General features: G+C 40.9%; 1 protein-coding gene across 1 annotated transcript; it reads right to left on the reverse strand.

Moving 5' to 3' along the window:
• Positions 1-4,317: 4,317 nt before the first annotated feature.
• Positions 4,318-50,591, reverse strand: LOC102271620 (acyl-coenzyme A synthetase ACSM2B, mitochondrial). Its single transcript, XM_070362576.1, has 13 exons — positions 50,415-50,591; positions 46,742-46,952; positions 43,911-44,118; positions 42,305-42,448; positions 39,494-39,650; positions 34,068-34,147; positions 33,730-33,853; positions 31,798-31,878; positions 30,581-30,682; positions 28,972-29,099; positions 28,750-28,849; positions 27,633-27,752; positions 4,318-4,419 (listed from the first exon to the last, which is right to left on the reverse strand). Exons 1-13 carry the CDS (start codon positions 50,589-50,591, stop codon positions 4,318-4,320), a joined length of 1,734 nt encoding a protein of 577 aa, XP_070218677.1.
• Between the last annotated feature and the right edge of the window lie 21,498 nt (positions 50,592-72,089).

Below are 72,089 nucleotides of genomic sequence, written 5' to 3' on the forward strand. Positions count from 1 at the left end.
CTTCCCTTCTGAACGTCCCTCCCCCTTCTTCCCCCCACCTCATTCCTCTAGATTGTCACAGGGCACCGGTTTTGGGCACCCTGTGTCATATACCAAACTCCCACTGGCTATCTATTTTACATACGGAAGTGTATATGCTTCAGTGCTATTCTCTCAAATCATCCCACCCTCTCCTTGTCCCACTGAGTCCAAAAGTCTGTTTATTATGTCTCAGTGTTCCCATGTTACATGCATGAAGATTTATAAAGGTTACATCCTTTTGCTGGACTGACCTCTTTATCATCATTAATGTCCTTTCTTGTTCCTATTACAGTCTTGTTTTAAAGTCTATTTCATTTAACCTGAGTATTGTTATCCCAGTTTCCTTTTATTTTCCATATACATAGAATATCTTTTTCCATACCTTCACTTTCAGTCTATGTGTATCTTTATATGTGAGAGGTGAGGTTCTCATAGGCAGTATATACATGGCTCTTGTCTTTTGTTTTTGTTTTGTTTTTAATATCCTTCCAGCTACTCAATGTCTTTTGATTAGAGCATTTAGTCTATTTACATTTAAAGTAATTATTGATAGATATGTACTTATTGCAATTTTGCTAATTGTCTCTCAGTTTAGTAATTTCTGTTTCCTTCTCTTGGTCTCTTCCTTGTGGTTTGATGGATTCCTTTAGTCTTTTGTTTGGATTCCTTTCTCTTTATTTTTGTATATCAATTGTAGGTTTTTTTGTTTGTGGTTACCATGAGATTCATCTGGATCAACCTGCATATTTAACCTTCTGTTTTAAGCTGACAGTTGGTTAAACTCAAAAGCATTCTAAAAGCACTACATTTTTATCCCCCTCGCATACTTTATGTTTTTGATGTCATATTTTATATCTTTTTATTTTGTATATCCCTGAATTACTTACTGTAGTTATAGTTGATTGTACCACATTTTTGTCTTTTAAACTTCGTACTAGATTTTTAAGTGGCTGATACATTGCTTTTACTATATATTTGCCTTTACCAGCAATTTTTTCCTTTTATATATTTTCTTATTTCTAGTTGTGATCTTTCTTTTCTGTTTATAGAAAACCTTTTAACACTTTTATAAGGCCAGTTTAGTGGTAATAAACTCCTTTAGTTTTTGCTTCTCTGGAAAACTCTTTATCTCTCCTTTAATTTTTAGTGCCAACCTTGCCAGATAGAGTATGCTAGGTTGAGTTTTTCCCTTTCAGTACTTTAAATATATCTTGCCTATAAAGTTTCTTCTGAAGAATCCACTGATAGTCATGAGGTTTCCTTGTATGTGATTAGTTGTTTTTCTTTTACTGCCTTTTAGATTCTCTCTTTATGTTTGATTTTTGCCATTTTAATATGTCTTGCTATGGATCTCTTTGGATTCATTTTGTTTGGGACGCTCTGCTCTTCCTGTATCTGGATGTCTATTTCCTTCCCCAGGTTATGAAAACTTTCAGTCATTATCTCTTCACATAAGTTTTCTGTCCCTTTCTCTTTCTCTTCTTCTGGGACCCCTATAATACAAATGTTAGAATGCTTGAAGCTATCTCAGAGATCCCTTAAACTCTCATCATTTAAAAATTTTATTTCTCCTTTTTCATGTTCGAATTGAGGGATTTCTACTATTCCATCTTCCTGATTTTTCATTCATTCTTTTGTATTATCTACTTTGCTATAGATGATCTTTAGTATATTTTAAATTTCAGTTATTATATTCTTTGTTTCTGATTGGTTCTTTCTTATATTTTCTAAGTCTTTGTTGAAGTTCTCACTGAGGTTCTGCAATCTTTCCTAAGTTCAGTGAACATCTTCATGATGATTTCTTTGAACACTTTATCAGGTGAATAACTCATCTCTGTTTTATTTAAGTTTTTCTAGGGTTTTATTTTGTTCTTTCATCTGGGACATATTCCTGTCTCCTCATTTTGTTTGACTTTTGTTTCTGTGAATTAATCAAAAGACACACCTCTCTTTTTCTTTAAGGAGTGGCCTCATGTGGGAACATCTCTTGTGTGGACTACTTTCACCTGGCCCCTTTCACAGGTCAGCTGGAGCTATATTTGACCTAGGTCAGAAAAGTCACTGGGGAATGCTAAACCCAAGGGCACCTTGGTAAGGTGACTAGAGCTGCAGCAGAGCATGGTTAGGTGTAGTTCCTGGGTCAAGGCTGCCTTGGCAAGTGGCTGGAGCTGGAACAAGCATGGGTTACAGGGAGTCATAGGAGCAGTGGTGCTTATCAGCACCTCTGACCCTGGAGAGGGCTCCAGCTATTTCCTGTCATTTTGGCTGGTGGCTCAGATGGTAAAGAATCCACCTGCAATAAAGGAGACTCAGGTTCAATCCCTGGATCAGGAAGATCCCCTGGAGAAGGGAATGGCTACCCACTCCAGTATTCTTGCCTGGAGAATTCCATGAACAGAGGAGCCTGGTGGGCTACATTCCATGGGGTCACTAAGAGTCAGACATGATTGAGATATTAACACTTTCACTTTTCACTAGGGTTAGCAAATGGGTTTCCTTCTTGTATGGTCTAGGAGGCCTTTAAACTATTTTCACTATGTCCCAGGGAGGATAAGTTTGCACTCGGACCCTTCAGCAATATTGCTTCCTACTGAAGATTGCTGTGATAGGGGTGGGATTCTCATGTATGCCATGTCTCCATCTCTCTTATCTATATCTATGTGGTCTGCCTATGTGCAGTAGTTATTCAATCCGTCCTGAAGTATTCTTCAAGAGGAATTGTTATATATGTAGGTATATATTTGGTGTGTCCCTGGGAGGATGTGAGCTCAAGATCTTCCTACACTGCTACCCCCTCTCTCTAGGGAATATTTAAAACATTACTTTAAGAGTAGTAAGGGTTAGAGAAGAAGGCAAGCAAAGGGATGCATAGACATTGTAAGCAGACAGGTCTGTGTTTGAACCTGATGCTGTCATTTACCAGCTACGTGACTTTGCAGAATATCACTGAATCTCTCCAAATCTTAGGTTTTTTCCACATAAAATGGGAAAAAATAATAGAACTTGAATTGAAAAGTGAGATTAATATATGTGTATCTTGCCATAGGGCCTGACACTTAGCAAGTACTTTATAAATAATTGATATTCTTATTAAAGCTGTTGTTATTATTACTAAGCATTCTTAAGAAGAAGAGTCATAGACTCTCAGAGACCCTTTGCTTTTTTCTTCAACTCACTTTAAACTTTAATCTGCTAGGAAGATTCACCTTCCATCTCTTAGTTATAGGTAAAGCCCTCATAGTCCTTACCCCTCTCCTGGATCCCTGGCTCTGGGATCCAGAAGTCTTAGGAACTGACTCTGTGGTTTATTCTTCAACAAAACTTCTTTGTTTTCCCCAAAGATAACCCTTAGGGTCTTAACTTTAAAATTATTTTATTATTGATACTAGGAAGAGTAGATAACAAAAAAATAGAAACAAAAGCCATGGGAGAAGGGCCACCCTTTTGAGGTGCCTGCACTATTCTCATAGCCATGATCTGAAATCTGTAGATGCCACGTTGAGATAAGACATAATAGTATTTGTGAAATGGCTTGCATGGACAGTGCTTTGCATGTGGCAAATGCTCAATAAATGGTGTTTCCCCTCCTCTGGTCATGATTTCCCCCAAATCTGAAGTTACTTGAGGGTGATTCTAATTTTCCAACCACACTCACAAGCCTCTCTGTATGGAGATTTTGTTCTAGGGGTGTGATGGGGTGTTATAGCCTTTTGTTTCCTAGATAAGATTCAGTTTTCTTCATGATTCTTGTCACTATCTATTTGTGGGAGAAAACTAAAAATTTCCTTCTCTCCTCCCTTTTTCCCCTTCTTCCTGTCTCCCATCATTTTTCTTTATCATTTTCTCTTACTATTGATATTTTATTGAGTTCTGTCTTTTCTTTTTTCCCCTTTCTACCTTCCCACCTTCTTTCTTTCCTTCATTTCTTCCTTTCTCCTCTTTCTTTTTTTCTTCTTCCCTCTAATTATTTCCATCTTTCCTCCTGGCCTCCATCTTATGATCCCTCCCTCCTTTTCTTATTTCTCAATTTCTTTTTATTGCTATTTTAATTTCTCTTTCTTCTTTCCCCACCTTTTTTTCTGTTTCCTTTCCTTTCCTCTCTTTCTCATTCCTCCTTTCTTTTTCTTTTTTCAATATCTAACATGGTAAGATTTTGAAATAATAACCAAGGAAAGACAAAAATCAGATCATGTTTTGTCATAAAGAATCTCATATCCCCAGAGGAAGGCAGATGACTCAAATGGATTTAAAGGGGAAGAAGGGTAGGATCTAAGGTAAAGCACCTTGCAGGTATCACTAGACTCCGACCTGCTCAGACTTTTTCCACTCCTTGTCTCGAAGCTTTGACCGCTGAATTTTCCCTGTGTTGGTCTTGGGCAGATCTAAGACGAACTCTATCTGTTGAGAAAAGATCAGTCCAAAGTGGGTTATTTGTGACCCCAATGGGTTGGATTTTTCAGAGGAATTGCTATAGAGTGAGAGGAAACTCTTGAGGCCAAAAGCTCCAGGTGAGTGAGGACAGATCCTGGTAAGTCCCTTGGGAAACCCCTTGTGTGATACAAATCTTCAGAAAATGTTCTGGGATGAGGACAAGAGATTAAACATAAAGATTAGTTAGCTGGTCTCTGACATTCTCTAGAAGAGTGAAGATGCAGCATGATGAATGCAACATGACACAGTAAACAGCCATCTGAGTTTTTACCTCAGACTCTCTGGGCTCCAGCCTTTCCTTTACCATGTGCCTGGCTTTGGTCAGGTCACTTAGTTTTTCTGAGACTCAGTATTCCCACTGAGCAGACTGAAGGATAACAACTTTGTTGAGTTGTTGTGATAAAAAAGTGCAATTACATAGACTAAATTCTTGCATGAGGCTATAGGGGAAGAAAATTTGCCAGCTCAAAATGTGCCTCTTGGGCGTGAGGATTAATTTAGGCTTATTATTTTTAAGAAATAGAAGACTCAGGATGCTTTTCTTGTTCCTTACCCCATAACTGCTTAAAATGTTTAAATAGTTTGTTCCTGAGATATCTCTGCAAAGAATATGGTCTAGGGTGTGGGGAAGATTCAACAGGGCCTAGACATCAATGTCCATCTGTGACCCATTGTATCTATACAGCTCAGAAAACATTTATTTACCAAATATTTGATTTTCCATTTCCATTAGAATTGCCTAACACCCTTTTGAGGTTCCCTAAACCACTACTCCCAACATCATGTTTTGTCTTCAGCTGAATGTGGTATTTAAGGTGAGGGTTCTGACTCTTTTGGTGAGTTATTGAGTTTTCCTGAGTCTCTCCCAAGAATACATGACTAAATTTGTGTTTGATTTCTCCTATTAATCTGTCTCATACTGATTTAATACTTAGACCAGCAGGAAGAACCTAGAAAGGTAGAGGAAAATTTCTTCCTCTCCAACAGGGTAAACACTCAAAAATATTAAGTATGGCTATTAATGTAGAACAGATAGATAGATATCTAAGAGTTACAAGGTCTGGTTTTGAATTCCATCTCAATCATTTCCTATTTGTCTGTCCTTGAAAAAGCAAAATGGTTGTCTGAGGAGGGCTTACAAATAGCTGTGAATAGAAGAGAAGGCAAAGGAGAAAAGGAAAGACATAAGAGATAAGGCCATATGAGATAAGATGAAGATAAGAGATAGGAGATAAGAAAGCCTTCCTCAGTGATCAATGCAAAGAATAGAGGAAAACAATAGAATGGGAAAGTCGAGAGATCTCTTCAAGAAAATTAGAGATACCAAGGGAATATTTCATGCAAAGATGGGCACAAAAAAGGACAGAAATGATATGGAGCTAACAGAAGCAGAAGATATTAAGAAGAGGTGGCAAGACTACACAGGACTGTACAAAAAAGTTCTTCATAATCCAGATAATCACTATTGTATGAGCACTCACCTCCTGGAATGTGAAGTCAAGTGGGCCTTTGAAGCATCACTATTAATAAAGCTAGTGGAGGTGATAGAACACCAGTTGAGCTATTTCAAATCCTAAAAGATGATGCTGTGAAGGTGCTGCACTCAATATGCCAGCAAATTTGAAAAACTCAGCAGTGGCCACAGGACTGGAAAAGGTCAGTTTTCATCCCAATGGCAATGCCAAAGAATGCTCAAGCTACTGCACAATTGCACTCACCTTACAGGCTAGTAAAGTAATGCTCAAAATTCTCCAAGCCAGGCTTCAACAGTACATGAACCGTGAACTTCCAGATGTTCAAGCTGGATTTAGAAAAGGCAGAGGAGCCAGAGATCAAATTGCCAACATCTGTTGGATCATCAAAAAAGCAAGAGAGTTCCAGAAAAACATCTACTTCTGCTTTATTGATTATGCCAAAGCCATTGACTGTGTGGATTACAATAAACTGTGGAAAATTCTGAAAGAGATAGGAATACAAGACCATCTGACTTGCCTCCTGAGAAATCTGTATGCAGGTCAGGAGGCAACAGTAGACCCGGACATGGAACAACAGACTGGTTCCAAATAGGAAAAGGAGTACATCAAGGCTGTATATTGTCACCCTGCTTATTTAACTTATATGCAGAGCACATCATGAGAAATGCCAGGCTGGGTGAACAAAAAGCTGGAATCAGGATTGCCGGGAAAAATATCAATAACCTTAGATATGTAGGCGACATCACGATAATGGCAGAAAGAAAATAAGAACTAAAGAGCCTCTTGATGAAAGTGAAAGAGGCGAGTGAAAAAGTTGGCTTAAAACTCAACATTCAAAAAACAAAGATCATGGCATCCAATCCCATCACTTCATGGTAAATAGATGGGGAAACAATGGAAACTGTGAAAGACTTTATTTTCTTGGGCTCCAAAATCACTGGAGATGGTGACTGCAGCCATGAAATTAAAAGGTGCTTGCTCCTTAGAAGAAAAGTTATGACCAACCTATACAGCATATTCAAAAGCAGAGACATTACTTTGCCAACAAAGGTCCATCTAGTCAAAGCTATGGTTTTTCCAGTAGTCATGTATGGATGTGAGAGTTGGACTATAAAGAAAACTGAGCAATGAAGAATTGATGCTTTTGAACTGTGGTGTTGGAGAAGACTCTTGAGAGTCCCTTGGACTGCAAAAAGATCAAACATTCAACCCTAAAATAGATCATCCCTGAATATTCATTGGAAGGACTGATGCTGAAGCTGAAACTCCAACACTTTGGCCACCTGATGCGAAGAACTGACTCACTGGAAAAGACCCTGATTCTGGGAAAGATTGAAGGCTGGAGGAGAAGGGGATGACAGAGGATGAGATCATTGGATGGCATCACCAACTCTATGGACATGAGTTTGAGCAAGTTCCAGGAGCTGATGATGGACAGGAAGCCTGGCGTGCTGCAGTTCATGGGGTCTCAAAGGGTTGGACACGACTGAGAGACTGAACTGAACTGAACTGACCTCCCTCTATATGGATCAGCTTGCCAGGGCTTTGGTCTAGGAGTTGAATGGTCTTGGGTTTAATGCAAAGAATAACAAAAGGGATTGGTGTTTAGTCTCTAAGTTGTGTCTAACTGTTTTGCAACCCCATGGACTGTAGCCCACCAGGCTCCTCTGTCCATGGAATTTCCCAGGCAAGGATACTGGAGTCGCTTGCCGTTTTCTTCTCCACGTGCTCTTTCTGACCCAGGGATGAACCCATCTCTTGCATTGGCGGGTGGATTCTTTACCACTGAGCCACCAGAGAAGCCCCAACAGCAGGGATACAGATAAAGAAAAAGTATCATAGAAGCTGGTATGGGAATCTTCCATAAAGTAAGACTGACTTTGTTGAAGGAGTTTGTTAAAATCACAATGGAATAGAGCAGGAGCTGGCAAACAATAGTCTTTGGGCAAAATTCAACCTTCCTCTGTTTTTGTAAATGAAGTTTTGTTTAAACACATCCCCACCCATTCATTGACAATCGTCTCTGGCTGCTTTCATAGTATCAGGGCAGAGTTGCAATAAAGACAGTATGACCTAAAATATTTAATGTTTGGCCACTTGGATGTAGATGGGGTAGAACGAAGTCTCAGGGGAGATCAGGGTTTAACGGTAAGAGGAAAACCACTCTGCATATTACGAAGAAGGAAGCAGAAAGATATAGTTACTGGAAGGAGGGAAGAAGTGGAAAAAGTCTACTGCCCTGGGCATTCTAGATGTGAAACTCGAAAAAGGAGACATATCTATTGAATAATATAGTGTTATACTGTGGGATAGTACCACCCCACCTGATCCTCCAAGATACTGTTACAATTCAAAATTTATATTATGATTGGATTTCTAGTCTCCTTTTAAAAATACTTATGAAATGTTTACTAATGTGCTGGTCACTCTTCCAAATGCATTATGCCTTACAAATATTAATGTTAACTCATATTAACAACTGTGAAGGTGTAACGCCACTAGCCCACTTTACAGATAAGGAATTTGAGGCACAGAGTAATTGTTCAGAAATGTAATGGAGATGAATTTTGAATGGAACAGTCTGATTTCAGAGACTCGGCGTAATGCCTCACTATCAGTTTGAGGTTGAAATTCTGTGTGGTGGATTCTTTGATGTGCTACTCAGATCCCTTTGCCGGAATGAAAGACTTACTCCCCCACTGCCAAACCACCTTGGGGAGTGCAGCAGTAAAGGAGAGTTATCTCTTTCCAGGGCAGCCTGTATCCAAACCCAACCTACACGAGCATAGAGACCCTTCTCCCTGTCTTCCCCTGGGAAAAGTTGTCCTAGCTTCAGAACTCCTCATGGGGTTGGCTGAAGCCCTTATTAAGACTACATAACAGTGCATCTCACGGAGAAGGCGATGGCACCCCACTCTAGTACTCTTGCCTGAAAAATCCCATAGATGGAGGAGCCTGGTAGGCTGCAGTTCATGGGGTTGCTACGAGTCAGACACAACTGAGCGAATTCACTTTCATTTTTCACTTTCATGCATTGGAGAAGGAAATGGCAACCCACTCCAGTGTTCTTGCCTGGAGAATCCCAGGGATAGGGGAGCCTGGTGGGCTGCTGTCTATGGGGTCACACAGAGTCGGACAAGACTGAAGTGACTTAGCAGCTGCAGCAGCAACAGTGCATCTCCACATTCTGCCCTGGAGTTTGAGGATAAGTCTTTCTCTCAGGTTTGAGCTTCTACCCTCTTTGTGTTTTGAAGCTCCTCAGGTTTTATTCAGGTTCTACTTAAAGGTTTCATCCTTGCTAGTTAAGGCCTTGTTCTGTGTGTGGGTGCTCCATTGAAACTTTAGCCTGATACTAAAATCAGGCTGTCCCAGTTGGAACGTGCTAACCTTTGACATGATTCTCTTTGAAACCAGGACTGTTTCTCCTAGAACTGACTGGACTTGAGCCTAGTTCTTTGGGAACAGGGGTTAGTTAATCAGAATTGTACAGACTCAGCCTTTGACCCAATCCTTTTGGAATAGAGATTGTTCTACTGGAATTGCACTGAGCTGCTTTTGATGTACCTCCTCTGGGACCAGATAATTCAGTTCGGGGGCCAAACTGTTCCTCAACACTGGCTGGCATTAGGCCTCCGAGCAATTAAGATTGCTTGAGTTGTTCCAACTGTTTGAAAATTATTCTTTCTTAGAGAAAAACCTCTGGGAAATAGAATTCCCAGTTATCTAAGTATTTCCACCTTGCCCCTCCCACACATCAAGGACCCTGGTCTAGTTTATGTTTGAAAACCACAGTCTTCATTCATGCCAATTTCTAACTATATAAATTGACTTGATCAAAGACAATTTAGAATATCAATGGTTATTATGGGGAACTTTTGAAAACCCCAAACTTATTTTTCTTTAAACCAAATTGGACAAATACAGCTTTAAAATTTCCAAAACTGAATGGAACATCTCTTTCAACTGGTGTTTTAAGACTTTCAAATGTTATCAGGAGTCTCAAATTGCCTCTTTGCAAAATCTGATTTTAAAATTAACTGAAGCAAGTAAACAAAGAAAGACAAAGTCCCCTTTGAAGCCTAAGGCTCTTCTTCCTTGGCTTTTTTGTCTCAGTGTCAGTCTCTGGGACTGTCTTATTGCTCTAACACAGTCCCTCCTCCTCTGGCCCCACTTACAGCACCATCTTCCTCTTTCCCTTCTATGCCTCCCACACCTTCTCCATATCCTCAGTTCCTCCTTGCTAATTCTCTCACCAAACTTTCCTTTTCCCCTAAAATTCTCCCCACCCTATTTTCCTCTGAATAAATCAATATCTGCTCCTTCAAAATTAAGCCTTCTGAAGATCCAGAAGCTAAACCCTTAATTTTTTATATTCCTTGAACTAAAGCAGAACTATAAGCCATAGTCAAAGATTTTCCCAAAATAACCAAAGATCCTCACAAATTCGCTGAGTGATTTAATATAGTCACTCAAACTTAATCTGGTTTCTCCAACTTATATCAGCTCATCACTAAATGCCAAGCTCAGTATTGGATGAAAACTGTTAATAGGGAAAAGCTTGAATGATCTCTGGGTTGGGAAGATCCCCTGGAGAAGGGAGCTGCTACTCACTCCAGTATTCTGGCCTGGAGAATTCCATAGACAGTGGAGCCTGGCAGGCTAAAATCCATGGGGTTGCAAAGAGTTGGACATGACTGAGTGACTAACACTTCCAGTCCTAACTGACACAGGAGCCATACTCTCAGTGCTCAATCACACTACTATAAAGCGTCCCCTGTCTTGGAGTATTAAAAGGGATCTCTAATGAATGTCAAGAGATTATTCTCTCTGAATCCATTTCCTTTTGTTCAGGCTGGTTGAGAAATAACACACACTTTTCCCCTTAGTGCCTCTGCCCCTACCCATTTATTAGGCTGATACTTCTTAGAAAACTATCATGTCAGAATTTCTTTCTCAAAAAAGGGAACCAATAATTCTAGAATTTAACAGTAGTCATCAAAGCAGCCAACTATGTGAATGATTTATTTGCTCTGTGTCTGATGGTACTACAGCTAATTCTAGAAACACAGATCATCTCTCCCTGTTGCATTGGTTCCCAACTTCCTAATGAGCAAAATCTCCACCTGATATTGGCAAAATTCACAGTGCACCTCCCATCAAGATTCTAATAGATCTTTCAAATCCTCTTCTCAGAATTAATCAATATCTAAAAGTAAAGAAGCTCTGCAAGACATAACGTCTGAATAGAAGATTAAAAGGTTCAAAGTCACATTATCCTTGGACTGCTGCTGCTGCTGCTGCTAAGTCACTTCAGTCGTGTCTGACTCTGCACCACCCCATAGATGGCAGCCCACCAGGCTCCCCTGGGATTCTCGGGGGATTCCCTGAGATTCTCCAGGCAAGAACACTAGAGTGGGTTGCCATTTCCTTCTCCATATACTTGGACTAACCCTTGCATATTTCTATTTTACCAGTGGAAAAACCTGAAAGTGGAGGGCAGAGATTTGTCCAGGACCTCTGAATAATAAACAATCATTATCCCAATACTTTATTGTCCTTAACCCTCATCACTACTAATATCCATTCCCACTGGAAGCAAATTCTTCAATATTTATGCAGTCCATTCTTTAGTATTCTAGTTGATGAAGCCAGCCAACACCTTTTGCCTTACCTGGGAATAAAAGCAATTTACCTGGACCATAATGACTCAGGGTTTTACTTAGGATTTGTCACAAATCCTGAAAGCTGATGTGGATGATATCAAGTTCTCTAGATGTTCTGCTGTTGTGGTTTAACAGTGTTGTCCAACTTTTTGTGACCCCATGGACTGCAGCATGCCAGGCTCCTCTGTCCTGCACTATCTCCCAGAGTTTGCACAAATTCATGTCCCTTGAGTTGGTGATGCTATCTAACCATTTCATCCTCTGCCACCCCCTTCTCCTCTCGCCTTCAATCTTTTCCAGAATCAAGATCTTTTCCAATGAGTTGGCTCTTCATGTCAAATGGCCAAAGTACTGGAGCAGTCCTTCCAATGAACATTCAGTCCCTCCAATGATATCATTTAGGATTGACTGGTTTGATCTCCTTGAAGTCCAAGGGAGTCTCAAGTCTTCTCCAGAATCACAATTTGAAAGCATCAGTTCTTCACCATGCAACCTTCCTTGGGCTTCCCTTGTGGCACAGATGGTAAAGAATCTTCCTGTCATGCAGGAAACCTGGGTTTGATTCCTGGGTTAAGAAGATCCTCTGGAGAAGGGAATGGCAACCCACTCCAGTATTCTTGCGAGAATTCCACAGAGGAGCCTGACTGGTTACAGTCCATGGGGTTGCAAAGAGTCAGACACGATGGAGCAACTTGCACACACATAGCCTTCTTTATGGTCCAACTCTCACACCCATACATGACTAAGGGAAAAACCATAGCTAGGACTATATGGACCTTTGTCAGTAAAGTGATGTCTCTGCTTATTAATATGCTATCTAGGTTTGTCATGGGCTTCCTGGGTAGCTCAGCTGATAAAGAATTTGCCTGCAATGCAGGAGACCTTGGTTCAATTCCTGGGTTTGGAAGTTCCCCTGGAGAATGGATAGGCTACCCACTTCAGTATTCTTGGGCTTCCCTGGTGGCTCAGCTGGTGAAGAATCCACCTGCAATAAAGGAGACCCTGGTTCAATTTCTGGATTGGGAAGATCCCCTGGGGGAGGGCATAACCACCCATTCTAGTATTCTCGCCTGGTGGACAGAGGAGCCTGGCAGGCTACAGTCCATGAGGTCTCAAAGAGTTGAACACAACTGAGTGACTAAGCACAGCACAGGTTTGTCACAATTTTTCTTCCAAGGAGCAATCATCTTTTAATTTCATGGCTGCAGTCACTGTCTGCAGTGATTTTGGAGCCTAAGAAAATTAAATCTGTCACTATTTCCACTATCCCCCATCTATTTGCCATTAGGTGATGGGACTGGATGCCATGATCTTACTTTTTTGACTGTTGAGTTTTAAGCCAGCTTTTTCACACTCCTCAAGAGACTCTTTAGTTCCTCTTCCCTTTCCACCATTAGAGGGGTATCGTCTGCATATCTAAATTTGTTGCTATTGTTCCTAGCAACCTTTATTCCAGCTTGTGATTCATCCAGCCCAGGATTTCACGTGATGTATTTTGCATATAAGTTAAATAAGCTGGGTGACAATATACAGCCTTGGCATACTCCTTCCCCAGTTTTGAACCAGTCTGTTGTTCCATGTCCAGTACTAACTGTTTCTGCTTGACTAGCAAACAAGTTTCTCAGGAGACAGGTGAGGTGGTCTGGTACTCCCATCTCTTTAAGAATTTTTCACAGTTTGTTGTGATCCACACAAAGTCTTTAGCATAGTCAATGAAGCAGAAGTAGTGTTTTTCTGGAACTCCCTTGTTTTCTCCATGTTCCAACAAATGTTGGCAATTTAATCTCTGGTTCTTCTGCTTTTTCTAAACCCAGATTGTACATTTGAAAGTTCTTGGTTCACGTACTGTTGAAGCCTTGTCTGAAGGTTTTTGAGCATAAACTTGCAGGATGTGAAATGAGAACAATCGTACAGTAGTTTAAACATTCTTTGGCATTGCGCTTCTTTGGGACCGGAATGAAAACTGAACTTTTCCAGTCCTGTGGCCACTGCTGAGTTTTCCAGATTTGTTGGCATATTGAGTGCAGCACTTTTGCAGCATCATCTTTTAGAATTTTAAATAGTTCAGCTGAAGTTCCATCACCTCCACTAGCTTTGTTTGTAGTGATGCTTCCTAAGGCCCACCCGACTTCACATTCGAGGGTGACTGGCTCTAGGTGAGTGACCACCATTGTGGTTATCTGGGTCATTATGACCTTTTTAGTATAGTTCTGTGTATTCTTGTCACCTTTTCTTAATCTCCTTTGCTGCTTCTGTGAAGTCCCTACCATTTCTGTCCTTTATCATGGACATCCTTGCATGAAAGGTTCCCTTGATCTCTCCAATTTTCTTGAAGAGATCTCTAGTCTTTCCCATTCTGTTTTCCTCTGTTTCTTTGCATTGTTCACTTAAGAAGGCTTTCTTATCTCTCCTTGTTATTCTCCCAAAGTCTGCATTCAATCTACATTTGTCTTTCCCTTCTCACTTGCCTTTCACTTCTCTTCTTTCCTCAGCTATTTGTAAAGCCTCCTCAGACAACCACTGTGCCTTCCTGCATTTCAATTGCTTTGGGATGCTTTTGGTCACTGCCTCCTGTACAATGTAACAAGCCTCTGTCCATAGTTCTTCAGGCATTCTGTGTATGAGATCTAGTCCCCTGAATCTATTCATCACCTCCACTTAGAATCATAAGGGATTTGATTTAGGTCACACCTGAATGGCCTAAATGTTCCCTACTTTCTTCAATTTAAGCCTGAATTTTGCAATAAGGAGCTCATGATCTGAGTCACAGTCAGCTTCAGGTCTTGTTTTTTGATTGTATAGAGCTTCTCCACTTTTGGATGCAAAGAATATTATTAATCTGATTTCAGTATTGGCCATTAGGTGATATCTTTGTGCAGATTTGGCTCATGTGTTGGAAATTGGTATTTTCCATGACCAACATGTTTTCATGCTAAAACCCTGTTAACCTTTTCCCTGCTTCATTTTGTTCTCCAAGGCCATACTTGGCTGTTACTCCAGGTATCTCACAACTTCCTACTTTTGCATTCCAACCTCCTATGATGAAAAGGACATCTTTTTTGGTATCATTTCTAGAAGGTGTTGTAGGTATTCATAGAACTGTTCAACTTCAGCTTCTTTGGCATAGAGGTTGGGACATAAACTTGGTTACTGTGACGTTGAATGGTTTGCTTTGGAAATGAAAGAAGATCATTCTGTTGTTTTTTGAGACTGCACCCAAGTGCTGCATTTCGGGCTCTTCTGTTGACTATGAGTGCTACCCCATTTCGTCTAAGGGATTTTTGCCCACAGTGATAGATATAATGTTCATCTGATTTAAATTCATTCATTCCCATCTATTTTATTTCACTCATTCATAAGATGTCAATGTTCAATCTTACTGACTCCTGATTGACCATGTCCAATTTACCTTGATTCATGGACATAACATTCCAGTTTCTTATGCAATATTATCCTTTAAAGCATCAGACTTAACTTTCACCACCAGACACATCCAGAGCTGAGCATCATTTCTTTTTTTTGGACCAGTCATTTCTTTCTTACTGGAGCTACTAGTAATTGCCCTCTGCTCTTCCCCAGTAGCACATTGGACACCTTCCAATCTGGGGGTGCTCATCTTCTGGTGTCATATCTTTCTGCCTTTTCATACTGTTCATGGGGTTCTCCAGGCAAGAATATTGGAGTGAGTTGCCATTTCCTCTTCCAGTGGGCCACGTTTTGTTAGAACACTTCATTATGACCCGCCCATCTTGGTGTCCCCACATGGCTCATAGCTTCATTGAGTTACATAAGCCCCTTCACCATGACATGGCTGTCATGGTCCAAAGAGTATTTCCCCAAACGATCATTTAGAAAAACTTGCTACAGAAGCCAAATAATTGGCCTCATAAAAGGAAAATAAGATGAAAAATTCAAGAATTATTGGTTTGATAAATAGTGATAGCTCTGATTTGAACTAAATAACAACTCAGTCCTACCAGAGCCTCTAAAGCTCTCATAATAGCTTCCCTTTCTGGTCCTTCAATTCTATTTTAATTGAGGTTTCTGTTTATTAAATTCATATGTTGGGAGGCGGTCCTGAGATGGCAGAGGAATAGGATGGGGAGACCACTTTCTTCCTGACAAATTCATCAAAAGAGCATTTGAACGCTGAGCAAATTCCACAAAACAACTTCTGAATGCTGGCAGAGGACATCAGGCACCCAGAAAGGCAGCCCATTGTCATCAAAAGGAGGTAGGACAAAATATAAAAGATAAAAAGAGAGACAGAAGGGGTAGGGATGGAGATCCGTCCCGGGAAAGGAGTCTTAAAAGAGATGTTTCCAAACACCAGGAAACACTCTTAATGGTGGCTCAGTGGGGAATCTTGGAATCTCAGAGGGCAACATAACCAGAAGGAAAAATAAATAAATAAATAATTTAAACCCACAGATTACATGCCTAACGGCAACTTCCAGCACTTGCAGCTGCCACCAGCAAGAGGGGGCTGAACAGGGAGGCGAGGGCTGCATTGCTTAGGGTAAGGACCGGACTGGAATGCCCTGAGGGCAATCTGAGGGAACTAACGTGAGACAGCAACTCAAACTGTGGGATAGCCAGAGAGAGAAAAAAATAAAAAAAGAGAGAGAGAACTATCCTGTGAAAAGCCCTAACCTGAGGCACTGCCAGGCCCGCTCACAGAACAAAGGACTGAGCAAATACCAGAGGAGAGCTAGCAGATTGTGGACCGGCCCATCCCTGCTGGAGACAAGCAGGTGGGTGGTGGTGGGGCAGCCAGAGCTGGAAAAGGGCAATCACGACCCCAGAGAGGCATACTTTACCAAACTGCAAACAGGCTCCATTGCTAACCAAGAGTTCTTGGGATTCTGAATGGTTGACATCTGCCCGGAGGGTCACAGCCAGAGATCAGCTCCCCAGAAGAGACACACGGCACACCTGAGAAGGCACACCCATTGTACACCCAGAAAACCGAGCGGCTGGGATGGGGGAGGCGATAAGACCCACTGCCCACCTGGGGGTGACTGTGCTCAGCAAGCACCTGGTCACCTGAGCTGCTCGGACCTGGGAAGGATACAAAACGCAGGCCCAACTGAATCTAAGCCTTTGGGGAGTACTCGAGAACCTGAACCTGAGTGGCTTAGACCTGGGAAATGCACACAACCCAGGGCCTGCCTCAGTTTCTGGCAGAGCAACCTGGAGCCTGAGCAGTGTAGACTGGGAAAGCACACATGCCGTGAGTGGGGGCAACAGTGCAGCTGAAACACTGGGAGCACTCCCCACACACGCCAATGATATTTGTTTGCAGTGTTCCTCCCTCCCCACAGCGTGACTGAAAAAGTGAGCCTAAATAAGTGACCACCTTCACCCCCTTGTGTCAGGGTGGAAATTAAACACTGAAGAGACCAGCAAACAGAAGAAGCTAAAATAAAGAGGGAACCACTTTGGAAGTGACAGGTGCAACAGATTAAAACCCTGTAGTTAGCACTGACTACATTAGAAGGGGCCTATAGATCTTGAGACGGAGAAGGCAATGGCACCCCACTCCAGTACTCTTGCCTGGAAAATCCCACGGACGGAGGAGCCTGGTAGGCTGCAGTCCATGGGGTTGCTAAGAGTTGGACACGACTGAGCGTCTTCACTTTCACTTTTCATTTTCATGCATTGGAGAAGGAAATGGCAATCCACTCAGGTGTTCTTGCCTGGAGAATCCCAGGGACGGAGGAGCCTGGTGGGCTGCCATCTATGGGGTTGCACAGAGTTGAACATGACTGAAGTGACTTAGCAGCAGCAGCAGCAGCAGCAGCAGCAGCATAAATCTTGAGAAGTATAAGCCAGATTAAGGAACTATCTGAAACTGAACTGACCCCACAATGTCCACAACAGCTCCAGAGAAATTCCTATATATATTTTTGCTACTGTCATTTTTTAAATTAAATTTTTAAAAAAATTTTTAAGTCCTCTATTACTCCTTTAATTTTCATTTTTATAATCTACCATTACCTTGCAAAAAGACCCTAATTTTTAGAGAAAAATTCATATATATATATATATTTTTTATAATGTTTGTGACTTTGTTTTGTTTTTTTAATATTGTATTTTTGAGAGTCTAACCTCTACTCTAGATTTTTAATCTTTGCCTTTTGGCATTTGTTATCAATTTTGTACCTTTAAGAACCCAGTCTTCAGTACCCATTTTTACTTGGGAGTGTGATTACTGGCTTGATTGCTCTCTCCATGGGTCGCCTCCACCTCCTTCCTCCCCCTTCTCTTCTCTACCCAACTCTGTGAATCTCTTTGTGTGTTCCAGAATGTGGAGAACACTTAGGGAACTGATTACTGGCTGGATCTGTCTCTCTCCTTTTGATTCCCCCTTTTTCTCCTCCTGGTCACCTCTATCTCCCTTCTCCCTCTTCTCTTCTCCATGTAACTCTGAATCTCTCCAGTGTCCCTCACTGTGGAGAAACTTTTCATCATTAACCTAGATGTTTTATCATTGGTGCTGTATAGATGGAGAAGTCTTGAGGCTACTGTAAGAATAAGACTGAAATCCAGAGGCAGGAGGCTTAAGTTCAAAACCTGAGACCACCAGAGAACTTCTGACTCCAGGGAACATTAATTGATAAGAGCTCATCCAAAAGCCTCCATACTTACACTGAAACCAAGCACCATCCAACAGCCAACAAGTTCCAGAGCAAGACATACCACACAAATTCTCCAGCAACCCAGGAGCATAGACCTGAGCTTCAATATACAGGCTGCCCAAAGTCACACCAAACCCACTGACATGTCAAAACTCACTACTGGACACTTCATTGCACTCCAGAGAGAAGAAATCCAGCTCCACCCACCAGAACACCGACACAAGCTTCCCTAACCAGGAAACCTTGACAAGCCACCTGTTCAACCCCACCCACAATGAGGAACCTCCACAATAAAGAGGAACCACAAACTGCCAGAATATGGAAAGCCCCCCACCCCCAAACACAGCAATATAAACAAGATGAAAAGGCAGAGAAATACTCAGCAGGTAAAGGAACAGGATAAATGCCCACCAAACCAAATAAAAGAGGAAGAGATAGGGAATCTACCTGAAAAAGAATTCAGAATAATGGTAGTGAAAATGATCCAAAATCTTGAAAACAAAAATGGAGTTACAGATAAATAGCCTGGAGACAAGGATTGAGAAGATGCAAGAAATGTTTAACAAGGACCTAGAAGGAATAAAAAAGAGTCAATATATAATGAATAATGCAATAAATGAGATAAAAAACACTCTGGAGGGAACCAACAGTAGAATAACAGAGGCAGATAGGATAAGTGAGGTAGAAGATAGAATGGTAGAAATAAATGAGCAGAGAGGAAAAAATAAAAAAGAATTAAAAGAAATGAGGATCACCTCAGAGGCCTCTGGGACAATGTTAAATGCCTCAACATTCGAATCATAGGAGTCCCAGAAGAAGAAGACACAAAGAAAGACCATGAGAAAATACTTGAGGAGATAATAGTTGAAAACTTCCCTCAAATGGGGAAGGAAACAATCACCCAAGTCCAAGAAACCCAGAGACTCCCAAACAGGATAAACCCAAGGCAAAACACCCCAAAACACATATTAATCAAATTAACAAAGATCAAACACAAATAACAAATATTAAAAGCAGCAAGAGAAAAACAACAAATAACACACAAGGGGATTCCCATAAGGATAACAGCTGATCTTTCAATAGAATCTCTTCAGGCCAGAAGGGAATGGCAGGACATACTTAAAGTGATGAAAGATAAAAACCTACAATCCAGATTATTGTACCTATCAAGGATTTCATTCAAATATGAAGGAGAAATCAAAAGCTTTACAGACAAGCAAAAGCTGAGAGAATTCAACACCATCAAACCAGCTCTCCAACAAATGCTAAAGGATCTTCTCTAGACAGGAAAGGGTATACAAACTCAAACCCAAAACAAAAAAACAAACAGCAACGGGATCATACTTATCAGTAATTACTTTAAATGTAAATGGGTTGAATGCCCCAACTAAAAGACAAAGACTGGCTGAATGGATACAAAAACAAGACCCCTACATATGTTGCCTACAAGAGACCCACCTCGAAACAAAGGGCACATACAGACTGAAAGCGAAGGACTGGAAAAAGATATTCCACGCAAATAGAGACCAAAAAAAAGCAGGAGCAGCAATATTCATATCAGATAAAATAGACTTTAAAATAAAGGCTGTGAAAAGAGACAAAGAAGGACACTACCTAATGATCAAAGGATCAATCCAAGAAGAAGATATAACAATTATAAATATATATACACCCAACATAGGAGCACCATGATATGTAAGGCAAATGCTTACAAGTATGAAAGGGGAAATTAACAACAACACAATAATAGTGGGAGACTTTCATACCCCACTCACACCTTTGGATATATCAACTGAACAGAAAATTAACAAGGAAACACAAACTTTAAATGATACAATAGACCAGTTAGACCTAACTGATATCTATAGGACATTTCAGAGAAGGAAATAGCAACCCACTCCCGTATTCTTGCCTAGAGAATCCTGTGGACAGAGGAGCCTGGTAGGCTGCTGTCCATAGGGTCGCATAGAGTTGGACACAACTGAAGCGACTTAGTGTGCAAGCATGCATTGGAGAAGCAAATGGCAACCCAGTCCAGTATTCTTGCTTGGAGAATCCCAGGGATGGTGGAACTTGGTGGGCTGCTGCCTATGTGGTCACACAGTCAGACACGACTAAAGTGACTTAGCAGCAGCAGCAGCATAGGACATTTCACTCCAAAACAATAAATTTCACCTCTTTCTCAAGTGCACATGAAACCTTCTCCAGGATAGATCACATCCTGGGCCATAAATCTAGCCTTGGTAAATTCAAAAACATTGAAATCATTCCAAGCATCTTTTCTGACCACAGTGCAGTAAGAATAGATGTCAATTACAGGAGGAAAAACTATTAAAAATTTCAACATATGGAGGCTGAACAACAAGCTGCTGAATAACCAACAAATCACAGAAGAAATAAAAAAAGAAATCAAAATATGCATAGAAATGAATGAAAATGAAAACACAACAACCCAAAACCTATGGGACACTGTAAAAGTGACACTAAAGGAAAGGTTCATAGCAATACAGGCTTACCTCAAGAAACAAGAAAAAAGTCAAATAAATAACCTAACTCTACACCTAAAGCAATTAGAAAAGGAAGAAATGAAGAACCCCAGGGTTAGTTCAGTTCAGTTCATTCGCTCAGTTGTGTCCAACTCTTTGCGACTTCACGAACCACAATACTCAAGGCATCCCTGTCCATCACCAACTCCCAGAGTCCACCCAAACCCATGTCCATTGTATCAGTGATGCCATCCAACCATCTCATCCTCTGTTGTCCCTTTCTCCTCCTGCCCTCAATCTTTCCCATCATCGGGGTCTTTTAAAATGAGTCAGCTCTCTGCATCAAGTGTCCAAAGTATTGGAGTTTCAGCTTCAACATCAGTCCCTCCAATGAACACCCAGGAATGATTTCCTTTTGGATGGACTGGTTGGATTAGTAGAAGGAAAGAAATCTTAAAATTAGGGCAGAAATAAATGCAAAAGAAACAAAAGAGACCATAGCAAAAATCAACAAAGCTAAAAGCTGGTTCCTTGAGAAGATAAATAAAATTGACAAACCATTAGCCAGACTCATCAAGAAACAGAGAAGAATGAAATCAACAAAATTAGAAATGAAAATTGGGAGATCACAACAGACAACACAGAAATACATAGGATCATAAGAGACTACTATCAGCAACTATATGCCAATAAAATGCACAACTTGGAAGAAATGGACAAATTCTTAGAAAAGTACAACTTTCCAAAACTGAATGAAGAAGAAATAGAAAATCATAACAGACACATCACAAGCACAGAAATTGAAACTGTAATCAGAAATCTTCCAGCAAACAAAAGCCCAGGACCAAACAGCTTCACAGCTGAATTCCACCAAAAATTTAGAGAAGGGCTAACACCTATCCTACTCAAACTCTTCCAGGAAATTGCAGAGGAAGATAAACTTCCAAACTCAGTCTATGAGACCACCATCACCCTAATACCAAAACCAGACAAAGATGCCACAAAAATAGAAAACTACAGGCCAATATCACTGATGAACATAGATGCAAAAATCCTTAACAAAATTCTAGCAAACAGAATCCAACAACAGTTTAAAAAGATCATACATCATGTCCAAGTGGGCTTTATCCCAGGGATGCAAGGATTCTTCAATATCCACAAATCAATCAACACAGTACACCACACTAACAAATTGAAAGATAAAAACCATATGATTATCTCAATTGATGCAGAGAAAGCCTTTGACAAAATTCAATATCCATTTATGATTAAAACAACAACAACAACAACAACAACAACAACAACAACAACAACCCGGAAAGCAGGAATAGAAGGAACTTACCTCAACATAATAAAAGCTATATATGACAAAACCACAGCAAACATTATCCTCAATGGTGAAAAATTGAAAGCATTTCCCCTAAAGCCAGGAATAAGACAAGGGTACCCACTCTCACTACTACTATTCAACATAGTTTTGGAAGTTTTGGCCACAGCAATCAGAGCAGAAAAAGAAATAAAAGGAATCCAGATTGGAAAAGAAGAAGTAAAACTTTCACTGTTTGCAGATGACATGATCCTCTACATAGAAAACCCTAAAGACTCCACCAGAAAATTACTAGAGCTAATCAATGAATATAGTAAAGTTGCAGGATATAAAATTAACACATAGAAATCCCTTCCATTTATACACTAACAATGAGAAAACAGAAAGAGAAATTAAGGAAACAATCCCATTCACCATTGCAATGAAAAGAATAAAATACTTAGGAATATATCTACCTAAAGAAACAAAAGACCTATATATAGAAACTATAAAACACTGGTGAAAGAAAACAAGACACAAATAGATGGAGAAATATATCATGTTCATGGATTGAAAGAATCAATATAATGAAAATGAGTATACTACCCAAAGCAATCTATAGATTCAATACAATCCCTATCAAGCTACCAGCAGTATTTTTCACAGAACTAGAAAAATAATTTCAAAATTTGTATGGAAATACAAAAAATCTTGAATAGCCAAAGCAATCTTGAGAAAGAAGAATGGAACTGGAGAAATCAACCTGCCTGACTTCAGGCTCTACTACAAAGTTACAGTCATCAAGACAGTATGGTACTGGCACAAAGACAGAAATATAGATCAATGGAACAAAGTAGAAAGCCCAGAGATAAATCCACGCACCTATGGACACCTTATCTATGACAAAGGAGGCAAGAATATACAATGGAGAAAAGACTATCTCTTTAACAAGTGGTGCTGGGAAAACTGGTCAAGCACTTGTAAAAGAATGAAACTAAAACACTTTCTAACACCATACACAAAAATAAACTCAAAATGGATTAAAGATATAAACAAAAGACCAGAAACTATAAAACTCCTAGAGGAAAACATAGGCAAAACACTCTCCGACATACACCACAGCAGGATCCTCTCTGACCCACCTCCCAGAATATTGGAAGTAAAAGCAAAAATAAACAAGTGGGGCCTAATTAAACTTAAAAGCTTTTGCACAACAAAGGAAACTATAAGCAAGGTGAAAAGACAGACTTCAGAATGGGAGAAAATAATAGCAAATGAAGCAACTGACAAAGAATTAATCTCAAAAATATACAAGCAATTCCTGCAGCTCAATTCTAGAAAAATAAACGACCCAATCAAAAAATGGGCCAAAGAACTAAACAGACATTTCTCCAAAGAAGACATACAGATGGCTAACAACACATGAAAAGATGCTCAACCTCACTTATTATCAGAGAAATGCAAATCAAAACCACAGTGAGGTACCATTTCATGCCAGTCAGAATGGCTGCTATCTAAAAGTATACAAACAATAAATGCTGGATAGGGTGTGGAGATCTTCTTACACTGTTGGTGGGAATGCAAACTAGTACAGCCACTATGGAGAACAGTGTGGAGATTCCTTAAAAAACTGGAAATAGAACTGTCATACGACCTAGCAATCCCACTGCTGGACATACACACAGAGGAAACCAGAATTGAAAGAGAACATGTACCCCAATGCTCATCGCAGCACTGTTTATAATAGCCAGGACATGGAAGCAACCTAGATGTCCATCAGCAGACAATGGATAAGAAAGCTGTGGTACATATACACAATGGAGTATTACTCAGCCATTAAAAAGAATACATTTGAATCAGTTCTAATGAGGTAGATGAAACTGGAGCCTATTATACAGAGTGAAGTAAGCCAGAAAGAAAAACATCAATACAGTATACTAACGCATATATATGGAGTTTAGAAAGATGGTAAGAATAACCCTATATGTGAGACAGCAAAAGAGACACAGATGTATAGAACAGTCTTTTAAACTCTGTGAGAGAGGGAGAGGGTGGGATGATTTGGGAGAATGGCATTGAAACATGTATATTATCATATGTGTAATGGATCGCCAGTTCAGGTTCAATGCATGGGACAGGGTGCTCGGGGCTGGTACACTGGGATGACCCAGAGGGATGGGATGGGGAGGGAGGTGGGAGGGGGTTTCAGGATGGGGAACACATGTACACCCATGGCTGATTCATGGCAACATATGGCAAAACCACTACAATATTGTAAAGTAATTAGCCTCCAATTGAAATGAATAAATTTATAAAAATAAATAAATCCATATGTTATCAAGTTCATAGAAACTGAGGCTCATTTGAAATGATATGTCATCATCAAATATTTGGTGACAATCTTCTACCAGACCTGGTCCAAATATCTTGGGAAAGCTTTCTTATCAGATTGTCACAACTCAGCCAACGAAAAGACACTATACTTTGAACTTTCAGTTTCTCCCCTGGATACTCTGTTTACTATAGCCTTGCCAACTTCCCTTTCTTCTCTTCAAAAGAGACCTCCTTTCCTTACACATGGCTTGCCATAGTTCAAGACTCTGAATTTCAATCTTTGCTGCTGTCAAATAAACCCATTTTTGCTGGACAGTCTGGGGTAAAAAATGGGAAAAAGTAGAGATCTCTTCAAGAAAACCAGAGATGCCAAGGGAACATTTCTTGCCAGGGTTGACAAAATAAAGGACAGAAACAATATGGACCTAACAGAAGCAGAAGATATTAAGAAGAGGTGGCAAGAATACACAGAAGAACTATACAATAAAGATCTTCATGACCCAGATAGCCATGATGGTGTGATCACTCACCTAGAGCCAGAAATCCTGGAGTGTGAAGTCAAGTGGCCTTAGGAAGCATTAGTACAAACAAAGCTAGTGGAGGTGATGGAATTCCAGCCGAGCTATTTCAAATCTTAAAAGATGATGCTGTGAAAAGGCTGCACTCAATATTCCAGCAAATCAACACCTCAGCAGTAGCCACAGGACTGGAAAAGATCAGTTTTCATTCCAATCCCAAAGAAGGGCAATGCCAAGAAAAGGTCAAACTATCACATGATTGCTCTTATTTCTCATGCCAGGAGGGTAATGCTCAAAAGCCTTCAAGCTAGGCTTCAGCAGTACGTGAGCTGAGATGTTCCAGACGTATAAGTTAGGTTTAGTAAGGGCAGAAGAACCAGAGGTCAAATTGGCAACATCTGTTGGATCATAGAAAAAGCAAAAGAATTCTGGAAAAAATCTACTTCTGCTTCATTAACTACACTAAAGACTTCGACTGTGTAGATCACAAAAAACTCGAAAATCCTTAAAGAGACAGGAATACCAGACCACCCAACCTGCCTCCTGAGAAACCTGAATGTGGGTCAAGAAGCAACAGTTAGAACTGGACATGGAACAATGGACTGGTTCAAAATTGGAAAAGGAGTATGACAAGGCTGTGTATTGTCACCCTGTTTATTTCACTTATATGCAAAGTACATCATGTGAAATGCTGAGCTGGATGAAGCTCAAGCTGGAATCAAGATTGCCAGGAGAAATATCAATAATCTCAGATATGCAGATGACACCACCATAATGGCAGAAAGCAAAGAGGAACTAAGAGCCTCTTGATGAAGGTGGAAGAGGAGAGTGAAAAAGCTGGCTTAAAACTCAACATTCAAAAAACAAAGATCATGGTATCTGGTCCCATCACTTCAGGGCAAATAGATGGAGGAAAAATGGAAACAGTAAGAGACTTTATTTACTTGGGCTCCAAAATCACTGCAGGTGGGGACCGCAGCCATGAAATTAAAAAAAACACTTGCTCCTTGGAAGAAAAGCTATAACAAACTTAGCCAGTGTCTTAAAAAGCAGAGACATCACTTTGCCCACAAAGGTCCATATAGTCAAAGCTATGATTTTTCCAGTAGTCATGTATGGATGTGAGAGTTGGACCATAAAGAAGGCTGAGTGAGTAAAAATTGAGGCTTTTGAATCGTGGTGCTAGAGAAGACTCTTAAGAGTCCCTTGGACAGCAAGGAGATCAAACCAGTCAATCCTAAAGGAAATAAATACTGAATATCCATTGGAAGGATTGATGCTGAAGCTAAAGTTCCAATGCTTTGCCCACTTGATGTGAAGACTCATTGGACTCATTGGAAAAGACCCTGATTCTGGGAAAGATTGAAGGCAATGGAGAAGGGGATATCAGAGGATGAGGTGGTTGGATGGCATCACTGACTCGATGGACATGAGTTCGAGCAAACTCTGGGAGATGGTGAAGGACAGGGAAGCCTGGTGTGCTGCAGTCCATGGGATCATAAAGAGTCGGACATGGCTGAGCAAATGAACAACAACAGCAAACACCTCTCTCTTCCCTTCTGTTTCCTTCCCCTTGTGTTGATCCCAAAGCACTCCCTAATAAACCTCGGCATGTTAAGTTCCTTCCCAGAGTTTGCCTCTCAGAAAACCCACCCATGATAATTAGCCTGTGTTGACAAAGCATCATTAAAAATCTGGGTTACCTAAGTATCTGACATGTGTAAAGCTTACCACTTAAAAAGTATAGTGTGTGTGTGTGTATGTGTGTCTACCCCAGACACAAAAATGTGTTTTTCATTTCCTCCAGCAAGCTTCTATCTTGTACCCACCTCCAAAACCTGGGATATCCATTTCTACATCAATCTCCATGCCTTAGTTTCTTGCCCCAGTGTAAAAATAGCTGAAAACAGGGAGAGTGTTTTTATGTTATTTGTTATTGTTCTATGTTATTTACCTTTTCTGGTAAGAGCAGTTCCTTTTTATTGTGGTGAGCTCACTGAGTCCGTGTCAGGGGTGTAGGGCAGCCCTCTCTCCCATCCTTCTTGTACTTGCTCAGGTCTGATTACATAACTCAGAACTGGCAAATCAGAGTGCCCATTCCTCTGGTTACAAAGATTGGTTTAATCATGGGTACATAACCTAAACTGGTTCAATGAGAATGAACTTGAAGACTTTTGCTGGTGCCTTTGAGGGGAAAGATGATTTTTTTTTTTTTTTTTTTACTGAGATTATCTAAGCTGCTAAAACTGTTTTTTTGGAGCTCCTGGGGACTATCTCACAGGGAGCACAATTCAAGAAATGAAGCCAATACAGAAAGAAGGAGAGTTAAGGGATGGAAAAAGACATCCCTGACCACACCATCTGAATGTTTGGTATCAGCCACAACAAAGCTTCCCCAACCTTGGACTTTACAACTGTGTGAGCAATACACTTCAGATTGAATTTCTGTCACTTGCAAATGAGAGAATCTTGAATAATATAGCAAGACCTCAATGCCAAGAGGGGGGATATGGGCCAGATATTGGCTAGAACTTGTTTCCATGGGCGAATCTGAGTTTCAGTTCAGAGTGAATTAAAGGCCAATTTTCAGGCATCTAGGCAGCTACTGGATTGTCCTTTTGGATTTTCTTGGTCATAATCAGGCAGAACTTTAGAGTAAAGTCTTGGTCCTCACCCTGAAAAAGAGAACTACAAGAGAAAAACCATATCTCCATCCCTGAGTAAAGGGGGAAGGACATGGGAATCCAGAGGCCTTACCTTCCTCGGGTACTTGTATGGTGCTGTCACCAGCTTCACATGCTGCTGCAGCTCCTTGGTGAGCTCTTCTGGGTCACGGGACAGAAAGTGTGGGGCCAAGACCACAAATGCCTTCACTACCTGCAGCAAGGATGAGGGCCCAGAGAAAGATCAGAGTGCATTGTCATGCCCTGGGATAATCAGTGTCAAGACTTCCACCACCGCCACCACCTTTATATCCCCTCATTTGCACCTCCAGATATCTGGGGCTAGGGAAAAGTAGGACCTGGGGACAATCATGGCCAAGATTCCAACTTTCTCTCAAGTTGTTTATTGATGAGCAGGTAGGACTGTAGATTGAGACCAGGATTACCTCATATCCCAGGGACAATAGAGTGTGATGGGAAAAAGTTAGTTAGAAGAGAGGAAAATAAAGGCTGGGAACAATAAACCTAAAAGATTTGTTTAACCTCTCCAAGCTAGTTTGCCAACCTATAAAATAGAGATCCAACTTCCATATTTAATTCATGGGAAATAAAAGGAAATCATATACAGTATGGCTTAGCTCAGTGCTTGGCACCCAGGGTTTTGAGCCTATGATATTTCCCACACCTGCCAGGTGTATGATATTATCAATTTTCACCCTGGACATCAACCCACGTCTTTCCACCTTAAATTTTCCTTCACATACACAAGCTCTTCTAGATTTCATCTGGGCTTATTTCATTAACCTTGGCATTACAGGGGCCTTTCTTCCTCTCTTCCTCTCACTAAAAACCACATGCCTCAAAGACTCTATCTTGGCTTAAATTCCTCCTCTGTTCTAGTCAGGGAATAGATTCTGATTCAAATGCCAAACAGGATAGAATATCTGCAGCCCCAAAAGACAGACTTTGTGTAGTACTTATTACAGGTCAGACTTTGTTTCAAGCACATTACAAATATTAACACATTTAATCCTCACAACAGCTTTGCATCTTGCATATGGTTAAACTGAGACAGAAAGGCTAAATAACTTGTCCAGGGACACACAGCTAGTAAGCAGCAGGGCTAAGGTTTGGGCCCAGACTGTCTAGCCCCAGAGTTCATACTCTTAACTACCATCTGTACACCCCCCAGGCCACAGTTCCCCCATCACCTCTCCTCGAATGGGGTCCGGGCTGCTTACTACAGCTGTCTCAACCACAGCAGGGTGCTCCGTTAGTGCATTCTCCACTTCTGAGGGCCCAATCCGGTACCTGCAGAAAAACCTGTCTTTCAGAGAAGACTGGACACTCAACCTCTAGCTCAGCTCAGAAGTCTAGAATCAGACAGAATAAAGAACTGGATTACCCTTTTCCTGCCCAGAAACCAAGCTTACCCACTGGAGTTAATGATATCATCTGTTCTTCCCATGAATCGGAAATATCCATCTTGATCCTTGATTGCCCGGTCTCCCAGGACCCAAAAATCCCCTCTGATGTTGGATTCTGTCTTCTCAAGATTGTCCTGGTGACCACAGAAAGACAGTCATTATGCCTGCAAAGCCTAAATCCTCTGCCCTGGGCCTGCCATCACCAGATGTGCAGATTGTTCACTTTACAACTTGAATTACTACACATGGTAGAACTTCCCTGAATAGGTGGAATTGGCACTTCCCCTTTTATTTATTCCACCCAGAGTCTCTCACTTACTCCTCTGGGGTCCAGTTTGATGGATAATATTAATGAATCCATTCGCCCATGCTCTCGGGCCTTTCCCCCATTGGATTCAACCTTTCCTTTACTGGTCAGCCTAACCCCTGCTCCACCCCATGACACTGTTCAAGGGCATCATGATTTATGAGACATTTTTCTTGGGTCCAGATTGTTAGATATGAAAGTTCTAGAGATACACCAGCAAGCTGTCTGAGGCTTGGGTCAATGTGCATATTTCTGTAATGGCTGAACCCCTCTGTTCAACTGAAGTGCCTGTTTATAAGCACAGAGAATGATTGAGGTTTGCCCCTTGTCAGAGGATCTCTATCTCTATATTTTGTTCAAGAGTAGGGGTGTGAGCTTTAGAGTAGATGCTCCATCTCTGGGTTAAAAGGTGGCATAAGGAATTCATACCCCTAGCTCCTTCATTTGGAAGTTAGGGGTATTGAAGATCTGAAAAAGCAAGAGGAATCTGAGGAAACTGAGGTGTGAGAGAGGAAACGGAGGTATGAGAGACCAGTAACTTGCCCAAGATCACACAGCAATTAGTAGAGCAGGATTTTAAACTCAAGTAATTTGGGCCCAAGGACTCAAGGGGTAATTGAAAGGATTAAACAAGTTTAAAGCATATAAACTGCTTTAGGAGAGTGCTTACCATGTGGTAAGCTTACAATAAATGGCAGCAACTGTAACTATTGGATTATTTACTTTATTCTTTAATCATCTTGGTGTCAGAGGTCCCAGCCCATTGTTCACTGTGGTGGACTTGAATGAGTCTTGTAAACTCTGACTTTACCATTCTCACCCATAGAGTGGGGCAGTTGGATCTGAGGGTCACCTATTTTTAATATTCCAAGATCTGAAGATAGGAATGCTTTTAACTTATGGTGAAGTCTTAGTGTAAAGCATCTTGCATGGCTCTAGAGGAGATCAGTGGCATAGAGCAGGGGCATGGTACTTGAGAGAGGGGGCAGTACTGCCCTTGGAAGAATGCTGCTCTATATTATTCAGGGGCAATAAACTTTCTGTCATAAAACAGCTCTTGGAAGTGGAAAAGGGTTACTGTGAGAAAGACAATTAATCAACTGGAATCTTAACCATAGGCTAAGAAAAGCAGGAGTGAATAACCAGGCTTTTTGCAAGGCAAAGTGCCCGTTCCTAGACACTTTTTTCCTTTGTCCCTTTGTCCCTATTTCTTACCAAAGCTTCTTGGGAGGTGGGAACTCCCCTCATGCCTCTCAGAACCCACTATTTCCACTAGGATACAGAGGGGGATGAGTAAGCTTTCCTCACCACATAGCCAGAAAAGATGCCTATAGGTCTGATGGGTTTGACTCGAATGCCCACATCTCCTTCTGTGCCAGGTGGCAGGACATTGCCCTTGTCATCTATTACCTGCAGAAAGAAGCAGATTGGAAGAATGGTCTGCATAACAGTAGACAGCTTGAATGGCAACATGAAAGAGCTGATCAAATAGAAGATCATCTTACTCTAGTGGTGACTGAAAAGAGTTGGAAACCAAGAGAAGCCAAGAGCTTTAAGTCCAAATTTTTAATCCATTTGTCTGAAATGGTTTAGGTGCAACCCCTTAGTGAGACTGGACCAGATGATCTTGGGAAGATACTTGTAGTTTTAGGAATTCATGAAGTATAATAGCACCCTATTATTTTTGAGGCTCACAGACTTGGACATCAGATAGATTAAAGTTCAAATTATGACTCTGATACTTTATTAGTTGACTTTGTGTTACCTAAGTTCTATGTCTCAGTGTCTTCATCTGTGAAACAGAGATAATAATAGCTTATTTCACCAAATTATGTGAGAATTAATTAATATACTAAAAATCAGTCTTCATAAATGATTATCATAGATATAAGGGATCAGGTAATTACACATAACACTGACTAGAATGTAAATTGTTATACTTTAAATACATATGCTTATATATATATATATATATAAACATAGACACATATAGATAAGTTCTATATCTTGGAATTTAGCCCAAAGAAATAATAAGGAATAGGAGCAAAATTTTAGCTATGGCATATTCATTGTAGTGTTGATTTTACTGATGAAAATTTTAGAAATCATCTATTAACTAACAAAAGGCATAAAGAGTGGTGGAACCATACTATCTATTGCTATGTAGTAATTAAAAATTCTGCTGTAGATAGGTATTAATTGACCTGAAAAGATGGCCACCCAAGATTACACAGTGATAAAATTAAGTTACAGAATTGTATGTCAAAATTCACCCCATTTTTGTTTTAAAATGTGTATATTTATATAATTAACTAGCTAACCAATTTTCCACCTATTCAAAGTGGTTTTTCCTGGATGATTAGAATATGAATAACTTCCTTTCTCCCCCATCCATCCCTCCTCCTACCCTCCTTTTTAAATATTATTTTAATATCTTTATTGTTTTTGTACAATGTAATAAGTAAATTGCTGAAAATAATATATATATATATATGTACCCTCACTCCTTAATACCCCTAACAAACCTGCACATCATAATGGGGAATTGCAGTTCCCAGGTACCCAGGTTTGATTTTCATTGTCTTGGAAACTCTGCAAGTGAGTCCCTGTGGAAAGTAGTAGACAGATTGGTAAAAAAGATTCAACAGAGCAGGTCCTGACACAGTCCTGTAGTTGGTTCATGTTTGGTAGCTCCCTCTCTCCTTTTTGCCTGGCTTGTTCCCTTTTCCTGGAACCTCCATCCTAGAGGTTTCACTAAAGTATTTGAAAAGCTTCTGATTGACCTTGCCCCAGGGAAGAGGAACTAACAACTCATAATTAAAGCATTGCAATCGCTTTAGAGGGGCCAAACTTTAATAAGGGACTATGGATACCAAAAGTCCTTTAATACAGTGTGGGATTAAATTCTCTCCCATAAGAAGGAGAGCGCTGTTTGAATCCTGAGATGAATTCTCCTATGGAGATCTTGGTGTCCAAAGGAGCATCCCTAGACATGGTCTCCTGTGAATGGCTAGAAGCCCAGCCGTAATTCCATTGTCCTCAGCCACACTTGCAATGTTCTTCCACATCACAGTGCTGCCATGAGCCCTCTCAGGAGCTCTAATGGGTCAGGGGACCAATTAACTATAAAAGGATGTGGATAGAAGAGTATAGAGGAGGAGGCAATAAGTACTGAGAGTCAAAGTAAGAACGCTGGGGAAAAGAGTTGGGGGGAGTATTCCCCAGGTTGTTTTGATAACATGAGTCCACATTGTGCTCAGTTCAGTTCAGTTCAGTTGCTCAGTCGTGTCTGGCTCTTTGCGACCCCATGAATTGCAGCACGCCAGGCTTCCCTGTCCGTCACCAACTCCCAGAGTTCACTCAGACTCACGTCCATCGAGTCGTGATGGACTCTAGCCATCTCATCCTCTGTCGTCCCCTTCTCCTCCTGCCCCCAATCCCTCCCAGCATCAGAGTCTTTTCCAATGAGTCAACTCTTTGCATGAGGTGGCCAAAGTACTGGAGTTTCAGCTTTAGCATCATTCCTTCCAAAGAACACCCAGGACTGATCTCCTTTAGAATGGACTGGTTGGATCTTCTTGCAGTCCAAGGGACTCTCAGGAGTCTTCTCCAACACCACAGTTCAAAAGCATCAATTCTTCGGCACTCAGCTTTCTTCACAGTCCAACTCTCACATGCATACATGACTACTGGAAAAACCATAGCCTTGACTAGATGGACCTTTGTTGGCAAAGTAATGTCTCTGCTCTTCAATATGCTATCTAGGTTGGTCATAGCTTTCCTTCCAAGGAGTAAACGTCTTTTAATTTCATGGCTGCAGTCACCATCTGCAGTGATTTTGAAGCCCAAAAAAATAAAGTCTGACACTGTTTCCCCTGTATCCCCATCTATTTCCCATGAAGTGATGGGACCAGATGCCATGATCTTAGTTTCAAGGGACCCCAAAAGTTCCAAGAAGATATCTCAGCAGATGAAGTGGTGGTGGTGGTGGTTGTGGGGGGGGGGTCTTAGTGGTTTCTCTTCTCCATCCCTTACTTCAATCTGAGCAGCTTGACATGTGCCCAACACATGTAATAAACTCAGATCTCTGGCAAAACATTCCCCCACTACAGAGGACTCTCCTGATGACACCACCTGAAATACTAGGCCATTATCCCACCTATCTTCACTTTATCTGCTTCACTTGTCTTTGTAGAACTTTTCACCATCTGGCATGTCATTTATTTGTTTATATGTTTCTCCCCCATGACGGCTAGAATGTAATCTCCATGAGAGCAGGATCTTTGTCTGTTTTAGTTCTGCTGAATTGCCAATATCTCCCCCATAGTAGGTCTTAATAAATATTTATATTTATTGAATAAGTATATGATAAGTGGTAACTCATATCTTTATTATCAAAGAGCCTTTGAAACCCACGAGTTTCACCAGCCCATGCTTTCCTAGAGCAAGTTTCCTACCGTTTCTGTCTGGCCATAGAATTCTAGGATGTCCAGTCCTGTTTGGGCCTTCCATTTTTCCAGAGTGTCTGGAAGGAGGGTCTCCCCACCACTGAAGCAACACTTTAGATGTGGGAACTTGTAACTGAGGAAGAGAAGAGAAATCAGTGTTCTCCTGGGCCTCTCTTGAACCAGACTCTGCTTAAGCCTAGAGCTGGATTCTAGGTGCTTTGACAATGAGGTTGACTTTATGGGGGCTATGCATGCTCAGAGGGCCACATAAATAAGCACATGTGTATGTCACAGAGGCAAGGTATGGCCAATAGACCAGAGGCTCTTAACCCCAAAATCCCCATCACCTGGAAAGGTCCTGTAGTAGCAACATCCGGTAAACAATGGGTGCGCCTACCATGTAGTTAATTGGATAGCTGGACAGAACCTGGAAGAAGAGAGTTGAACTTAATCAGTAGCACAGTGGTTATGGGTATGGGCTATGAAGCTGTAGACTTAAACCTTGGCTTCTTTACTGGGTCTACTTCAGGCCAAATGAGCCCAATTTTCATGAACCTTCAAACCAAAAATGACAGATGAATGATTGCAGTTTTTATTACAGAAAAACGTCGAGGACAGTTTGTTTTTTTTTTTCTTTTTGGTCAAATCAGGCTGCTTCTTCCTGCCAATTGACTGACTTGTCCCTATGAACTCACCTCTAGAATTACATAAACTTCCAGTCACCAATGGGAGATCAGCTGCTGTTGCAAACCAACCGTGTGGTCTTAACTGGTGGAGGTTAAGTCTTTAACCTCCTTAGACCAGTTTTACAATAGGTTAATGATCTCTGTTTGTTTCCAAGGCAAACCATTCAATATCACAGTAATCCATGTCTATGCCCTGATCAGTAATGCTGAAGAAGCTGAAGTTGAACATTTCTATGAAGACCTACAAGACCGTCCAGAGTTAACAACCCCAAAAGATGTCCTTTTCATTATAGGGGACTGGAATGCAAAAGTAGGAAGTCAAGAAACACCTGGAGTAACAGGCAAATTTGGCTTTGGAGTATAGAATGAAGCAAGGCAAAGGCTAATAGAGTGCTGCCAAGAGAACGCACTGGTCATAGCAAACACCCTTTTCCAACAACACAAGAGAAGACTCTACACATGGACATCACCAGATGGTCAACACTGAAATCAGATTGATTATATTCTTTGCAGCCAAAGATGGAGAAGCTCTATACAGTCAGCAAAAACAAGACAGGGAGCTGACTGTGGCTCAGATTATGAACTCCTTATTGTCAAATTCAGAATTAAAATGAAGAAAGTATGGAAAACCACTAGACCATTCAGGTATGGCCTAAATCAAATCCATTATACAGAGGAAGTGAGAAATAGATTTAAGTGACTAGATGTGATAGACAGAGTGCCTGATGAACTATGGACTGAGGTTCGTGACATTGTATAGAGACAGGGATCAAGACCATCCCCAGGAAAAAGAAATGTAAAAAAAGCAAAATGGCTGTCTGAGGAGGCCTTACAAATAGCTGTGAATAGAAAAGAAGCCAAAAGCAAAGAAGAAAAGGAAAGATATACCCATTTGAATGCAGAGTTCCAAAGAACAGCAAGGAGAGATAAGAAAGCCTTCCTCAGTGATCAGTGCAAAGAAATAGAAGAAAACAATAGAATGGGAAAGACTAGAGATCTCTTCAAGAAAATTGGAGATACCAAGGGAACATTTCATGCAAAAATGGGATCAATAAAGGACAGAAATGGTATGGACCTAACAGAAGCAGAAGAGATTAAGAAGAGGTGGCAAGAATACACAGAAGAACTGTACAAAAAAGGTCTTCAAAACCCAGATAATCATGATGGTGTGATCACTCACCTGGAGCCAGATATCCTGGAATGTGAAGTCAAGTGGGCCTTAGGAAACATCACTATGAACAAAGCTAGTGGATGTAATGGAATACCAGTTGAGCTATTTCAAATCCTGAAAGATGATGCTGTGAAAGTGCTGCACTCAATATGCCAGCAAATTTGGAAAACTCAGCAGTGGCCACAGGACTGAAAAAGTCAGTTTTCATACTAATCCCAAAGAAAGGCAATGCCAAAGAATACACAAGCTACTGCACAATTTCATTCATCTCACACACTAGTAAAGTAATGCTCAAAATTCTTCAAGCCAGGCTTCAACAATATGTGAACCATGAACTTCCAGATGCTCAAAGTGGTTTTAGAAAAGGCAGAGGAACCAGAGATGAAATTGCTAACATCCGCTGGATCGTCAAAAAAGCAAGAGAGTTCAGAAACTTCTGCTTTATTGATTATGCCAAAGTAGATTTATTGATCTACTTCTGCTTTATTGATTATGCCAAAGCCTTTGACTGAGTGGATCACAATAAACTGTGGAAAATTCTGAAACAGATGGGAATACCAGACCACATGACCTGCCTCTTGAGAAACCTATATGCAGGTCAGGAAGCAACAGTTAGAACTGGACATGGAACAACAGACTGGTTCCAAATAGGAAAAGGAGTACGTCGAGGCTATATATTGTCACCCTGCTTATTTAGCTTATATGCAGAGTACATCATGAGAAAGCCTGGGCTGGAAGAAGCACAAGATGGAATCAAGATTGCTGGGAGAAATATCAATAACCTCAGATATGCAGATGACACCACCCTTATGGCAGAAAGTGAAGAATTAAAGAGCCTCTTGATGAAAGTGAAATAAGAGTGAAAAAGTTGGCTTAAAGCTCAACATTCAGAAAAGTAAGATCATGGCATCTGGTCCCATCACTTCATGGCAAATAGATGGAAAAATAGTAGACACAGTCCCAGACTTTATTTTTCTGGGCTCCAAAATCACTGCAGATGGTGACTGCAGCCATGAAATTAAAAGATGCTTACTCCTTGGAAGAAAAGTTATGACCAATCTAGACAGCACATTAAAAAGCAGAGACATTACTTTGTCAACAAAGGTCCATCTAGTCAAAGCTATGGTTTCTCCAGTAGTCATGTTTGGATGTGAGAGTTGGACAATAAAGAAAGCTGAGCGTGAGGAATTGATGCTTTTGAACTGTGGTGTTGGAGAAGACTCTTGAGAGTTCCTTGAACTGCAGGGAGGTATAACCAGTCCATCCTAAAGGAGATCAGTCCAGGGTATTCATTGGAAGGACTGATGCTAAAGCTGAAACTCCAATACTTTGGACACCTGATGTGAAGAGCTGACTCATTTGAAAATACCCTGATGCTGGGAAAGATTGAGGGCAGGAGGAGAAGGGGACGACAGAGGATGAGATGGTTGGATGGCATCACCGACTCAATGGACATGAGTTTAAGTAATCTCTGGGAGTTGGTAACGGACAGGGAAGCCTGGCTTGCTGCAGTCAGTGTAGTCGCAAAGAGTCGGACACGACTGAACAACTAAACTGCACTGAATCCCAACCGTATTTTCCCCAAAATATTTTTGGGACATAATTCAGGTAGAAAGTGCTTTTAAAAGTTAAAAGCACCTATAGACTTTACAGAAGTGCTACAAAAAATAAGGTACTACTGAGTACTTGCCAGGCTCTGTGCTCTCTCATTTAATTCCCACTATAACCTGATGGAGTTTGTATTATCATCCCCATTTTACAGAGGGTTGAGCAACTTGCCCGAAGCCGCACAATCAGCAAATAGCAGCACTGTCATTTGCAGCCTATACTTTTTAGTAATACCACCTTCATGGACTTCCCTGGTGGCTTAATGGTAAAAAATCTACCTGCCAATGTAGGAGACACAGGTTTGATCCCTGGGTCTGGAAGATACCCTGAAGAAGGAAGTGTCAACCCACTCCAGAATTCTTGTCTGGGAAATCCCATGGACAGAGGACCCTGGTAGGCTAGAGTCCGTGGGGTTGGAAAAGAGTTAGACACAACGGAGAGACTAAACAACAGCAATAATATCACCTTCATTCCATGCTTTGCTTTGTACAGAATTTATTACAAAGAATGGTTTAGACAGAACATCTAAAAAAATCACTAATGTTAACACACCATGTAATTATTTCCTCTGAGTGCTTTTGACATACTGGTATAAGAGATGAAAATTATCTCACTTCCCTTATTGCCTTGCCTTACAGGAAGCTCAACATGCAATTATCTACTTATTTGCTTTACCCACTTATTTGCAATTACCTACTTATTTGCTTCCTTTCCTTAGTCTTCCCACTCACTCACCCAAATCTTCAGCCTATATTTCCCTAATAGGCTTTATAATTTTACATTTGTTCCATACTTTTTTTCTATTTGTGACTCTTTACAAAAGCCACTTCAAATCTTTTTGTGGAAGGAGACAGAATAAGAATTTGTTTAAAACAGAAAATGACAGAATCATATAAAGAGAATCTCTTGAGAGACTGCAGAACTTGCCCTTGGAAGATGTCATCTATGCTTCAGTTTGCTCCTGGTATCTCTACTGCCAGCCAAACAGAAATCTGAGTCATTAACTGCTACAGAGATCTGGAGGCCCCAGGGTGTTAATTGCCCACTCTCTATCACAAATGAAGTACAAATTGGGTGTGCCTTTGCAAGCAAAATGAGCCTATTTCCATTGCTTTGTTGCCGCAGGATCCTGCAGTTTGTAGATTTTATTTAATGGTTACTCCATCAAGTTCCACAGGAAGAACTCTTATTTATTCTTCAAAATTCCTCATAGATGATAATCTCAGACTGAAAATGACCCTAATGTCCACCAACAATAGGATGGTAAGAGAAACTGTGATAGACCCACAGAATGGAACACTATACAGACTTCTAATATGTGCAGTAATATGGACAGTATTCACAGAGAATATATTGAATGAAAGAAGCCTGACACAAAAGATTACATGAAGTTCAAGAAGAGGCAAAGTAAATCTATGGTGATAGAGGTTAACAATGAATAATCTATGGAGTGTGAACAATGACATGAGGGGTATGGCCTGTTTCTGCAATGCAAGTAACATTTTATATCTTGATCTGATGGTGATTACATGGCTATGTGTTGTGGACTGAATGTTGTGTCCCCCCACAATCCATACACTGAAGCCCTAAGCCCCAGTGTGATGGTATTTAGAAGTAAGTCCTTCAGAAGACAATTGGGTTTAGATGCAGTCATGAGGGCGGGTCCCTCATTGTGAGATTATTGTCCTTATAAGATAAAGAAGGAATACCAGGGCTCACTCTCTTTACTGTATGAGGATATAGCAAGAAGGCAGCCCAGAAGAGAGTTCTTACCAAGAACCCAACTATACCGGCAGCTTGAGCTCAGATTGCCAGGATAATGAGGAAATAATTGTTTGTTGTTTAAGCCACCCATGCTATGGAATTCTGTATAGCAGATGAGCGATTAATAAAAGGTCTAATGCAGGTAAATCATTTTCAAGCTACACACTTAAAATGGTTACACTATAGGCACACACATACACACACATGCACAAGACAGCATCATCTCTAGTAGTCCATTCCTCTGCATTACACTCAGTTCACTGTCATCTATCTGATACTTGATACCAGAGCAAGGGCCCATTAAATATGTGTTAAATGAAGGAATGACCCATGATGCTTGTCTCCTGAATATAGTCCTTTTAATTGTGTATGTGTCTGTCTCCTTTCCCAGACCATGAATTGCATGAGGGCAGGAACCATTTCCATCTTGCTTACTGAACACTTTCTATCCGCATGGCTAAGCTTAGTAAAAATTAGACGAATTGAAAGAAACTTCAAGATGGGCTCACTCTGACCATCCGGTGCAAACTGGATCTTCTCTTACCTTTAGAATGATCACTGGATCAAACTTTGGCAAGAGATGGATAAATGTGCATGCTCCTGACGTCCAGGGTTCCAGAAGTGAGCCCAAAATGTTCACTATCCAAGCTGTGTCTGATATAGGCCATATTATGTCAGAGGCTTGCAGGTCTGTCCATTTTCTGAGAACACAGAGGAAAAACATATATGAGTGCATGTGGGTGTGGATGGAGCATGAGTATGTGTATACGTGGGTAGAGGTAGGTATGTGTGCAGAGGACTGTGTGTACCTGAATGTTTGCATATGTGTATACGTATATTAAGGTATAAGCAAGCAGGGGGAAGGAGAGTTGTTCTATCCACATGTCCTATCTCAAGAGCAGGTGCCTGTTCAGAAGGTGTGACTCCAGCTCCCATGACTCAACAGCTAACTGGGTCTCATTTCCACTTTAACTCCAGTACTGAGTACAGCTTGTGGCCTGTGATAACCACTTAGGAAATGTTTACTAAAAAAACACACCTAAGTGGATATTCTAAAAAGTGGCCTTGCCTGCAAGTTGAACTTTGGCTGCATAGACCTTGGTTGGTTCTCTTTTTTTTTTTTTGAGCACAACTGAGGGTCTCATGCAGAGTGACACTTGTAACCTTTCTCTTTTTAGGCCAGAATTTAAAGTATTAAGCTTGTCTTAAAGCAAAAATACATGAACCATGAACTTCCAGATGCTCAAGCTGGATTTAGAAAAGGCAGAGGAACCAGATATTAAATTGCCAACATCCACTGGATCATTGAAAAAGCAAGAGAGTTCCAGAAAAACATCTATTTCTGCTTTATTGACTATTCCAAAGCCTTTGACTGTGTGAATCACAATAAACTGTGGAAAATTCTGAAAGAGATGGGCATACCAGACCATCTGACCTGCCTCTTGAGAAACCTATATGCAGGTCCGGAAGCAACAGTTAGAACTGTACGTGGAACAACACACTGGTTCAAAATAGGAAAAGGAGTATGTCAAGGCTGTATATTGTCACCCTGCTTATTTAACTTATATGCAGAGTACATCATGAGAAACACTGGGCTGGAAGAAGCACAAGCTGGAATGAAGACTGCTGGGAGAAATATCAATAACCTCAGATATGCAGATGACACCACCCTTATGGCAGAAAGTGAAGAGGAACTCAAAAGCCTCTTGATGAAAGTGAAAGTGGAGAGTGAAAAAGTTGGCTTAAAGCTCAATGTTCAGAAAACTAAGATCATGGCATCCGGTCCCATCACTTCATGGGAAATAGATGGGGAAACAGACTTTATTTTTCTGGGCTCCAAAATCACTGCAGATGGTGACTGCAGCCATGAAATTAAAAGATGCTTACTCCTTGGAAGGAAAGTTATGACCAACCTAGATAGCATATTCAAAAGCAGAGATATTACTTGACAACAAAGGTCCATCTAGTCGAGGCTATGATTTTTCCAGTGGTCATGTATGGATGTGAGAGTTGGACTGCGAAGAAAGCTGAGCGCCGAAAAATTGATGCTTTTGAACTGTGGTGTTGGAGAAGACTCTTGAGAGTCCTTTGGACTGCAAGGAGATCTAACCAGTCCACTCTAAAGGAGATCAGTCCTGGGTGTTCTTTGGAAGGATTGATGCTAAAGCTGAAACTCCAATACTTTGGCAACTTCATGCGAAGGGTTGACTCACTGGAAAAGACTCTGATGATGGGAGGGATTGGGGGCAGGACGAGAAGGGGATGACAGAGGATGAGATGGTTGGATGGCATCACCGACTCAATGGACATGAGTTTGAGTAGACTCTGGGAGTTGGTGATGGACAGGGAGGCCTGGTGTGCTGCGATTCATGGGGTCACAAATAGTCGGACACGACTGAGCAACTGAACTGAACTGAACTGAACTGAAAGCAAAAATAATTTAAGCTGCATAGAAAGAACTTCCCTGTGGCTGGGAATTACCATAGAATATGTCCCGTCCTAAAGATGATTGCTACTTTCACCCACAGCCAGCTCTGTAGAGAAATTAGGTCATAGCCAAATGGAATCAAATTTTCGAGGGTGAGTGGAATTTAATATATTAGCTTCATTTATTTATCTTTCCATCTTTTGAAACTGTTTTTCTTACTGTAGCTCTTCTATTAAATAATTTCTATGAAATTTAATTTTCTGATGCCATAGGCTCATAGATAGGACATTTAAGTTTTTGAGGTCTTTTGCATTAAAGCATTTTCTAGTTGTAATAAAATTAGCATGGCAAGCAGGATCAACTGAAAAAATCAAGATCTCTTGTTATCATTGCATGACAATCTTAACACACTATTTTCTGACTCCACTGATGAGATTGATGTAGAGTGAAAGAAAAGACTAAATTATGAGATCCAAGATACAGAAATTCTGAGATCTCAGTTCATATTATTAATCCAATTACAGATCCCTATTTAATGAATTTGAAAAGTAATTTGCTACTGACAAAAACAGCCTCTTGGAATGTGGACAGCATCAAAGAAAATTACTAACATTCCAAAGGACAAGCTACAGGTCAGTCTTGGGAAAAAATGCATATCAACCTTGTGCTAAGCACTCAAGCTAATAGATACACTGCTCAAAGCACTGAAGAGGTTTTGTGATCTCTTGTTATCGATGACAGAAATGTTCTACCACGGGTCACTGGATACCCAGCTTGCTAAGCCATGTTCCCCCTTGCCCTCCTTTCCAACTCTGTTTCTCAGAAGTGCCACATGGTAACCTATTTATTTCAAGAGAATTGAATTTGAGTTCAGAAACATCTCAAGGTCTAGTCACATAGTTTCCAGAGAGAAAGGACTCTTCTTACCCAGCATCCATCTTGGCCTTTATTCCTAGGCTTGAGTGGGAGTGTTCTGCCATCTTAGGAAGGCCACTAGTTCCACTGGTGAAGTAGATGGCAGCTGCTTCTTGGCTCCCAGTCTCCACAAAGCAATGGGTAGTAGATGCTTTCCTGACAACAGTGACAGATTGTCACCTAATAAGATCTGCCCTGGACCCCAGATGTCTTGGTGACTCATGCCTTCCCATCTTCCCTCATACTGGAGAGGCAAGTCAGCTGACACACTCTAGAAGGGAGGCTTATGAGTGGATAAGATTTTGAGACTTTGAGTCAGTCAGACTTGGGTTTGAACACCACTCAAGTTTGATACTTTGTTAACCATGTCACTCTAGATTATTTATTTAACTTCTCGGAGTCTCATTTTCCATATCTGAAATATGGGATCAATATAACACCCATCTCAGAGTTATTGAGAAAGTTAACTTTAACACAAAGGAAATGGCAACTTGCTTTGAGAACTCAGTGAATGTTAATTTGCTTGTTGTTGGAAGCCACAGCATGACAGCAGGTGCACAGGAGATGCTCAATTAGTGTAAATTTTCCCAATCTACCCTTTTGTAGTCCCTAGAAGCATTTACTCCTCTTTGGAGTCTCTCAAAGCTGCTGTTATGTTGTCTATTTCCCTGACAGTTATATTAAAGACTGTAACACTAGAAAGAAAAAGCTTACACCCTCCCTAGGAATTTCCTAAGGTATTGACTCTAGTGTGGAGATTTCAGACATATGAAAGGGAGACTTTTCTGGCCAATCATGTTATAGACGGCTGGCAGCCTCATTTAGGGATGCAGAAGATGGGAAAAGGAGTCTAGAAACCCTGTGTACCAGCCATCTCCTGTGTTTTACCACATACCCTCTCAGCTTTACCTCTTATTCAACACAGTCAAAAGCTCTGGGTGAGTTCCAACTTGCTGTTGCTTCTACTGCGAGCCACAGTGAGGTGAGGCACTCTGTGCCTCCAGCCTTCATTCTCTGTCACCACCATGGCATGGGACTCTGAGCCTATCCTGCACGCATGTATGTGCAGCCCGGAGTGTGGGGTAAATAACACCTCTGGGCAGCCCTCTATGAATGCAGGTTAAGGGCTGATGGGTCAGTGTTTGTCAGTCCTTCAGTAGATAATCCTGAGAGGCATTCTGTGTGCTCCTCAAAAGGTCCCTGCAGATCAAGGCCCACTTATGCTGTGCAGTGACTCAATAATAAAGATAATAAACTCTGTATTAACTCTTACTTCTTTCCTGCTTAACTCTCCCCCATCATACACACTGCTCCTCAGACTTCCCAAATAAAGAACCTGCACATAAGTGCAGGTTTCCATCTTTGGTAAAAGCTCAGGCTAAGACATGTTGATGGGCTTCCCTGGTGCCTCAGTGGTAAAGAATCCACCTGCCAATGCAGGAGACGTGGGTTCGATCCCTGGCCTGGGAAGATCCCCTGGAGAAGGAAATGGCAACCCACTGCTGTGTTTTTGCCTGGGAAATCCAATGGACAGAGGAACCTGATGGGCTATAGTCCATGGGGTCACAAAAGAATTGGACAAAACAGTGACTAAACAACAAGACACATAGATACTCACCACAGTAGTGTCTTGAAGTCCAGCCACCCATCCCGTTTTTTCTCAGACACCAATAGTTTCGTTTTCAGAGAAGGGCACTCAGGTGCCACAGTGTCCACTATCTCAGCCACCTCATCCCCAGCCACAATGGCCTTGGCCTTAGACACCTGCAGCCTATAGAGAATGTCTTTGGCTTTCATCTGGATGGTCCCAGGCATGAAGACAAGGCCTGGAAAAAGTCAAATGACTTAAAGACAGAACTGGAAGGGATGGTTAATTTCTCCCCTAGAGAATCCTAATATGAACAGCCAGTGGGGAGCAGCTGGGTTAGGGGAGGTTGGGGTGGTGATAACCAATGGGGAGTATCAATAATAAAGGAACTGGGGACCAGAGAGTGATTTAAACACAGATGTCCCTGGGGTTGTCAGAGCTGTAAGGAGTCTACTGAGACTGAGAGAAACCGAATTGCCTGCTGTTACAACATTGGTAGTCTAAGGCCACTAACACACACATACACACACACACACACTGCCCTATAGAAGTTTGCTATATCCAAACAATCATATATAGTAACTAAAATATTAGAGCCTTAAAAGAACTTGCAATTGTCCATGCGATTCTGCGGTGCTCAAGGTCCTGACTATCTCAAGCATGGGACACTGAATTTTCTTTGGGAAGAGCACTCCTAGGTTTTTGTTTTCTATCTTGATGAGACTTTTGTGACTTTGCTTTATTCTTCTGGATAATAATTAGACTGTTTCTCACCTGTCATAAAGCTGCTTTCACATGTTCTTCCTGGTTATTAGTCTCCACCTCTGGCTTGCTCTCTCCCACTCTCAACACTTCAGGATCCACACTGCAGACCCATTACCACCTCAACTGTCCCTCCATCTCCTGCTCTGAGTTCTCCTTCCCTTCAGACCATTATCTCTCAGTGTGTCACTTTGGGTGACTTTTCTCTCATGGCCTGCTCACTCCTCCCATGGGCTACCTGCTTCTCTAGCTGTGTTCAGATTCCTCTGATAACTCTTACTTTCTTTTTTTTTTTTTACCACACTCACATTTTCTTCCTTATTGATGAGAATGCTTGTTGTGTGTGAAGAAGACCAGGAAAGATAAGTTGTAAATGAGGGATACTGGTGTTTCTTGAGGCTCTTTCACTTCTCATCTCTTATATCTAAAAATTGATAATTTTAAATTTTTGTCTGCATCTCAGATGTTATGCCCTTAAATCCCAGCTATTCACTTCTCATCCCTTCCTTTTTATCCATATATTTAAAAATTGAGATATAACTGACATACAATAATTTATTTATTTGAAGTATACAGATTAATTATTTGATATACCTATATACTATAAATGAATACCACAATAAATAAATAAATATTAAATAAAAATAGATAATTAATAAATACTACCTTATGTCATCTATCACTATACATGACTACACTTATTTTTTATCTTGTGATGAGAATGTTTAGAATTTACTCTCTACAATACATATTGTTAACTATAGTGATCATGTTTTATATTATACACCTAGGACATGTTCATCTTATAACTAGACCGTCTCCCCACTTCTTGAACATTACTTGGGTGCGCCTAACTCAACAGCTTCCAAATTGAAATTGTCATCTTTCCCTGATTTCCCATAGCTGCTTCTCACTGTGAAAAAGACCACTGCATCCACCCAGTTGCCTGAGTGACTCTGACTTCTCCATCTCACACGATTTCTTCCTCTACCTAATGTCATTCATCAAAAAAAATCTTGCGATCAGTTTTCTCAAATCCAACCACTTAACTTCATTTCTACTTCCCCATCCAAATTGAAATCACTATCATTCTTTGTCTCCTATTTGAATTCCTCAACCCCATTCTTTCCCTCCTTCATCCCATTCTCCATGCACCATCCAGAGTCACCATCTATACATAGAAAACAATCATGACATGTAATCAGTTTACGGTTTCCATTCCTCACTGCATAAGGACCCAGTACCCTTCCCTTGCCATGGCTTACAAGATTCTGCCAGTTTAGCACCTGTCCATCTTTCCAGACCCATTTGCCATTACTTTCTCTTTGCTGCCTGGGCTGTAGGCACACAAATCATCATTCCAGGTTCTTTCATGATTTTCAGGCTTCCCTCCCCTCTACTGTTCCCTCTGCTTGGAGCACTCCTCCTCTCTTCCTCCTTTCCTGGTTCAATCCAACTTGTCCTTCAGCTCTCAGACTAAATACTACTTCTACTAAGACTTTTGTAAACCTCTCAGATTAGTCTGTTTGGGTCTCCTTTTATAGCAAAGATCAGCAATTTTTTTCTACAAAAGGCCAAGCAAATGTCAAATATCTTAGGCTTTATGTGCCAGAGGCTCTCTGTCCAAATTATGTTAGTCTGTTATTATAGTTCAAAAGCAATCACAGATAATATACAAAAAGGGCATGACTGGGTTCTAATAAAACTTCTTATTTATAAAAACAAGCTGTGGGCTGGATTTGCCCTATAGGTAATAGTTTGACAAATATTTTGTATAGGTTCTTATAGAACCTCATGCCACTTATCAAAACTGTGATTCAATAGTTGTATATGCAATTAATAATTTAAAGCAGCTGTCTTTCTCCAGAGATCTGTGAGTCCCATAGACTCTGTTTTGTTTACTCTGTATTAGCAACCAATTAGTATAGTGCTTAGGGCATAGTTTGCTTAAATAAATGGGAGAACAGTGGTGTCTCTATATGACGAGGGACCACATGATAGGTGGAGGGGGCATCTTTTGGGAGGAATGATTGCATTTCTCTGCCACCACTTTCCTTCACAAGGGAGATGGTGCCCTGCTCAGGTGGTCAATCACCAACCTGCCCGCATGCAGCCAAGGATCACCAGCCACCACTCAGGCACTCGGGGCAGCACCACTGTCACACGGTCCCCACGCTGCAGACCACATGGCCCTGCGAAGACGTTGGCTGTTTGTTGACTGAGTTCACTCAGTTGGCTGAAGTTCCACATTACCTCATCGCCATTGCCATTCACCCACCACAGGGCTGGGCCAGGGGGTCGCTTGCCAGCCTGAAGAAAGAAAAGGCCTAATGATTAAAGTGGGCTGGTACACAAGCATGTAAAATAAATTCCCATCTTGGAACTGCCGCAGTGGTGCTTAATAAGCTTTTTGATCCCAGGACTCCTATACACTCTTAAGAAGTATTACAATCCTAAAAAGCTTTATTTATAAGCCCTTTATTAATATCTCTCAATGTTTGTTAGAAATTAAACTGAGAAATTATATACATGTGTGAATAAATCCATTATTGTTGTTGTTTTTGCTCAGTCGCTAAGTCATGTCCAACTCTTGGTGACCCCATGGACTGCAGCACGCCAGGCTTCCCTGTCCTTCATTATCTCCTGAAGTTTGCTCAAAGTCATGTCCAGAGTTGGTGATGCCATCCAACCATCTCACCCGCTGTCATCCCCTTCTCCTTCTGCCCTCAATCTTTCCCTGTATCAAGATTTTTTCCAATGAATTGGCTCTTCACATTTGGTGGCCAAAATATTGAAGCTTCAGCTTTTAAATATAACAGTAATAAGTCCATCATATATTAACACAAATAAGATATGTTTTATTGAAGAAGTAAGTATACTTTCTGAAACAAACAAAATATAATGAGAAGAGTGGCATCATTTTATATTTTTGCAAATCTTAATATCTTCCTTAATAGAAGACATTTGGATTCCTTTATTTTTCTGTATTTACTTCGTTGTAGCCTCTGGAAAATGACACAGTATACTTCCGAGAGAATAAGAATTAAAAAGGCAAATATTACCTTAGATTTATCTATCTATCTCTATGTATTTATTTTTTATTGTGGTAAAATATGCTGTGCTTAGTTGCTCAGTCATGTCCAACTCTTGCAACCCCATAGATTGTAGCCTGCCAGGATCTTCTGTCCATGGGGATTCTCCAGGCAAGAATACTAGAGTGAGTTGCCATGCCCTTCTCCAGGGGATCTTCCTGACCCAGGGATCCAACCAGGGTCTTCTACATTGCAGGTGGATTCTTTACCAACCAAGCTACCAGGGAAGCCCATGGTAAAATATACATCACATAAAATTTACCATTGTAGCCATTTATAAAGTACACGGTTTGGTGGCATGCATTTATACTGCTGTGTAATCACAACCATCATTTGTCTCCAGAACTTTTTCATTGTCTAAAACTGAATCTGTGTATTCATTATACAATGACTCCCCAGTCCCTTATCTCCCAAGTCCCTGGTAGCTACTATTCTACTTTTTGTCTCTGAATTTGACTACTCTGCTGCTGCTGCTGCTAAATCGCTTCAGTCATGTCCGACTCTGTGCGACCCCATAGACGGCAGCCCACCAGGCTCCCCCATCCCTGGGATTCTCCAGGCAAGAACACTGGAGTGGGTTGCCATTTCCTTCTCCAATGCATGAAAGTGAAAAGTGAAAGTGAAGTCCCTCAGTCGTGTCCGACTCTTAGCGACCCCATGGACTGCAGTCTACCAGGCTCCTCCATCCATGGGATTTTCCAGTCAAGAGTACTGGAGTGGGGTGCCATTGCCTTCTCCATTGACTACTCTAGGTACCTCATATAAATGGACTCACACATTATTTTTCCTTCTGTATCTGGCTTATTTCACTTGTCTATAATGTTCATCTATGGTGTATCATATATCAGAATTTCGTTCTTTTTAAAAAATGTTGTGTAGATATGCCAATTTTATTTATCCACTAGTCCATTGATAGACATTGGATTGTTCCTACATTTTGGCTACTGTGACTAATACTACCATAAACATGGTGTATAAATATCTCTTCAAAACCCTGCTTCTGATTCTTTGGGGTACATACACAACAATGGAAAAACTGGATTATACAGTAACTATTTTTAATTTTTTGAGGAAATATATTGTTTTCCACAATGGCTGGACCATTTTACATTCCCACCAGTGTTGCAAAAGAGTTCCAATTCTTCTTAGTTTTGTTTTGAATTGTTTTCATTTTACATATTCCCCGGGGAAAAGTCTCAGGAATCCTCAGGGTCTCCATATCATAGTTTGAAAGCACTAATGTCAAGTCAAAGAGAAAAATTTATTTGTAATTGTATTAGATATTTCAAAATTCCTCTTTATAAGGGTTGACTCATTTTGCACTTTGATCAGTACCTGTGTCTATTTCCTCATAGTTTTGTCAACAGAGTATGTTGACAAAATTTTTATGTAACTAGTAGGTAAGATATATTATTTCAGTGAAGTTTTCATTTGTGTAACTATTACTATGAGTGAAGTTGAGCCTTTTTTCTTATATTTAAGGGCCTTGTGAGTTCACTTTTCTGTGAACTGTTTATATATTTGCCCATATCTATTTTTGATTGCATCTTTTTATTCTTGATTTCTAGGAGCTCTTTTTGCATTAGAGATATTAACTTTTGGCTCTTTTATGAGTTGCATATCTTTACTCTGATTGTCATTATTTTAAATTTTGCTGACAGTGTTTGTCAATGGAAATTTGTTTTTTTGAAATGTACATATATTTAGTAAATCACTGATTTTATGAATTCAGGATTTTGAGTCATGGTAGTAAAGACCTCCTTCATTATTCTAAAGAAGTATAACTTCAAAATAAAAGCCAGAAATCTAAATTTTTATTTGAAAAGTTTCAACTTTAAAATGTTTACCAATTTTTTTTTTTTTTTTTTAGAGAGCCCTGCACCATGGGCTATGTTTAGCCTAGAGGCCTGGCATTTGCCATTTCTGTACTAAAGTTATGTCATGGTGTTGAGACATCACAACTATGATTCCTTCTGATGATCATTCTTTTAAGCCCATGCTAATAGAACCACCTCTTCTGCTACCCTAGCCAGAATGAATCCTTTCATCTTCCATAAAGGTCCACTGAACTCAGGTAAAGTCAGTCATTGTGTCAGCAATGAATGGAGCAGAATTCTGGAAGTCCAGGCTAGGAAAGAAAATTTAGGAATTTTTGTATCACTCTCTTCTCTGATGCCTCATGTTGGAATCCTTTTGACACTCCCTGCCTAATAATCATTCTACTTGTGTATCCCTAATGACAAGGACACATAGCTTTCTGAGAAAACTGACTCAGTCTTTCGTTGATGCTGGTTTAACAAGAGAATGCTGATTTTTCTTTTATTAAATACAAATTTACTTCCTCTATGACTCCAACTCGCTAGTCCTTGTTTCACCCTGGGAGGTCACAAGAGAGAATGTGGAGGAGTATGTTCAGGTCAGCTGTGCGTTTCAGCTGTCTGAGGTGTGGCAGTTCCCAGATTGCTCCACCCTGCATCAGTTTCCTGAACCCTTCTTTCAGCCAAGCTCATGTTCTCTTGTTCCTACCCTATGCACCTTAATGGAAGATGGACATCTTGTTCACAGCTCATTATAGTGCCTGACACATAATAAGTACTCAACAAATACTTATTGAATGAATGGATGAACTAGTGAACTCAGCCAAATTTTCCAACTGTGTGCCTCTTTTCCACCCCATTACCTTCTCCATGCCAGCCCAGTGATCTATCACATCAGTAGCAAAGTTAAATTTGGCAGGAACTTCCTGGTGTCCCCACTGCAGGGATGCCAGTTGCCTAGTATGAATGCGGATAGTGTGATTGGACATCTGAGACCTCCATAGGATGCAAAGTGCCTGGAGTTGCCGCCCCCAATGCATGTTCAAACCTATGAAGGAAAGAAAAGACAGAGGTGAGTCTGTAGAGTCAGCAGTTGCTTAAGGAGCCCCATTCCAACCTTACAGGATTCTTCCAGAAATTAATTTGCTGTGATTATGAGTGAACTGGAAGTCAGCATCTATCTTAGTCACCTTCTGATGTACCATTCTCTGAAAACACAGCACCTGCTCTAAATCCTATTTTTCCAGCACCTCTGACAGTTTTGTGAACACCCAATTCCACACAATGAATCCTTTTGTGCTTAAAACACAGTAGTGTGGTAGATTGAATTGTGATTACCAAAAACTCCGTGTGCATTCTGGAGAAGAGTGTGTATGCACCTCTCGTTGACTTTGGCTTGTCCATAGGACATGCTTTGGAGAATGAGATATGAGTGGATGTGCTTGTGTACTTGGTCAGAGACTCTTGCATTTATGCCCTCTGCCATGAAAATGGCCTCCCTGGTGGCTCAGATGGTAAAGAATCCTCCTGCCAATGCCATGAGAACAGCATATCCCAAGTGAGCCGACCTCCAGCCTGGGTCCCAGAACGCATGTTGACTTGAGCTGAGCCTAGTATAGCCACAGATAATTTCCAGACTCACAGGAAAATATTTTTGGATATAAGCATCTGAGATGTTCAGGATGATTGCTATCATGGCAAAAACTGACTAATACAAGCAGCATTTGTTTTCTTTAACTGATACTTGACTGAGATATCTTGAGTACTATGTATTCAGCACACAGGACCTGACAAATAGCATTACTTTAGAAATTATAACTGTTGGGATTTTCATTTCTGTCTCTGCATTGGCTCCAGGCAAAGTAGTTCAAAATCTACTGGTCTCTGATTTCCAACATGTGCACCTTGATGAGGATTGCAGAATTTAAGTGTAATGACCTTTGACGCAAGGAATCCAGCCAGTAGTTCCTCCAGCTGGTCAGATTCCCACTTCCTGTTGTTTGGGCAGTAGCGGTCAGAATGCTTAAGGTCTCTTAAAGACCTTCCTGTCTTTTCTAAATGAACAAAAAGTGAAGATTTCCTTACCAGCTCCCAGGCAGGAAATTCTTTTGCCTTTCTACATGCTGATTCCTCTCTCTTTCCATACCTGGCTCATTCTCATTCTTCTGGCCTCACCTTCTCTTAGAGCCCTCCTTCCCTGACTACCACCCAACTTCCATCCCAATTTGACCACCTTTCTCTCAGTCACCCCAGTCCTTCCCTTTTGCTGTGCTAAACACTCCCTTTTCCTTTGCCCACTGCTGCCTCCTCACTAAGACCTGGCAGACCTTTCTTGGTCCCTAGAGACTGCAGACTACTTTTCCCTGTGGATTGTCATTCTCCTCACCAGTCATGACTTCTAAAGATTGGATAGTGCCATCATGAAGCATGACTCCATCTGTTCATTCCTCACAACGTGCTCACCTGCCAAGTCCTTTCAAGGAAGTCTCTCTGGAGATCTCTTGGTCTCCGTCCTGAACAGACAGCACCAGAACCCCTGTCGCCTTGGAGGATGGCACAGCTAATCAGGCAGATAGCTCGAGAATCCCTACAGCATTCAAAGAGGGCACAGCTAATCATTAACTGAGGCTAACTCGGGATAACACCAGTCCTCCTAGTTATGTTTATGGATTTCACAGTCCTAGAGCCTTGGATCCAGCCAGGAACTAGTCTTTCAATCCAGGAGATCAAAAGGAGATTTATGCACAAGACTGACAGCAGGTTCATGCTCCAACATGAACAGGAGCTCCTGACAGGAAGGCAGGAACAGAACTCACACAGAGTTGATGTACATCCTGTCCTCTCATTTCCTTCAGCCCTTTCCTTCACCTGATTTTCCTCTTATTCTTGGTGTCTATTAATAATTCCTCCTCATCTCCTTTATTCACACTTGGTGCATGATTCTATCCACTATCATAGCTTGAAACCCAATTGCCTCGCTGATAACCATTCATGTGTCTCCAGCCTAGATCTCTCTCCTGCACACTAATCAGCTTGACCTCTCTCCCCAGATGTCTAACAGGCCTGTCAAACATGCTTTGTTCAGAGCTGAGCACCTCATCTTCTCTGTTTCAGTGAAGTATCCCACTCTGCCTGCCACCTTGTCCATCTCAGTGAATGTTAGTGCTTATGCAGCTGTGTTCGAGTCAGAGGGTCAGAAAAACAAAGACCTTTCCACATCATTGAGTAGATAATATAAAAACTCGGAATGGAACAGTAACTTGCTTAAAGCTATGCAGAAAATCAGTCTCGGGCACAGGTAGAACCCTAAACTCAAACACACCCAGGCTGCTGACTCACAGTGAATCCTCAGGGCCCGAGATTAGACCTGGAAATTGGGGGGCTCTGAGATGCTGAGACAGTCTGTTTTCCAGGAATACCCTCCGAAGGAAAATATCTCCAGCCACCTTGGCTTCTGTATCTTCTCGGATCTTCCCTGATGCCACAGAGCTTTCTCATCTGCTCCCCTGTATCCTATGCCCACTCTGAGTTATTTCTCCAATGTGCTGGCCACCCACCACCCATCTACTAAAAGAGCCCCTTGATAGGCAGGGATGGGAGTTCCCTGAACATAGATGTCTCTGTTGGAGGCTAACAGGCCAGGGGCAAGACTAGGGTGCCAGTTACCTGGCAATGGTGAGGGCACAAGTGACAGAGACCCAAATCAGGGGACAACTAGGGGAGCCAGAGGGGCTTAAATACCCTTGAAGCTAGGGTATAGGATCTGGGGAGCCTTGTGTGCTGTGCTTAGTTGCTTAGTCATGTCCAACTCTTTACCACTTTACAGACTATAGCCCACCAGGCTCCTCTGTCCATGGGGATTCTCCAGGCAAGAATGCTGGAGTGGGTTGTCATGCCCTCCTCCAGGGGATCTTCCCAACATAGGGATCGAACCCAGGTCTCCCACATTGAAGGCAGATTCTTTACTCTCTGAGCCACCAGGGGAGTGTTAGGGAAATCAAATTGAAGTAGTCTTATTCAGGCTTCAGAGGCAAAACAGCAGAGCAGGCCTCTGACCTTGCTTCTGACTTACTGGCCACGGCCCTGACTACTGCTGTGGGTGTCAGCCACACCTGCTGTGAGTGTCAGAAGAGAGGCACAATAGAGAGATAGGAAGCGGATCATGCAATTTGTTTAGTTCCTGCTGGAGGTCTGGACAACCGTTCCTTGGATTTAGCAACATTCCAAGATTTACAGAACAAAACAAACAACATTAACATGAAACTAGAGCTGCAATTTGCTCACAGATTGATGATGATACCAGTTGGCATCCTGGGATTATACGTGGGAAGCCAGAACTACAATCTTTGAGATCTCACCCAGGGAGCAGACATGCTGCCTAGGACCTTTGCTCAACTGGGATTCCAGATGTGCTGTGACACGGGATTTCCCGGTGCTGTTTGAGTCTGAATGTTGTCAAAACCCAATTTGGTGATGTGTCCTCTGCTGTTTCTGTTTCTCTTTTCTTTTAATGCTAGTAATATTGAAAGTAAGCTAGATAAGTCTCTAATAAATATTGGTATTATTTGTCTATAACAAATGGCTTATTTTGTTAACAAATTTTTTTATGAATGTGAAATGTGATGAATGTGATGATGAATGTGAAAACTTTTAGCAAAACAGGGAGAGAAGAGGAGATATACCTTGAGAGGATACCCAAAGCACTTTGCTTTTCTCTGGGAAAGCCTAGAAATAATTCACATAGAAAAACCTTCTAATGTAGAGAAGCAGCTGTGTCCTGGGAAGAGATACATTTTTTGGAAAAATTCATAGAATTGCACCACCTAGCCCCCAAACCCAGTCCTGAAAGTGTCAACCCTTTCTTAAATACCCTGCAAAACGTATTTCTGAATGTCTCAGCATCACAGTCATGAGACTCAGTTCTCTTCCAGGAATTCTCATCACTGTATGCCCTAAATCCCTCTTACTGTCACTGTTCTGTGTCCTCTCACTACCTACCAACAGAGAAGTTTCACAGCACCAAGACTATGAGGACAGCTGTGCATGTCCTTCCCTTCTTTCCAGTCACTCCCTTTATTTTGACTTATTTGCTATAAAGAGTAGGAAAATACTTGGAGTGGAGACCTAGGTCTTGCAGAGTAAGACACCTGAGTTGCTGTCCCTGCTAAGGCTCTGTAAAGCAATAGGTGAATCTGCTTAGAAAGGGAGATAAGGCTTTCTGAAGGAATTTGATGGCAAGACATACAAATTACCTTGTCATCAGTGCTGGAAGTCTTCTGAGAATGTCAGGCTCTCTCTAGCCACCCAGAGTCTCAAAATTATCAGCTATTTCTCCTGTTGTCTTCTCTCTTTTTAAAGGCTCCCCACTCTGTCTTAAGTGTCTATCAGAGACATCGAGGCCTCTCACCTCTGCCTCATTTACTTCCAAGGATTGGGAAGGGGATGCAGACTTCACTGTAGTCCCAGTCCATTCCTGCTCACTGCTGCTTTCAGTGCCTTAAATTCCTCTCTTCCTGAGACCAGATTCGTGCTTTCTTCTGTACCAGTCAAACTTTCTTCTGTGTGCAAATACTCTCTGGCTCTTTATCTCCAGTGGTTGGTAATCTTTTCATTCATGACTATACAGTAAGATTCAAGATTAGGGATCAGGGGCCTAAAGTATGTCTAGATTAGGCCCAATTCCTGAACTGTGTGCTCTTGAAGAAGTTATGTTACCCTTGCCTCATCACAAGACTCAGTCTTCTCATCTGAAAACTGGGGATAAGGCTAAAGTACCTTTAAGGATTGAACTTGATAATGCACATCAAGCACCTAGCACATGACCATGTTTACAAAACTTCTAGTACCAGAAACTGCTAGCCTGAGCTGCTTCTGGAGAGGAGAGCTAGTCTGATTTGAAACAGGTCTAAGAGGGCCTTTAAAAAAATTATTCAAATTTGAGTTTTTATTAAAATGTTCCAACAGCTAAAAAATGAACCAAATGCATAGCACATAGTATGCACTTAGTAAATCACAATGGGAGTAATTTGAAGAGGTCTTTAAATTCACACAGCAGCCTGGGCAGGGGACCTGGGTGCCTTAACTTTCCTGCTGAACACATGGATGCAGCACAATTGAAGAATGAGAGTTGTGATCCTGGGAACAATGATTGTTTTTGTTCAGTCCCTGAGTCATATCTGCCTTTTTGTGATCTCATGGATTGCAGCATGCCAGGCTTCTCTGTCCTTCCCTATCTCCTAAAGTTTGTTCAAACTCATGCCCATTGAATTGGTGATGCCATCCAACCATCTCGTCCTCTGTCATCCCCTTGTCTTCTTGCCTTCAATCTTTCCCATAATCAGGGTCTTTTCCAATGAATCAGCTCTTCACATCAGGTGGCCAAAGTATTGGAGCTTCAGCTTCAGCACCAGTCCTTCCAATGTATATTTGGGGTTGATCTCCTTTAGAATTGACTGGTTTGATCTCCCTGAAGTCCAAGGGACTCTCAAGAGTCTTCTCCAGCACGACAGTTCAAAAGTATCAATTTTTTGATGCTCAGCCTTCTTTTATGGTACAACTCTCATATCTGTACATGACGACTGGAAAAACCATTGCTTTGACTATATGAACTTTTATCAGTAAAGTAATGTCTCTGCTCTTTAATATGCTGTCTAGTTTTGTCATAGGTTTTCTTCTAAGGAGCAAGCTTCTTTTAATTTCATGGCTGTAGTCACCGTCTGCAGTGATTTTGGAGGCTAAGAAAATAAAATCTGTCACTATTTCCACTTTTCCCCCTTTTATTTGCCATGAAATGATGGGAATGGATGCCATGATTTTAGTTTTTTGAATGTTGAGTTTTAAACCAGCTTTTTCACTCTCTTCTTTCACCTTCATCAAGAGGCTCTTTATTTCGTCTTCACTTTTTGCCATAAGAGTGATATCATTGGCATGTTTGATGTTATTGATATTTCTGCTGGCAATCCTGATTCCAGCTTGAGCTTCCTCTAGCCTGGCAGTTCACACGATGTACTCTGCCTCAAGTTAAAATAAACAGGGTGATAATATACAGCCTTGATGTACTCCTTTTCCTATTATGAATCAGTCCATTGTTCTATGCCTGGTTCTAACTGCTGCTTCTTGACCTGCATACAGATTTCTCAGGAACTGTAAGAAAAGTCATTTGTCTTCCCAGAAATAGAGGCAAAAGGGCCTATAGGATCATTTGGTTTAGACATTTGTGAAACCAAATTACCCAAGATAAGCCATTCAAACCCTGTCTTCCCCAGAAATATCTGTCCCTGTCAATTAATCAACAAATATTTATTAACTGCTGCTCTCAGATGGACACAGAGTAACCTAGACAGATCCCTCCCAGTGTGGATGTTAAACAACTAACAACATGTAAAATGATTAGGTTCATTTTAAATACTGTTAAAGGTAGGTCAGAAGTCAGATAAGCCACAGGTCTACTCAGCACTTGCCAGTGATTTCCAATTTCATGCAGAAGAAATTCATGTCAGTATTTACTACACCATCCATCAGGAAACCCTCCCCCTCTGCCTGATGATTAAACTAAAGTGCTTTTGCTCAGCTCACAAAGAGGCAATTTGACCCTGCCCACTTGTGAATGCAGAAAAGAAGAAATTAACACATCTGCATTCCCAGTGCTAACTAAGCAATGAAATATTTTGCAAGATAAATGGTCTTTCCATTTTCTCATTGCTTCTCCCTCTCTGATTCTATGAAAGAAACTGACATCCAGACCCCAATGAAATGGTTATTTTTAGACACTAGTCTGCCATCTTCTCAGTCAGCCAGCTTTCTGAATAGTTGGTATGAAACCATTCACCTCAGATTGGTACTTGAACCCATGTACCAGGATGCAAACCTGGTCAAAATCCAGCTTGGGACTCTAATCCATGTAGCTGGTCTTGAACCCAGCCAAAACCCATGATCTTCCAACTGAGCTTGAGTCCAGTTCAGTTCAGTCACTCCATCATGTCCGACTCTCTATGATCCCATGAATTGCAGCACGCAAGGCCTCCCTGTCCATCACCAACTCCCAGAGTTCACTCAGACTCATGTCCATCGAGTCAGTGATGCATTCCAGCCATCTCATCCTCTGTCGTCCCCTTCTCCTCCTGCCCTCAATCCCTCCCAGCATCAGAGTCTTTTCCAATGGTCAACTCTTCGCATGAGGTGGCCAAAGTACTGGAGTTTCAGCTTTAGCATCATTCCTTCCAAAGAAATCCCAGGGCTGATCTCCTTCAGAATGGACTGGTTGGATCTCCTTGCAGTCCAAGGGACTCTCAAGAGTCTTCTCCAACACTACAGTTCAAAAGCATCAATTCTTCAGCACTCAGCTTTCTTCATAGTTCAACTCTCACATCCATACATGACCACTGGAAAAACCATATCCTTGACTAGACGGACCTTTGTTGGCAAAGTAATGTCTCTGCTTTTGAATATGCTATCTAGGTTGGTCATAACTTTCCTTCCAAGGAGTAAGCGTCTTTTAACTTCGTGGCTGCAGTCACCCTCTGCAGTGATTTTGGAGCCCCCAAAAATAAAGTCTGACACTGTTTCCACTGTTTCCCCATCTATTTCCCATACATATCTGTTATTAAAAGCAATCTTTCAATAAAACTCTGGAAGGAAGCAAATCTAGTCTTATTTCAGTCCAGTCCCAACAAAATCCCTTTACCCAAATAAATTTAACCCAATCTTAGAAAATCCTGATCATTTACAACTTTTTTTTTTTTTTGGTATTTTTTAGAATTCCTCCCACCTTCATTTATTGAAAACATACATCTTACTGAGGTAGACTTTATTAGGCAGTTACTGTAGGAACTCGGCCTGTTTCAATAAAAATCCTACTCCATTAACCTAAAATCATACCCTTTGTCCCAATTTTCTGTCTCTCAGAGGAATGTGTCCATGATCTGATAAATCAACAGCATTCAAATCCTGGAATGGGTAGTAATTAACGTCTGTTCCATACGCCTGAGGGAAAAACAACTAGTGATCTTTAATCTTTACCCCATACATCTGGTCCATTGTAAAATGGCTGGGGGGGGGGGTCATGAGAAAAGGTCATGGGATGGTGACTTAATGTCTAAGAAAACTAAGAATCCAAGGATTAGAAGAAGCTGTAAAAATGTCTAGTTAAATACTGTGACTTTTAAGCTGATTGGTTACAAATGACGTATGTTGAAAGTAAGAACAAAACAAAAGTATACTAATCATTACTAGTAAGGATATAAACTGCTGCAACTCCCACCTTTTTGGGCACTTCACCCTCTCTCAGTGTCTATGCTGAGAGTTTTGTACATTTCTCTGTCTGAAATAAACTCTGTTTGCTGGCTACCATGAGTGTTTGTGTATTTGTGAAGTTTATTCTTCAGCTCTGTAAACAAGAACTCAGATGCCAGTTTCATCACTTTTCTAAAGAGCTTATTTTTTTCATTTCAAATTACTTTTCTTGCCAACAGTTTTTCAATGGACATAATAAAGTATTATTTGACTTTTAGAAAACCTAGGTACTGTGGAAGTAACTTAACATTAGTGAATCCATATTAACCAAACCAGTAAGCTTAAGCCACCTTCAACATCAGATATTAGTTTAATGTTGAATATCTCCTAGTTCTGGTTGACTGTAAACTTATACTGGCTAGTATTATATTTCTGAGTATTTATATAAGTATTTGGCAGTAAGGAGTTCACGATCTGAGCCACAGTCAGCTCCTGGTCTTGTTTTTGCTGACTGTATAGAGCTTCTCCATCTTTGCCTGCAAGGAATATAATCAATCTGATTTCAGTGTTAACCATCTGGTGATGTCCATGTGTAGAGTCTTCTCTTGTGTTGTTGGAAGAGGGTGTTTGCTATGACCAGTGCATTTTCTTGGCAAAACTCTATTAGTCTTTGTCTGCTTCATTCCGTATTCCAAGGCCAAATTTGCCTGTTACTCCAGGTGTTTCTTGACTTCCTACTTTTGCATTGCAGTCCCCTATAATGAAAAGGACATCTTTTTTGGGTGTTAGTTCTAAAAGGTCTTGTAGGTCTTCATAGAACCGTTCAACTTCAGCTTTTTCAGTGTTACTGATTGGGGCATAGACTTGGATTACTGTGATATTGAATGGTTTGCCTTGGAAACGAACAGAGATCATTCTGTCGTTTTTGAGATTGCATTCAAGTACTGCATTTTGGGCTCTTTTGTTGACCATGATGGCTACTCCATTTCTTCTAAGGGATTCCTGCCCACAGTAATAGATATAATGGTCATCTGAGTTAAATTCACCCATTCCAGTCCATTTTAGTTCGCTTATTCCTAGAATGTCTATGTTCACTCTTGCCGTCTCTTGTTTGACCACTTCCAATTTGCCTTGATTCATGGACCTGACATTCCAGGTTCCTATGCAATATTTCTCTTACAGCATCGGATCTTGCTTCTATCACCAGTCACATCCACAGCTGGGTATTGTTTTTGCTTTGGCTCCATCCCTTCATTCTTTCTGGAGTTATTTCTCCACTGATCTCCAGTAGCATATTGGGCACTTACTGACCTGGGGAGTTCCTATTTCAGTATCCTATCATTTTGCCTTTTCATACTGTTCATGGGTTACTTAAGGCAAGAATACTGAAGTGGTTTGCCATTCCCTCCTCCACTGGACCACATTCTGTCAGATGTCTCCACCATGACCCGCTCGTCTTGGGTTGCCCCATGGGCATGGTTTAGTTTCATTGAGTTAGACAAGGCTGTGGTCCTAGTGTGATTAGATTGACTAGTTTTCTGTGAGTATGGTTTCAGTGTTTCTGCCCTCTGATGCCCTCTTGCAACACCTACCATCTTACTTGGGTTTCTCTTACCTTGGACGTGGGGTATCTCTTCACGGCTGCTCCAGCAACGCGCAGCTGCTGCTCCTTACCTTGGACGAGGGGTACCACGACTGGTCCCTATGAAATGTCCAGTCCAAGTCCCAAGTTTTTCCGTGCTCTGGTGCTTGCAGCAAGTTTCCAAATGTTCCATTGTTCAGGTGCACTCTGTTTATCAAGGATGATCCTAGGACGAGGTGGGGCTGACCCACCATCAAGCCACTCAAGAAGTCCTTTGTCATAGTAATGTTCCATCGTAGTGTCAGTTACCTTCCATATCACACACAGTGTTGTTAATATCATCTGAGCAGTCAGATAACCACATATCATGGGATCCCCAATCAACAGTTGTATGATTAGCCACAAACATTGATTTTCTTGATTTGGTTTGACATTTGTCCCAACGAACAGGAGTATAAGTAAAGTTTTTATAAGTAAACCCTTTGCATAATGTTTTTTGTTCTTTCCCTAACTCTTTCCCTAAAGTCTCAGTAGTATAAACATGGTTTACAGACAAAGAAAGGGCAGTAAATAATCCTAGCAATGTCTGAAAGTCTTCTTTTGGAGGCAGGACGAAAGCCCGTTTGTCAGCTGACGTTTATACACAATTTTGCTGGACCCACGCACAAGGTAAGGACTTCATAGCCTAAAGAAATGTTAATTAGTTTTCTTTCCTGCCCAGGGTGTGAGGGCCCTTTCGTGTACTAGGGAGAAGGCATACGTATAGAGTCATTAGTTGAAATGATTGGTCTTCTCTCCGTCCATTCGACCACCTGTAATAGCGGGGGTTGGATATTAGTCTGAGCTCGAGCGGGGGGAAGGTACAGGCCAAAAGACTGAGCATTGCCAGGAGAATGTATTCAGGATTCGGAGGCGATCCCTGTTGAGAGACCAAATTTTCAGCTTGATTAGTAAGGGTTTTTATTTGTCCCCAAGTGGGGAGATCATCGGGGTGATGCCGCCAAGGGCGGTGCTTTCTGGAGATCTTTAGAGCAGACATAGCGTGTATTGGAATTTCTTCTTCCTGGGGTTCTTGTTTCATCTCCATTTTGAATGCTGGGGCACCCCTTGGGTTGAATCTTAAGAAGAGGTTAAAAAATTTAAAACAAATAAAGCTGTATTAATAGTTATAGGTTTAGAAAATATGTTGGAATCTAGTAAAGTCTGCTTTAGATAAGAAAGACAGTAGTGTACCTGTGTATTCCCCCTTTTTAAATCTTTTTATTTGTAACTTTAGTGTGTGATGTGTTTGTCTGACTATGTCTTGTGTAAAGTGTCTAGAAATATAGGCAGGGTATAACATGTTGTGTGGCTTCACCAGGAAGAGGTGTGGCCCAGATAAAAGAGGAATTTGTGCCTATATAAATGTGTAGGAAAGAAAATGGAGAAAGTTCAGGGCAATGAGTTACATCCATTTGTCATCGTTCATTAGGTTGTAAACCGTGAGGATTGATACCTTGTGCGATGGGTTGAAGATGTAGGGGTCTACAAGTAGAGCAATTACTAATAATTTCTTTAGCCTGGCGGTATGGGATTTTCCCTAGCTGGTGTAGGGAGCCAGCATAGTTATGCAACAGAGCATGCTGTTCCTCTGGAGTAGCAAAGGAAACCAGTTTATCAGCTTGCTCATTACCATAGCCATCGGGCCTGGAAGACAAGAATGTACTCGAATATTTGTAATATAAATGGGAGAATTGCGGTTTCTAACAACAGATTGTAGTTTGAAAAAGAGTTGTTGAATAATAGGTTGATTGGAGTTTATGGTGGAGGTGTCTATACTTTTTAATACAAAAACAGAATATATAGAGTCAGAGACTATATTAATGGGGTAAGGATGTAGGCAAATAACTTGAATAAGAGCATATAATTTATTTTGTTGAGCAGAATTAAATTTAGTATAAAAGACTTGATATTCTTTAAGAGACCAGAATGAAGCTTTGGTGTTTTTAGTCCCATCTATATAAAAATCCTTGGCCTGTGGTATAGGCTGTGAGCTGATAATGTGAGAAATAATAAATTCAGTATTTTTGAAGAAATTTCAGAGCTTACCAGTTGGATAATGAAATGAAAAATTTCCAAAATATTTCAAAAAAGCTATTTGAAAATCAGGAGAAGTTTGTAAAGCATTCTCAAATTGAGATTTTTTTGATAGGTATTACAATTTTATGAGGATCAGAGCCAATTAGAGTTTTATTCCTATTTCTTTTATTGATAACGATTAGAGCAATTAAATCAAGGTAGGATGTAAATGACTTTAATTCCCTAAAATGGGTATAGATCCATTCTACTGGGTGTTTTTGTTGGGCAAGAAGTCCTGTGGGAGAATGAGGAGAGGGGAGTATAAAAAATTCTAGAGGTAAATCTAGTTTGATGTGAGTAAGAAATTGTTTTTGTAATTTATTTTGCACCAAAGAGAGTTCCTCTCGTGCCTCTTGAGAAAGTGAACGAGGGTTATTTAAATCAGGATCGCCTTTTAAAGTATTAAATAGGTTATTCAGTTGATAATTAGCAATGCCTAAAGAAGGTCTCGGAGAAGGCAATGGCACCCCACTCCAGTACTCTTGCCTGGAAAATTCCATGGACAGAGGAGCCTGCTGCGCTGCAGTCCGTGGGGTCGCTAGGAGTTGGACACGACTGAGCGACTTCACTTTCACTTTTAACTTTCACGCATTGGAGAAGGAAATGGCAACCCGCTCCAGTGTTCTTGCCTGGAATCTCAGGGACAGGGGAGCCTGGTGGGCTGCCGTCTATGGGGTCGCACAGAGTCGGACACGACAGAAGCGACTTAGCAGCAGCAGCAAAGAAGGTCTAATCCAATTAATATCACCTAAGAGCGTTTGAAAATCATTTAAAGTTGATAAATACAACCTGTACAGGACTGGTTGAGTACAGATCTGAGTTGGCTGGGGAGTAATGCGTTGCCTATTAACAACAAACCCCAAGTAATGGTAAGGTGTAGAGGTTTGAATTTTTTCAGGGGCAATGATTAGAGTTTTTAAAGCATCAGTTCAGTTCAGCTGCTCAGTCGTCTCCGACTCTTTAGGACCCCATGAATCGCAGCACGCCAGGCCTCCCTGTCCATCACCAACTCCCGGAGTTCACTCAGACTCATGTCCATCGAGTCAGTGATGCCATCCAGCCATCTCATCCTCTGTCGTCCCTTTCTCCTCCTGCCCCCAATCCCTCCCAGCATCAGAGTCTTTTCCAATGAGTCAACTCTTCGCATGAGGTGGCCAAAGTACTGGAGTTTCAGCTTTAGCATCATTCCTTCCAAAGAAATCCCAGGGCTGATCTCCTTCAGAATGGACTGGTTGGATCTCCTTGCAGTCCAAGGGACTCTCAAGAGTCTTATCCAACACCACAGTTTAAAAGCATCAATTCTTTGGCACTCAGCCTTCTTCACAGTCCAACTCTCACATCCATACATGACCACAGGAAAAACCATAGCCTTGAGTAGACGAACCTTTGTTGGCAAAGTAACGTCTCTACTTTTGAATAATGCTATCTAGATTGGTCATAACTTTCCTTCCAAGGAGTAAGCGTCTTTTAATGTCATGGCTGAAGTCACCCTCTGCAGTGATTTTGGAGCCCCCAAAAATAAAGTCTGACATGGTTTCCACTGTTTCCCCATCTATTTCCCATGAAGTGATGGGACCAGATGCCATGATCTTCGTTTTCTGAATGTTGAGCTTTAAGCCAACTTTTTCACTCTCCACTTTCACTTTCATCAAGGGCTTTATAGTTTCTCTTCACTTTCTGCCATAAGGGTGGTGTCATCTGCATATCTGAGGTTATTGATATTTCTCCTGGCAATCTTGATTCCAGCTTGTGTTTTAAAGCATAGTTGAGTTATATCAAACATGTGTTCAGTTTTTAAGCCAGATGGAGCCGAAAACAATATACCATCTATATAGTGAATAACAAGAAAGTTAGGAAACTGCTTTCTCACAGGCTCAAGGGCTTTGACTATGTAGTACTGACACATGGTGGGAGAATTCATCATCTCTTGTGGCAGTACAGTCTACTGGTACCATTTATAAGGTCCAATATGATTAGGATAAGGGAGAGAGAAAGTTGAATCTCTCTCGGTCTAAAGGGTGTAAAGGTATATTAAAAAAAATCTTGTAAATCAATAATAATAATATGCCCGTTTTAAGGAACAGTGGTAGGTGATAGGATTTCTGGTTGTAATGTACCCATAGGTTTTATAGATGCATTAACTTTTCTAAAGTCTGTTAGGAGACGCCATTTGTTAGATTTTTTTTTTAATGACAAAAATAGGAGAGTTCCAAGGAGAACAAGATTCCTCAATATGCTTTAATTTTAGTTGTGTATCTATAAGTTTTTTTAGCCACCTGTAATTTCTCTTTTGTGAGAGGCCACTGCTCTGTCCAAATAGGCTTGTCATATTTCCAGGTTATTTTAATAATTGTATTGTTTGTTAAATGAGCAGTGGCCCCCAGGAAAAATGTGGAATGTATATCTGAGTTTGTCATATCTTATATCTTTTTATTAAAAGCATATATCTTACTTTTCCTTAGCAACTATGAAGTCTCTTGTATATTAGCATTTTATAGATTGGTGAATATATTCATTATATCATATTATAATATATATTTATTATATATATAAATATATGTTTATATTTACATATATCAATATATTATACATTATATATTTATTAATAGTTTAAAATCTCTTTAGTTTTTCTGCAAGAAAAACTTTTTTGTAAGAGGAAGTTAATGTTTAGTAATTAATGTTTTAAAATCTTATTTTATTTGAAAATGACCTAGCTATTTAATAAACTTTTATTATTTAGTTTAGTACAACTCTAGAAATTTAAGTTATCCCAATCTTAAGAGATTATTTTAGATTATAATAACAGATTATAATAATAGAGTATTCTATTAAAAATATAATTATTTTTAATAGAGTTTATCTAAAAGTTTTTATCTCATTTCTATATTTCTATATATATATAAAAGAGTTACCTTTTTGTTGACAAATTTAGTTTACCTTAAACCTAGGCATAATAAAAGTATTATATAATGTTGATGACTTAAGACATGTCTTAATTAGATTAGCAATTATATTTAAATTATATTTATATTTAAATAAACATTATATATATATTTAATATTTTTCAGTTCATGTGAATTTGATTTTAAATAGACCTCATTAACTTCATATTATCTAAAAACAAAGCTGGTATATCGATGGCAGCACTGCCAGATGTTGAGAGTTTTAGGTAAAAGATGGAATTTGCCCCCAGGTTTTTGTTGAAGGGGACCTGGGTGGGGTGGGGGGGGGGGTCCCTGCTTGGAGTTTTCTGGAATAGGTTTTCTTTCAACATCAAATTTAGACTTACAATCTTTGGCCCAATGCATTCCTCTATGGTAGCGAGGGCAGATTTTTGGAGGTTTTTTATTTTTATATATTTTTTTTTTTTTTTTTAGCTTTCTTAGGGCCACCCCTTTTTAAATGGTTCTTATTTCCACATGTAAAGCATTCTTTATTTCCCTTTCTTAAGGCAGCAGCTATTGTTTCAGCTACCATTTGCATCTTTTGAGTTTCTAGTCCTAGATTGTGACAAGCCTTCAAATAATCAATAATAGTCCCTGTCTCACGAATTGGAGCTATAGCTTTTTGACATTCCTGAATTGCATTTTCATAAGCAAGTAATTTCTCTAGTTGCCTTTTGGCTTCTTCTCCAATTACAGTACGGGAAATAGCAGTTTCTAATCTAGCTAAAAAATCAGCATACATTTCATTAGATCCCTGAACTTTAAATAAGTGATGAAGTAAAGTAGAAAAGTGATGAGGCTTTCCAGCTGTTTTACCCATGTCTTAGTACTTACCGGCCTCAATAGTCCCTGGGGTCACTCCGTCCAAGAATCTGCCTATGTGTACCAAGTCCTGTTCTGGGCGCCACTTGTTGAGGTCCTTTAATGGACCAGAACCTGGTGGTCTGGAGTCGATGATAAGAAAGTAAAGGAGAGAAAGAGGCTGATATTCCTTGGTTTACACAGAAAGCCAATAAAGCCCCTGGCACAGGGCTTGCTCTGTTCACGGAGGCCTCAGGCACCTTCTTGATGGGGTGAAGGCGCAGAGTGCCTTCTCGAGAGGGTCTTAGAAGCCCGGGCAGGAAAGTGCACTCAGAGGGCCTCTGCGCTCCAGGGGATCAGCCTGAAAAAGAGAGAGGGAGAGAGAGAGACAGAGAGAAAGAGAAAGAAAGACACGGGGACCTGAGTTCTGATGGAGCAAAGGTGTTTTAATCAACATGGTGTGGGCATATATACTGTCTTACAAGGTAGTTACTCTCAGCAAAGATAAAGATTAAAATTCCTGACTTACAAAACATAGGCGATCCATATTAAAGAGAGAGAGAGTTGTAAACAATCACTTTTACCGTACGGTTCACAAGAAGGAAGAGGGTACTTATCACCATATAGAAACACTAATGAAGGAAATGCCTGGATTCCTCAGTCCCGGGAGAGGCTTGCCTCTCCTCTTAATTCCTGAACATTCAGGAATTACTAAGGAACAGAGAATTCCTGATAGATCCAAAACAGCACACAGGAAGCCTCCTGTTAAATGCTTCCTGACACTCTTAGTTGAAGACTACAAGATAAATTACCAATAAAATACGTGCTCAGCCCGAGTTCTCGCGGAGTTGCTTCTCTGGGAGCTTTCCCTGTGCTGTCCATCATAATCCTGTGTTTGTGAGAATTATTCAGTGTCAAACGGCCACAATTGGTGCCCAAACAGGGACCTGAACAGGGACCACCTGAAGGTTTGCTTCTCACCTGTCCCTCAAGCCCGAGCAAGGGAGAAAAAGGACATCCGCTCATCCAGGTAGGAACTATGGTCTTTAAAGCTAGCAACAGAAGAAGCCTTCTAGATGGCACAGTACTTTCACTTTCTCTTTCTGTTGTGGTTAATTCTCTTTTTCCTCAACAGCTTGCACATAAGTATCAGCTTTCCTTTCTGCTTACTGCTGCTGGGTGTAAGGTTTCTGACTCAGACTTAACTAAACTTCTTAATGTGATTTATACTTGTTGTCCTTGGTATCCACAAGAAGGTTTTTTGAAAATGTCTGATTGGGAACGAGTAGATCATTGGTTAAGAATTGGTGTGGGTATTGTAAATGTACTGCATGTAAACACTTGGAATTTATGCTGTTTCTGCCACAGAAGAGCGAGAAACTCCTTCAGTTCAGTTCAGTTCAATTGCTCAGTCGTGTCCACTCTTGCGACCCCATGAATCACAGCACACCAGGCCTCCTTGTCCATCACCAACTTCCAGAGTTCACTCAAACTCATGTCCATTGAGTCGATGATGGCATCCAGCCATTTCATCCTCTGTCGTCCCCCTCTCCTCCTTCCCCCAATCCCTTCCAGCATCAGGGTCTTTTCCAATGAGTCAACTCTTCGCATGAGGTGGCCAAAATATTGGAGTTTCAGCATCAGTCCTTCTAAAGAACACCCAGGACTGATCTCCTTTAGGATCGACTGGTTGGCTCTCCTTGCAGTCCAAGGGACTCTCAAGAGTCTTCTCCAACACCACAGTTCAAAAGCATCAATTCTTCAGCACTCAGCTTTCTTCATAGTCCAACTCTCACATCCATACATGACTACTGGAAAAACCATAGCCTTGACTAGACGGACATTTGTTGCCAAAGTAATATCTCTGCTTTTCAATATACTGTCTAGGTTGGTCATGACTTTCCTTCCAAGGAGTAAGCGTCTTTAAATATTATGGCTTCAGCCACCATCTGCAGTGATTTTGGAGCCCCACAAAAATAAAGTCTGACACTGTTTCCCCATCTATTTCCCATGAAGTAATGGGACCAGATGCCATGATTTCAGTTTTCTGAATATTGGGCTTTAAGCCAACTTTTTCACTCTCCTCTTTCACTTTCATCAAGAGGCTTTTTAGTTCCTCTTCCCTTTCTGCCATAAGAGTGGTGTCATCTGCATATCTGAGGTTATTGATATTTCTCCCGGCAGTCTTGATTCCAGCTTGTGCTTCTTCCAGCTCTTGGGCTGATCTTATTCCTCTGCCAGAGGCATCTCCACCACCTCCTCATATTATGTCTAAACCTAACTCTATAGAATCAACAAAGACTTCTTTACCAGTTCATGAATTTACTCAAGGACTTGCTTGATCACTTCCTAACCTTTCCCAATGTTCTCTTGTAGAAAACGTGGTTAGCAAAGGCGTAGAGATGGAAGGGACTATTGATGCTTTCCCTGTCCTTATCAGGACAGGGCAACCTCCTCATCATGAATCTCTTCCCTTTACTGTTTTTAAGGAACTGAAATGCAGTATTCATGACAATGGTATCTCTAGTTCATTTACTAAGGGATTATAGAAAGTACAGGTGGTGGATACCAAATGACTCCCTGGGATTAGTAGGCACTTGTAAAAATGACTTTACCTACTGCTCAATGCTCCTTATAATTACAAGGATATAGAGATTATTGTACTACTATTGTTTTAAATAATCTTCAAAATGGCATCCCTATTAATGTAGATATGCTTATGGGAGAAGGACAATACAGTGACTGTGGCTATGAAATCCCATGAGCTGAGGAGCCTGGTAGGCTACAATCCATGGAGTCACAAAGAGTCAGACATAACTAAACAGAAGCAGCAGTGATAAAGAGGAAAAGAAACAGAAAAACAGATTCTGAGGCTATTATGTGGACCTAGCATATTCAATGGAGAAGGCAATGGCACCCCACTCCAGTACTTTTGCCTAGAAAATCCCATGGACGGAGGAGCCTGGTAGGCTGAAGTCCATGGGGTCGCTAGAGTCAGACACGACTGAGCGACTTCACTTTCACTTTTCACTTTCATGCATTGGAGAGGAAATGGCCACCCACTCCAGTGTTCTTGCCTAGAGAATTCCAAGGACGGGGAAGCCTGGTGGGCTGCTGTCTATGGGGTCGCACAGAGTCGGACATGACTGAAGCGACTTAGCAGCAGCAGCATATTGAAAAGCAGAGACATTACTTTGCCAACAAAGGTCCGTCTAATCAAAGCTATGGTTTTTCCTGTGGTCATGTATGGATGTGAGAGTTGGACTGTGAAGAAGGCTGAGCGCTGAAGAATTGATGCTTTTGAACTGTGGTGTTGGAGAAGACTCTTGAGAGTCCCTTGGACTGCAAGGAGATCCAACCAGTCCATTCTGAAGGAGATCAGCCCTGGGATTTCTTTAGAAGGAATGATGCTAAAGCTGAAACTCCAGTACTTTGGCCACCTCATGTGAAGAGTTGACTCATTGGAAAAGACTCTGATGCTGGGAGGGATTGGGGGCAGGAGGAGAAGGGGACGCCAGAGGAGGAGATGGCTGGATGGCATCACTGACTTGACAGACATGAGTCTGAGTGAACTCCGGGAGTTGGTGATGGACAGGGAGGCCTGGTGTGCTGCGATTCATGGGGTCGCAAAGAGTTGGACATGACTGAGCGACTGAACTGAACTACTGTTAACCATTCTCATCCGTTTTTTTCTAATAAAAGTGGAACTTTATTTGCAGGAAGGTCTGCCCTCTTCCCCAATAACTCAGTTGGTAAAGAATCCACCTGCCATGCAGGAGATCCCGGTTAGATTCCTTGGTCAGGAAGATCCCCTGGAAAAGGGATAGGCTACCTACTCCAGTACTCTTGGGCTTCCCTTGTGGCTCAGTGGGTAAAGAATCTGCCTGCAATGCGGGAGTCTTGGGTTCAATCCCTGGGTTGGAAAGATCCTTCCTGGAGAAGTGAATGGCTACCCACCCCAGTATTCTGGCCTGGAGAATTCTATAGATTGTATATAGTCCATGGGGTCGCAAAGAAACTGTATATAGTCCATGGGGTCGTAAAGACTGAGCGACTTTTACTTTCACTTTTCAAGCTAATTGCAGTGTTAATACATTCTGAGCCTCCAAATTTTCAATTTGTCAGTCAATAGCATTTTGTAATTTTCCTACAAAGTTCATGTAAGGTTCATTTGCTCCTTGTTTTATAGCAGAAAAGGATCTCTGTGGGACGGTAAGATTGGGTAAACAAAGCCAAGCTTTATGAGCAGCTTCAGAGGTTTGTGTAAAAGTTGGAGCATCCACATTAGTTTGAAAAGCCACAGTCATGTATTGTCCTCCCATAAGCATATCTACACTAACAGGTATGCCATTTTGAAGATTATTTAAAGCAAGAGTAGTACAATTAGCTTATGAGATTGCAAATGAAGATTGTAAATGAGACTTGCAGCCCATTTGTAATTTGCCAACAACTAATACAGCAGAAATGTTAAAAGCTTGTGAAAATATAGGAACAGAATCCCATAAAGCTTCTATGCTGGCCACTGCATTAATTTCTCAAAAATGTTTTAACTGTGGCAAACCTAGACATATGCAAAAAAACTGCCATTCTGGTCCAAAAAAAAACCTTCTCAAAAATGTCCTCATTGCAATAAGGGCTTCCATTAGGCTAATCAATGCCATTCCAAATAATAAGGGGCAGCCTTTGTCGGGAAACTACTGGATGTGGCCAACCCTGTGCCCACAGCAAAAACAGGGGACAAACAAAGAAGAGACTTGAAACATGAATGCCCCAGAATGGAATCCCAACAATCCCTTTCTGAACACCAAGATGGCTCAAAACAAAAACTAATCTCAGATTTAAATGCTGCCACAACTGGCAGTACAGAATTGGACCTTGTTATTACTGAAAGTTGTCCTTTTGATATTATCGATGAAGTTAAATGTATTCCTACAGAAGCTAAAGGTATAGTTGAAATTATTTTAGGCTGCTCCAGCATAACTATGAAAGATATTCATATTTTGCCAGGAGTTTGATTCTGATTACACAGGCAATAGGCAAATTATGGCTCTCTCACATACTTATCAGACAGTAGAGAAAGGGGAAAAACTTGCACAATTATTATTCTTGCCTTGTTTTGTGCCCTCAACAGAAAAGAAGTCCTTTCCTGGATGTTTTAAATCTATGAATGTGGCTTACTGGACTATGCTAATTGACTCAAACCACCTCATATTAACTCTAAAAATTCAAGACCTTTCTTTCAAGGGTTTAATAGACACAGGAGCTGATGTAACTATCATCACAAGACAGGAATGGCCCTCCCACTGGCCTTTAAAAAAGGTCCATGGACAAATGTTAGGTATTGGGGGATTCCAAGAAGATTATCAAAGCACCTTTCCAAAAATCTGTACAGATCCAGAAGGGCATGTTGTTATTAACCATCCTTATGTCATGAATATTCTTACAACTTTATGGGGATGAGATATATTACAAGAGTATCAACTGAAACTGCAAACAAATTTATCCTAAGGGCCACTGCTATTATACCACATTACCCATTATCTGGACTGATGGCCCCTCTGTCTGGATAGAGCAGTGGCCCATGACTAAAGAAAAAAATAGGCATATAGAACAATTGGTTAAAGAACAGTTAGATGCAGGACATATAGAGCCTTTCATGAGTCCATGGAATACTCCCATCTTTATTATCCCCCCAAATCAGGAAAATGGCTTTTAATTCATGATTTAAGAGCAATTAATGCTCAGATGCAACCGATGGGCTCGTTACAACCAGGTATTCTAAATCCCTCTCTAATTCCAGAAGATCATGCTATAATAATTATAGATTTTAAGGACTGCTTTTTTTTTTTTTTTTTTTTACC

This window comes from Bos mutus, chromosome 25 (assembly GCF_027580195.1).
Source record: "Bos mutus isolate GX-2022 chromosome 25, NWIPB_WYAK_1.1, whole genome shotgun sequence".
Lineage (NCBI taxonomy): Eukaryota > Metazoa > Chordata > Mammalia > Artiodactyla > Bovidae > Bos > Bos mutus.

Excerpts from the sequence above, each read along its gene's own strand:
- LOC102271620 (XM_070362576.1), bottom strand. The coding sequence starts at position 50,591 with ATGCATTGGGGGCGGCAACTCCAGGCACTTTGCATCCTATGGAGGTCT. Across the intron at positions 44,119-46,741 it reads CCTTGGCTGCATGCGGGCAG|GCCTTGTCTTCATGCCTGGG; the intron begins GTTGGTGATTGA and ends GACTTTTTCCAG. Across the intron at positions 27,753-28,749 it reads CGGACCCCATTCGAGGAGAG|GTAGTGAAGGCATTTGTGGT; the intron begins GTGATGGGGGAA and ends TCCTTGCTGCAG.